Source organism: Cherax quadricarinatus, chromosome 98 (genome assembly GCF_038502225.1).
Source record: "Cherax quadricarinatus isolate ZL_2023a chromosome 98, ASM3850222v1, whole genome shotgun sequence".
Classification (NCBI taxonomy): Eukaryota; Metazoa; Arthropoda; class Malacostraca; order Decapoda; family Parastacidae; genus Cherax; species Cherax quadricarinatus.
In genome coordinates, this window is record NC_091389.1 from 4,242,077 (window position 1) to 4,314,165 (window position 72,089).

General features: G+C 44.0%; 1 protein-coding gene across 2 annotated transcripts; it reads left to right on the forward strand.

Moving 5' to 3' along the window:
* Positions 1-5,419: 5,419 nt before the first annotated feature.
* On the forward strand, positions 5,420-45,454 carry LOC128702502 (gamma-aminobutyric acid receptor-associated protein). Of its 2 annotated transcripts, XR_008409120.2 has the most exons (4): positions 5,420-5,606; positions 30,829-31,026; positions 44,103-44,795; positions 44,881-45,454. XR_008409120.2 is itself a non-coding variant. In XM_053796770.2 (3 exons), exons 1-3 carry the CDS (start codon positions 5,517-5,519, stop codon positions 44,172-44,174), a joined length of 360 nt encoding a protein of 119 aa, XP_053652745.1. In that variant the 5' UTR covers positions 5,420-5,516; the 3' UTR covers positions 44,175-45,454. The 2 variants fall into 2 exon arrangements, 1 of the variants encoding a protein (XP_053652745.1); XM_053796770.2 differs by having other exon boundaries at positions 44,103-45,454.
* The last annotated feature ends 26,635 nt before the right edge of the window (positions 45,455-72,089 follow it).

Here is a 72,089-nt window from a genome sequence, read left to right on the forward strand (position 1 = left end):
TACAAAATCAACTTTGACTCTAACATTGTTACATGCCGGCATATATACACCAATGAAACATACTCTCCCCACCCCCCAGTGCCCATCTACCCTTACAACCCTCCCCCCTCCCCCCTCCTCCCAACCCATGACACGCAATGGGCTGGTCTCCTTTACAGCTACTGCTACCCCTCCTTTTAATTGCAAAGCATTACTGACAAACATTTTATAACCCCTCAAACTCAATTCACTCCCTAACCTATGGTTATGCTCCTGCAAAAAACATACATCCACATCAAACCTTCGTAAAAACCACTCTAACCAAACCCTTTTTACCTCAGATTTAAGCCCATTGACATTTATTGTGACACACTTGAATTTGCCAGAAGAGGGGGCTTACCCCTATGCCGCTGTATCTTACTCACTTCACCTTTCTCAGTACCTGTACCATTTTTATCCTTTTTTCTAACCTGTCCACCAGCCCCTCCTTGCCCCCCCCCCACTGATCTTCCCCGGTACACCCCCTCCCCTGCTTGCCTTTTCCCCTACAACTACCCATGACTTCTTCCCGGGTCTCTGCCCAGGTGTTAAAACCTCATCGAGGTCAAAAGCACCCGCAGTTCTTTTTCGTGAGCTCTCACTCACACACAAATCTACGTCCTGCACGTCCTCCTGATGGACTTCCACCACCACTTCCATGTCCTCTCTGTCATTCCTCGGACCCTTCACCTGTCCCTGCTGCTCAACCATCAGCTGTATCTCACTTGACTTCTCAGGACCATCCTCCCCGGCCACCTTCTCGTCGAAAAACTCCTGCAGAACCGCTTCCAGCAACTTCTCCTGGGTAGACTCTTCCACGTCCACCCGTCCCTCAGGCGATGGGGGCCCCTCCCCTGTCACCTCCGGGAGGGTAACACAGGTACCGACCGTCGATACTTCCCGTTCTACTTCTTCACTCCATCTACCACTCGTCACTGCTTCCTCCTCTACCAACTCAGGCATCAACTCACATGGTCTCTGCTCCACTGCCAACGTACCAGGAGCCCTGGTAGGCTGCCTTCTAGGACACTGTGCTGCCATATGTTCATATGAGCTACATAGTCGACAGGTCTTTCTCTGGCCGGCATAGTGTACAAAGACTTGCGTCCTGGACTCCACCAGCATGACATAGGACGGTATAGGCCTAGCCAACGTCATTTTGAGGGTATAAGAGCCCTCAGGTCTTCCCTTATATGGCCCCTCTGTCCATACTCCCATCGTTGCCGAATGGACTTTTCCGTAGTTATGGAATACCTCCTGTATACTATACGCCGTCGCCTCGAAAGGGACATTTCTCACCTTCACCCACGTATAGTACCTGGATACGTCATGCAGAACAACCTCCACTGCCGAGTTCACTGTCACCTTCCTCTCCTGATACTCTTCAACAAGTCTGTCGTAGACGCCGGTATGATTCAGTTTCAGGAATACTCTGGTCATCCCATTTAAGGCAACACCATAAACTTCCTCGTTGGGGACACCATAGGCGTCCCTGATGATAGCAGGCAGCAATGTATGCATCGTTGTTCCAGTAAGTGTGCCACGTATCAGCTGTATACAAACAGTGTTAATCCGCTGTCCCACTCGGTACGCCATTTTGTCTTCTAGTTGCTAAAGGTCACCACCAGAGGGCAGGTGTAGCTACTAGGCGTGCGTCCTCTCTCCCCGGAGGTCGAGAGACGAATATAAGTCCCTTAGGCGGGGTCCCTGAGGATGGACAAAGGAGTGGTCTCCTTATGGGGGGATGTAAAGGGGGGGGGGGGGGTTTTTGGTTTATCTGGAACTGATGTAGTGTGTAAGAGGAAGGTAGTGAGAATTAGGTATAGATGGTAAGCCATGTTTCACGAGAATGTTTGTCATAGTGAGATATAAGTGTGGTTTCCAGGGTTACATTTCTAAGCCTGATGGTTATGTTCACTGGGTTTAAAATTTCCTTGAAAGCCAGGATACCGAGCCCTTAGGATCTCGTTTTTAAGTAATTAGATTGGCACGTTGGTATCAACACAAAATTTTTCTGAGATACGTGTCGTTTCTTTTGGGACTGGCACATTACAGCTCTTATTCTTATTACTCTTTTTATTTAGTCTCGGGTTTTTTAAATAATTTACATAGCCTAGTATTGTACCGCTAATGTGGCAAGTGGTGTATTATCTTGCATTTTGAGTGTGAACTTCACTATATGCAAGATTTTGAATGTTTTGTAATTCATGGTTAACATTAATATTTGATATCATATCGGTGGTGTATATTCTTCTACTTTTTACAGTGTAGGTGTATATGAATGTAATGTTTCATATCTGTTTGAGTCTGTAAATTTTGTGTTTTTGTCTTGTTCATGCACTACCAACTTTTAGGTTTTGATGAGGTCAGGGTATGACCTTTCATTAGGATAATTCAATGTATGTTATTTAGAACGGTGACTGTTCATACGGGGAGGGGGGGGTAGAAGTGTCAGCTGTGTCTGCACTGGCAATAATGATTATTATAAAAGGAGGGTTTATAGGTTATGTATATGGTTGTGGGGTTATGTATATGGTTGTAATATGGCCTTGATCTATGGTGTTCTTAAAATGTACCGGGATTGTGTACTAGAGGTTTTGTAATATCTAGTATGGTTTTTAATTTTATACTATAATCATTATTGTATTTGCTCTGTTTATAAAATTCTGTATTGTAAGGATGTGGAAGGTTGGGTTTTCAATATTGTGGTGTATGTGTTAGGTCTGGTGCTCCTGTTTAGCCAAGTACTTGTGACATGCAAGTAAACTATATGTATTTTTTCTGTATACCGATCTGAGTTGTATATTAATTTAATTTATATATATGTATGTGTGTGTGTGTATATGTGTATATATATGTATGTGTATATGTATATATATATGTGTATATATATGTATGTGTATGTATGTATTGTCATCAATACTAAGTACTTCTATAAAGTTACAGTGGATGTGGTTGGTTTTATTGACTAGTTTGTAATGTTGGTGTTTAATTTCATGTTCGGAGAGGTATAAAGTTCACTGTATGTACCATTTATTTTATATTTCACCGTGGTTTGTTTTGTAAGTCATACAATGTATTATGTATAAGCAGTTATTTAAATAAAATATAAAAAAAAAAATCCTTTTTATGAGTCTGTTGAGAGGGTGAGGGACAAACAGGAGATGGAAGGGGGATGCAAAGGGGGCATCGTTTGGTATGTGGATGATACTACTGTTTTGCTAAGGGGTAAGGAGGAGGTAAGGAGGGTGGGTAGAGTGATTCAGATGTTTGGTATGAATACTGGAATGAGAGTTAATACGGTGAAATCAAGGTTACTAGAGGTAGGTAATTGGATAGGGGGGGGCCTGGGGATGGGGTTAGGATGGACAGTGGTTGACAAAATCAGGGTATGTGGGATATGGTATATGGCGGAAGTGCAGGCATGCAGAAGGGTAAATTCGGAGTCTGTCACGGGTAAGGTACCTGGAGTTTACCTGGAGAGAGTTTCGGGGGTCAACGCCCCCGCGGCCCGGTCTGTGACCAGGCCTCCTGGTGGATCAGCGCCTGATCAACCAGGCTGTTGCTGCTGGCTGCACGCAAACCAACGTACGAGCCACAGCCCGGCTGATCAGGAACTGACTTTAGGTGCTTGTCCAGTGCCAGCTTGAAGACTGCCAGGGGTCTGTTGGTAATCCCCCTTATGTGTGCTGGGAGGCAGTTGAATAGTCTCGGGCCCCTGACACTTATTGTATGGTCTCTTAACGTGCTAGTGACACCCCTGCTTTTCATTGGGGGGATGGTGCATCGTCTGCCAAGTCTTTTGCTTTCGTAGTGAGTGATTTTCGTGTGCAAGTTCGGTACTAGTCCCTCTAGGATTTTCCAGGTGTATATAATCATGTATCTCTCCCTCCTGCGTTCCAGGGAATACAGGTTTAGAAACCTCAAGCGCTCCCAGTAATTGAGGTGTTTTATCTCCGTTATGCGCGCCGTGAAAGTTCTCTGTACATTTTCTAGGTCGGCAATTTCACCTGCCTTGAAAGGTGCTGTTAGTGTGCAGCAATATTCCAGCCTAGATAGAACAAGTGACCTGAAGAGTGTCATCATGGGCTTGGCATACTTAGTTTTGAAGGTTCTCATTATCCATCCTGTCATTTTTCTAGCAGATGCGATTGATACAATGTTATGGTCCTTGAAGGTGAGATCCTCCGACATGATCACTCCCAGGTCTTTGACGTTGGTGTTTCGCTCTATTTTGTGGCCAGAATTTGTTTTGTACTCTGATGAAGATTTAATTTCCTCGTGTTTACCATATCTGAGTAATTGAAATTTCTCATCGTTGAACTTCATATTGTTTTCTGCAGCCCACTGAAAGATTTGGAAGAAGAAGAAGATGAAGAAGAAGAAGAAGAAGAAGAAGAAGAAGAAGAAGATGAAGAAGAAGAAGAAGAAGAAGAAGAAGAAGAAGAAGAAGAAGACAAAGATGAAGAAGAAGAAGAAGAAGAAGAAAATGAAGATGAAGAAGAAGAAGAAGAAGAAGAAGATGAAGAAGAAGAAGAAGAAGAAGAAGAAGAAGAAGAAGAAGAAGAAGAAGAAGAAGAAGAAGAAGAAGAAGAAGAAGAAGAAGAAGAAGAAGAAGAAGATGAAGAAGAAGAAGAAGATGAAGAAGAAGAAGAAGAAGAATAAGAAGAATAAGAAGAAGAAGAAGAAGAAGAAGAAGAAGAAGAAGAAGAAGACGAGAAGAAGAAAAAGAAGAAGAAAAGAAGAAGACGACGAGAAGAAGAAGAAAAGAAGAAGAAGAAGAAGAAGAAGAAGAAGAAGAAGAAGAAGAAGAAGAAGAAGAAGAAGAAGAAGAAGAAGAAGAAGAAGAAGAAGAAGAAGAAAACGAAGAAGAAGAAAAACGAAGAAGAAGAAGAAGAAGAAGAAGAAGAAGAAGTGATGACATAAAAGGCATCAAATTAAGCCATTTAAGGCCATTTAATGACCTTAAATAAAGGGAAAGTTAATTTGTTAAGGAATCAGCTGGTAAATTACCAGTGACGTCACTGTCATGGGACATTACGTGTGGTGGGGTAATTTATACTTCCAGCCATTTTTATTAACATTTTGCAGTTTGGAAGTGGTAAATGAGTGTGTAAATGGTGATTAGAGGTGATGTTAATGGGTATTTAGGTAATGGGAGGCAAAAATAAGGGAGAACTAGTTTATGTCGCGGATTAAAGAGTTGTTACGCGGCCTTTGTTGTCAAACATCATTACAATAGATGACATAAATACCCCGTTACTATAGAGGATTTTGTTTACAAAATTCCATAAAAAGAATCGAATTGCTTAAAATTAGAGTTTAAAGGTATTAGATTCTAATTTAATAGATTTAGATCGTACATATAAAAGAGTTGAAGTATCTATAGTTTGTGTTTATCGAGCCGAGGTGAGGAAGCTTCAGACGCAGTTGATCATCGTCACTCACCAGGAGGTGAACATTATACCCTCGTTACACACTTGTGTGCAGCAGCCAGCATGAAGTGGCAGTACAAGGAGGAACATCCGTTCGAGAAGCGACGGACGGAGGGAGAGAAGATCCGCAAGAAGTACCCAGATCGCGTGCCGGTGAGTGTAAGGGAGTGGCATCTGTGACGCACTTCTCCCGCCATGACGCCATTATTAACCACATTTTAGGACATTTTGCATTTAAAAAATCCTTTTTAGTGACTCTAATGGCTCGTTAACTTCATTAACTTGTAGGGTAGTTAGTCTGTCCTAATTAAACCTTCACCTCGTGACTTAATTAACTTTAAAGTTATTTAATTCTCTTATTTCCATATTTAATAACTAATGACTTAATTATGTCTTAATTATCATGGGAAAAACTTGTAAAATTAAGCAAATTTGTCTTAAAATTGTAATTTCTTTTAATGTCATGGATCAAGATTCATATTTTACTGTTTAATATTTTTTTTGCCATACGTGTTTAGCGCTCTACTTGATAGTTGGTAAACGATGTCACATTTGTTCTTATTTACCTCTGTGAGTCACTTTTCTGGGTCATTATGGTGGGTAATTTACACACCTGTATCTGTGTACACCCGTACACGGGGTCCTGGTGCACACTGGGTCCAGGTACACACTGGGTCCAGGTGCACACTGGGTCCAGGTGCACACTGGGTCCAGGTGCACACTGGGTCCAGGTGCACACTGGGTCCAGGTGCACACTGGGTCCAGGTGCACACGGGGTCCTGGTGCACACTGGGTCCAGGTGCACACTGGGTCCTGGGGCACACTGGGTCCAGGTGCACACTGGGTCCAGGTCCACACTGGGTCCAGGTGCACACTGGGTCCAGGTGCACACTGGGTCCAGGTGCACACTGGGTCCAGGTGCACACTGGGTCCAGGTGCACACTGGGTCCAGGTGCACACTGGGTCCAGGTGCACACTGGGTCCAGGTGCACACTGGGTCCAGGTGCACACTGGGTCCAGGTGCACACTGGGTCCAGGTGCACACTGGGTCCAGGTGCACACTGGGTCCAGGTGCACACTGGGTCCAGGTGCACACGGGGTCCAGGTGCACACGGGGTCCAGGTGCACACGGGGTCCAGGTGCACACGGGGTCCAGGTGCACACAGGTACAACTATCATACCTGGGTAATTTACACATATCTTACTATATAATTGTACCTATGTACACCTGTACCTAATTAAACTTGGTTTTTAAGTTTATTAGTGTACAGGTGTACACAGGTACAGTCACAGGTGTGACCTACCTGGGATAACCTATAAAGTCTTTATTCTAGTGAAGGTCGTTGAAGGTCACTCGGGTGTTACTGATCCACTTTATATATCAGCAGGTGTTGAGTCACCTGTGTAACACCTGCTACATGATGATGCACCTTTGTTCACTCTTTACAACCAACATAATGGAAATAGGTCACTTTGACTTTGTTTTCTGGATAATTTACGTATTTACCAGGTATAAATAACTGAGGTTTGGTCAAATTTACGTTAAAGGAAACGTTAGTTCGCACGTGCAAATAATGTCGCCTTATTCGGGACTCTTAACTCCTTTTGCCTTTTAAAGTTATTTCTCTCAAACGTTCAGTGTTGCTCTGGGCTCTCCGCTATCCCTGTTCTTGTGAATGTTTGTATAGGTATAAATAGCCTAACTTTAATTACGTCCAGGTACGCATAATTTTACTTACGGTAATGCGTGTAAATGCGAATACAAATTTTTCTGCAGTGTATGCTGTATGGCCCTTGTGGGTTTAACACTTGGCTTTGATATAATCTGCAGTAGATAGGTAATGTGTACATGGAAATAAGTAGAGGACCTCAATGAATTTAAGCCATTTTGACTTCTTTGGGGTTATCCTGGTGGGTAATTAATGCTGTATACTTGTGTGTACCTGCTGCCTAAATAAGCTTATTTATACCTAAATAAACTTTGTGCCTAAATAAACTTACGCACAAAAGACCCCATACTAGCATGTGGTGCACTTTGGGCAGACTACGTCTTCGTCTACTGAAGAACTAGACATTGGTTATTAAGTAGCTTTTAAGTGTACGAAAGAAGCTAAATGAACACTAGTACTATTTTGTGTTTATATTTCATACTAATTCATTGATCGTCACTTAAGTGGAATTTCGTAGTTTCAAAGTGAGTTCAAGTTTATGGAATGATTGTAAGATGAACATTCTGGAAATTAATTATTTTCAGTAGAAATATGATGCATAGAAGATGAGAGATTTTCAGTGGCTTATTTCCATTGGGATCTTTGGATAATTAGTACTGTGTAACCTTGGTTTTCGTATGCCGTAGTTGGAGAAAATTCTCTATAAAATGTATTTTCAGTGTCTGGAACGGAACCAATTAATCTGTTCCATACACCCAAAAATATTAACAAAAATTACGTTTTGGAGAACTTTCTCAAACTGCGGCATACGAAAACCAAGGTTCCACTGTACTTGTGTGTACCTGTACTTCAATAACCCATAAACGGTCCAAGCAGATCTACGTTCACATGTGTAGCGCTACAAAAGTAGATCTACGTTTTTTTTTTTACATATTTTCAAATATAACAAAAAAAGTAGATATAAGTTTTTTTACACATTTTCAATGTAAAAAAACAAAGATCTACTTTCTTTACTTTCAAATGTTGAAAAAAACGTATGTATACATTTGGACCGTTTACGGGTTAAACTTGCATCAATAAAGTGAACTCTCTTCACTTTATTGGCTTGTCCTGGGTTAAATTTAAGTGCCAATAATACCTGTGCTTTCTAACCCTTTACATTCACACATTTTTGTGTAGAAATTGACTAGTTTTTCAGTTCGTTTGGTTAATTTTTGAAACTGATAAAGAACTGACTAAAATTAATGTTCAGAAGAAAGCCACCTATCAAGCAAAAATATTAGTCATGATAATGCTAAAATTAATATTGCTGTGCATTTAGCTCATCCAGCTTTTCATGTCTTTCCAACCCTTCTGTTATAGTAACTGTACAAACTCCCCAATTTAATACAGTGGACCCCCGGTTAACGATATTTTTTCATTCCAGAAGTATGTTCAGGTGCCAGTACTGACCAAATTTGTTCCCATAAGGAATATTGTGAAGTAGATTAGTCCATTTCAGACCCCCAAACATACACGTACAAACGCACTTTCATAAATACACTTACATAATTGGTCGCATTGGGAGGTGATCGTTATGTGGGGGTCCACTGTACTTGTATTGTTGTATCTTGCATGCCATCCTGCACTACAGTAGTTTGTAAATTAACTAAGTCTGAGGAAATGTACAGTTATCTTTCCCATGGAAAGCCCTAATTTTATATTTTAAACATTTAACCCTTAAACTGTCCAAACGTAGATCTATGTTCACACGCGTAGCCCTCCGAACGTAGATCTACATTCGGTTTTAAGTTGTTTCTTGTGTAAAAAAAAAAAATCTACGTTTGTAGCGCTACACGTGCAAACGTAGATCTACGTTTGGACAGTTTAAGGGTTAACTAACTGGGGCAGCTGGCCTTCAGCAGCAACAGCCTGGTTGACCACGCAAGCATCAAACGAGCCTGACCCATGACCGGGCTCTGAGAGTACCGACTCTCTCAAAACTCTTTAAACATAAAAGGTTTAACCAAGTGTGGTATCTACATTTGTTGCATGCAGGTCTCTTCAATACGGCGTATGCTGTCGGTGGCCCTGAAACCCAACAGAAGTCTCTTCAAAGTCTGTATTGTTAACATACAGCTCAGACATTGTGTAATCTGTATTGCTTCAGTCTTGTGCAATTTTAATTGGATTCCCAATCCATGATAAAATTTTTTCCTTTGTGATATAAAAATGCATACCTCTTCTGTTTTATTCATTTCATCTTTGATAGAATTGTGCTATTCGAGGTCGCCTGGTCACCGTTGTGCTATGCGAGGTCGCCTGGTCACCGTTGTGCTATGCGAGGTCGCCTGGTCACCGTTGTGCTATGCGAGGTCGCCTGGTCACCGTTGTGCTATGCGAGGTCGCCTGGTCACCGTTGTGCTATGCGAGGTCGCCTGGTCACCGTTGTGCTATGCGAGGGGGCCTGGTCACCGTTGTGCTATGCGAGGGGGCCTGGTCAGTGCTATGCGCCTGGTCACCGTTGTGCTATGCGAGGGGGCCTGGTCACCGTTGTGCTATGCGAGGGGGCCTGGTCACCGTTGTGCTATGCGAGGGGGCCTGGTCACCGTTGTGCTATGCGAGGGGGCCTGGTCACCGTTGTGCTATGCGAGGGGGCCTGGTCACCGTTGTGCTATGCGAGGGGGCCTGGTCACCGTTGTGCTATGCGAGGGGGCCTGGTCACCGTTGTGCTATGCGAGGGGGCCTGGTCACCGTTGTGCTATGCGAGGGGGCCTGGTCACCGTTGTGCTATGCGAGGGGGCCTGGTCACCGTTGTGCTATGCGAGGGGGCCTGGTCACCGTTGTGCTATGCGAGGGGGCCTGGTCACCGTTGTGCTATGCGAGGGGGCCTGGTCACCGTTGTGCTATGCGAGGGGGCCTGGTCACCGTTGTGCTATGCGAGGGGGCCTGGTCACCGTTGTTATACTGAGCTTTCTCTTCCTTACCCCATCCTTTCTTTTATTTCTGGGTATCCCCACATGACTCATCCCTTTAAACCCACCAGTGTATTTTTTTTTTTCTTATAGCAAAAATTCCTTGTCAGTAGTTAGTGTAGTGTACTGACTTGCTAAAAATGGCATGTTCTCCCATTCCCCCTCTATCAACCCTGTGATGTAGAACCCTTTCTATGGCATATAACTACTAAAGATTCCCCATTTTGAACTTAGAGTACAGTTGTTTGAAATTTGATTTCGTCCCTTTCATCTGGCCCATGAAATTGATAATTATAATATAACTATGATGTTACCTATGTTTAAATGGCTTTCCCTGCTCCTCAACCTATATCTTTGTGCCCTGGTACCTTATTGGCCTCTAACCCCCCTTAAGTGGAGATTGATCTGCAAATTCCAGAAAAATCTGCATGCTAGTCTAGATTGTTCCATTGTCATTTTATGTGATGTTCTGCATGATCTTTGTTCCAGAGAAGTTAGCCTTTTTTTTTTTTTGGGGGGGGGGGGGGGCTAGGCGGTAATTTCCCCCTAGCATTGCATCATTGATGAGTGGTTGCTAGAATAACTTGAATACTGGCAACTGAATGCTTGGCTGGCAGTGCACTCGGCTCGCGTATTGACCGTCCTGGGTTCTTTTCCCGATAAGGGTGCACAGGTTGGGCGTATTTACTTTCACATGTTGTCCCTGTTCACCTAGCAGTAAGTAGGCACCAGGGTGTTAGTATATTGTTGTGGCTTGCATCCTGGGGGTGATAGTATTCCTTAGGTCTTTGAAGTGAGCTGAGGTAGGATAACAGTTCTTAGCCTGTAAAATTGATGTAAAAAAAATATTTTTAATATAGCTCATTCTTTTCCTAGACATCTGTCATGTTACCACTCTTGTATATACAGACTCTTCAGTCCACTGCGCAAGTTTCCGAACCTTTTGTAACTAGGTAATTTTCTGAAATGAATTGGCTGTATCCTCGAGTGCAGCCTTGTAACTTCAGAATACTGTACAGTATAGTAGCTTCGGAGTTGCTATCCTAAGAAATTTAGCATGATTTTAAGTAACTTAACTGGATCAGCAGCAAGGCTTTAAGAATATGCCACGGATTAATCTTTAGTTTTTAAATATCCTCAAGTTGCGGCTTACCATATTCTCCAGTCCTTGACTTGCAGCTGGGTGCAAGTAAGTTGATATGAAGTAAGCTTTGCTGGTCCCTTTTTTATAGGCACTTATCACTGCCTTTCCAGTTTGTTGGCATCTTTTTACTGTTCTGTATTATAGAAATGTACCTGGGCACCTGTCTAAGGGATAATTCTCACAACAGTTGCCAAATCTTTGTAATTTTTCTGTTCTCAAACTTCGGTTCCTTCATATTGAAATAGTTTTATATTTTCTGTCTATCGAGTCTGAAAAGTTCCCTTACTAATAATGCGTATTGCTTTTGTTAATATCTGTTGTATATCTTTTTTGTTTTTTATTGGTAAGAATGCCGAGTGACCTAAAGTCAGTGTAGTGTAAATGTCACGACTGCTGCCTTGTCATCTACTTGCCTACTCTTGAATCCTATGGTGTATTATTTGTATTTCTTAAGAATATCTTTAACTTGTCAGATGTTTTTAGTTACATTTATATGGAGTATTATTCCTTGGCATTGGGGACCTTGGTGAATTTTTTTTTTCTCCTGTTTGTGCTACTTTTTATATATTGTTGGCATGTCTGTTAACCATTAAAGTATCTTTTTTTCCATTGCTTTTATCATGGTTTCACCCTACAGTAGAATAGCGTAATATTGCATAATCTTAGTGCTATGTATGCATCATATACCGGCCTTTGTCCTTTGCAATATTGCTTTGTCATTTCAGTATGTTTAACATTGGAGGAATGTTGCGTGTTCTCTCTGATCCCAGTTAGCCTTTGTCTTAACTTTCTAAACTCCCTTTCTTCCCTAGTTAATGATTGGTAACTGTCTTGTAGATCATAATTCACTAACAGTCGACAGTTCTCAAATTCTGATTTTCATTTCAAAATGTACAGTACATATGAAAATATATAACAAAAAAGCCTGTAGAATACCAAACATTGAGCAAACTTTAGACTCGGCTTGGAAGAAAATAAATTTTGGGGGGGGGGGACGGTATCGGTCCATCCACCCTGGAGAAAGTTTGAGGTGGTCAGTCAGTCAGTCTGTCCCTGAGTTGTACTTGAAGTGTTTAACTTTATTTGCCTCTTGAAAAAATAAATTTTACCTCTAGCATAAACTGAGGGACACACTAAGAATTCCTCAGATGTATCACACAAATTGTCATCCATTACATGTTCGAGTTCCTTTTAATCCTTTAACTGTCTCCCACATTGATCTACACCAGTGTCACTTGTGTAGATAAGTTTTAAGCACCGCTCCCTCAGATGCACTGTGATCGGTAAATTTTGGCCTAAACATGACTGGTTCTATGGTGAGTGCACAGAATAAAAATCCTGCCCCATGGAGTGAATGATGGGGTGGGGGGGATTATGAAGCAAATTATTTTGCATTACCATCTTAACATTGTGGTGTTTTAGAAGTGATTATGGTTTTGTTGGCTGTTTGTATCTGTTAAATGTAAGACAGTGATATAAATTTCAGAGCAGAAGTAGCTTAGAATAGGTCTGCAGTGTTCCACTGTTGTATATTCTAGTCCTGGCTCCTCTTGAAGGCACATGTCCAGGGAAAACTTCCCTCTTTTTCACTTTCCCCTGACTGTGGTTCGTAGGGTATAAACTGTGGTGACTTGGACTTCAACACTGATTTGTCTGTACATTCTTCATTTATTCAGATTCCCTATGGGGTTGATCAGACCTTGATCCACCGTGAGGCCTGGTCTCAGACAGAGCCATGGGGACGTTGACCCTCGAAACCCTCTCCAGGTAAATTTTACCACTTTCTATAAACTGAGGCTGAAGACATTTTAGGGTATGTAATGCATTTATTGCATGTTCATTTTTAAGGCCAGGCTCTGTTGCTCACTTATGTTAGTGCAAACATGTTATCTGGCTTCTGTATGCATTTGAAAATGGAAAAAATTTTCACTTTACAGTAGTAGGCTGGAATCAAACCTGCTGTATAAGTGGGGCCCTCCTGTATATAATGATACTGCCGCTCCTCGATTAGTGACGTACTCGTTTACTAACGACTCGGACTAGTGTGTATTAGAGCTCTTTTCCTCTATTCTTTTTATTACAATATACAGTACACTACTGTATAAACATTTAAAAATATACCAGAAATGTTATAAATGGGGCAAAGGTGTCATTAAAACAATATCATAGATGGTTGACAAACTCACTACCATTACAGTATGCTCCTCACTTAGCAACGAATTCGTTTATCGATGTGGTCTCGGTGAGAAGAGGCTGTATTCAATACTGACAAGTTGAGACACGTGCAACAGCTAGGTATAATTATTTTTATTCTGAAATCTAGTGCGTCTTAACTAATTTATCTGCACCAGTCATGATCATGCCACCTGTGCAACTTTCTTAACATGAATTTTAATCATGTTTAACAGCTTAAGTTGGTAGTTAAACAAAAAAATAAAATAAGAAATCAACATTGAATGGAAATACCAGATCTTTCAGTCCTTGTAAGTAAAACAGTATAATTAATATACTCTCATTATCTGTAATCTTCTCCAATGTTAATCATTCCATTGTCCGCCTTAGGTTATTAATCAAATTTGTAATTCTCTCTGCCTTAGGTTAATAATCAAAATTGTAATTCCTCTCTACCAAACCTATTAACATAATATAGCGTGAAATAGAATATTTGGTTATCTTGTATTCATTGTGAACTCTTGTATTGACCATTTTACAAATTAGCTGCACTCTTATTGTCTTAGGAATTTTAAATTAGGTTTACCCAAAATCTGCATACAAAGGGGCTTTTGGCATGTACACTCAATTATATGTACTCCTTTGTACAAATGTGTATCGTGCTGAAATACTTCTTATTCTTAGTTATATACCATGGTTGGTAAATTACTCTACAGTAGTACAGGAATGTGTAATTTAGTGTAATTGTGAAATCGCTTACAAAATCATAAGATTGCCGGCTGAGTGGTTAACACACTTGAGTTTTAAAGCTTGTTGCCCTTTGCTTCCAACACCGCCCATTCTGTGATTTAACTGTGATGATAAACTTAGGTTAGCACAACAGCCCAATATTTTGGTATAATCCTAATTGAGGGAAGTAGACACTAAACCCATAAGGGTTATATAAGAATTGAGAGTAGATAAAAGGGAAGGAAAAGTCCACTTCCTTGGATCATGATGGGATGTCCCTTCAAAAGAATTTGAATAGCCTTCTAGTGAATATATTTAATTTGAATGCCCTGAATATTCTTGTTTTAATACAGGTATTTTGCATATATTAACTATTCAGTTAGCATCAAGTTTTGTGCTTATTAGATTAAACTGGTGTCAGACGAGACTTCTTGCAGCTTGGAAGGATTAGAGCTTGTGGGAACACTGTTTACTTCCCACAGAGGGAACTGTAAAATCTTTGACTCTACCCAAGTTTCACATGGTTAAATTTATAGTATGATAGTATCTTCATGCTATGAGAAAAATATGGCCCTTCAGGGTTTCAATAATACATAACCAAAACTGTTGTGTAGGGTTATTAAAGGCTTGCTGTATTTAACCCTTAAACGGTCCAAACGTATATATACGTTTTCTTTGTCATTCATTCAACATTGCCACAATAAGCCTGAGTCGCCTAGACATGAGAGAATGGGTGTGTGCACTCACTGTTCACCATATTAAAATGTGTGTGTGTGTGTGTGTGTGTGTGTGTGTGTGTGTGTGTGTGTGTGTGTGTGTGTGTGTGTGTGTGTGTGTGTGTGTGTGTGTGTGTGTGTGTGTGTGTGTGTGTGTGTGTGTGTGTGTGTGTGTGTGTGTGTGTGTGTGTGTGTGTGTGTGTGTGTGTGTGTGTGTGTGTGTGTGTGTGTGTGTGTGTGTGTGTGTGTGTGTGTGTGTGTGTGTGTGTGTGTGTGTGTGTGTGTGTGTGTGTGTGTGGTGTGTGTGTGTGTGTGTGTGTGTGTGTGTGTGTGTGTGTGTGTGTGTGTGTGTGTGTGTGTGTGTGTGTGTGTGTGTGTGTGTGTGTGTGTGTGTGTGTGTGTGTGTGTGTGTGTGTGTGTGTGTGTGTGTGTGTGTGTGTGTGTGTGTGTGTGTGTGTGTGTGTGTGTGTGTGTGTGTGTGTGTGTGTGTGTGTGTGTGTGTGTGTGTGTGTGTGTGTGTGTGTGTGTGTGTGTGTGTGTGTGTGTGTGTGTGTGTGTGTGTGTGTGTGTGTGTGTGTGTGTGTGTGTGTGTGTGTGTGTGTGTGTGTGTGTGTGTGTGTGTGTGTGTGTGTGTGTGTGTGTGTGTGTGTGTGTGTGTGTGTGTGTGTGTGTGTGTGTGTGTGTGTGTGTGTGTGTGTGTGTGTGTGTGTGTGTGTGTGTGTGTGTGTGTGTGTGTGTGTGTGTGTGTGTGTGTGTGTGTGTGTGTGTGTGTGTGTGTGTGTGTGTGTGTGTGTGTGTGTGTGTGTGTGTGTGTGTGTGTGTGTGTGTGTGTGTGTGTGTGTGTGTGTGTGTGTGTGTGTGTGTGTGTGTGTGTGTGTGTGTGTGTGTGTGTGTGTGTGTGTGTGTGTGTGTGTGTGTGTGTGTGTGTGTGTGTGTGTGTGTGTGTGTGTGTGTGTGTGTGTGTGTGTGTGTGTGTGTGTGTGTGTGTGTGTGTGTGTGTGTGTGTGTGTGTGTGTGTGTGTGTGTGTGTGTGTGTGTGTGTGTGTGTGTGTGTGTGTGTGTGTGTGTGTGTGTGTGTGTGTGTGTGTGTGTGTGTGTGTGTGTGTGTGTGTGTGTGTGTGTGTGTGTGTGTGTGTGTGTGTGTGTGTGTGTGTGTGTGTGTGTGTGTGTGTGTGTGTGTGTGTGTACTCACCTAGTTGTACTCACCTAGTTGAGGTTGCGGGGGTCGAGTCCGAGCTCCTGGCCCCGCCTCTTCACTGATCGCTACTAGGTCACTCTCCCTGAGCCGTGAGCTTTATCATACCTCTGCTTAAAGCTATGTATGGATCCTGCCTCCACTACATCGCTTCCCAAACTATTCCACTTACTGACTACTCTGTGGCTGAAGAAATACTTCCTAACATCCCTGTGATTCATCTGTGTCTTCAGCTTCCAACTGTGTCCCCTTGTTACTGTGTCCAATCTCTGGAACATCCTGTCTTTGTCCACCTTGTCAATTCCTCTCAGTATTTTGTATGTCGTTATCATGTCCCCCCTATCTCTCCTGTCCTCCAGTGTCGTCAGGTTGATTTCCCTTAACCTCTCCTCGTAGGACATACCTCTTAGCTCTGGGACTAGTCTTGTTGCAAACCTTTGCACTTTCTCTAGTTTCTTTACGTGCTTGGCTAGGTGTGGGTTCCAAACTGGTGCCGCATACTCCAATATGGGCCTAACGTATACGGTGTACAGGGTCCTGAACGATTCCTTATTAAGATGTCGGAATGCTGTTCTGAGGTTTGCTAGGCGCCCATATGCTGCAGCAGTTATTTGGTTGATGTGCGCTTCAGGAGATGTGCCTGGTGTTATACTCACCCCAAGATCTTTTTCCTTGAGTGAGGTTTGTAGTCTCTGACCCCCTAGACTGTACTCCGTCTGCGGCCTTCTTTGCCCTTCCCCAATCTTCATGACTTTGCACTTGGTGGGATTGAACTCCAGGAGCCAATTGCTGGACCAGGTCTGCAGCCTGTCCAGATCCCTTTGTAGTTCTGCCTGGTCTTCGATCGAGTGTATTCTTCTCATCAACTTCACGTCATCTGCAAACAGGGACACCTCAGAGTCTATTCCTTCCGTCATGTGTGTGTGTGTGTGTGTGTGTGTGTGTGTGTGTGTGTGTGTGTGTGTGTGTGTGTGTGTGTGTGTGTGTGTGTGTGTGTGTGTGTGTGTGTGTGTGTGTGTGTGTGTGTGTGTGTGTGTGTGTGTGTGTGTGTGTGTGTGTGTTTGTGTGTGTGTGTGTGTGTGTGTGTGTGTGTGTGTGTGTGTGTGTGTGTGTGTGTGTGTGTGTGTGTGTGTGTGTGTGTGTGTGTGTGTGTGTGTGTGTGTGTGTGTGTGTGTGTGTGTGTGTGTGTGTGTGTGTGTGTGTGTGTGTGTGTGTGTGTGTGTGTGTGTGTGTGTGTGTGTGTGTGTGTGTGTGTGTGTGTGTGTGTGTGTGTGTGTGTGTGTGTGTGTGTGTGTTGTGTGTGTGTGTGTGTGTGTTTGTGTGTGTGACAGTACAACAAACCCAGGGATTCGCTAGTGCCATGTCATATAACGCACTCCTCTTACGAGGAAAAGTGATGTTGACCCTGAGTTTTGTGGCTTTGAGATGGATGTGGCCACGAGTGTCGAAGGTATCGGTAACCTTGATGGTAATCTCTGCAACATTTGTGCCACATACTTTGTTTTGATACCACTGGTAGTGTCATCCTGCCAAAATGTCCTGTGCCCTAAGTAGACAATTCTGCAGTATGTGTAATAAATGTTCGGCTGGCTGGTTAGCTCTCTTCTTTTCTGTCTCCTCTTTTTTTTTTTTTTTTTTTTTTTTTTTTTTTTTTTTTTTTTTTTTTTTTTTTTTTTTTTTTCTTTTCTTTCTTCTCTTATGCACCAGAATCAAGAACTAAGTTTATTTAGGGACAGAGGTACACACATATACAATTACAGTGGAACCTCAAAAATCGAACTGCTCCCAACTCGACCAATTATGTAAGTGTATTTTTGAGGGTTTGAAGTGGACTAATCTAATTTACATTATTCCTGATGGGAATAAATTCGTTCGGTAACGGCACTTGGACAGCCTTCTGGACTGAAGAAAGTTCGATATTTGAGGTTCCACTGTATCAGTGTAAAGTACCTAGGATAACCCCAAAAAAAAAAAAAAAAAAAAAAAAAAAAAAAAAAAAAAAAAAAAAAAAAAAAAAAAGCCAAAGTGGTATACAGGTCCGCCATCACAAATCTGGCAATCAGTTATTCGGTTCCTTCAGTTATTCGGCACTAATTTCGGCTAGTATACATGTAATTTCAAATTTCCGGGGTCACCACACCAACCTGCTGGTACTGTTTGGTGGCGCTACTTGCTGCATAAGTAGCATTGAAAACTGGGTTGGGCAAATGTTTTGTTAGCGTTCCAACAGTAGTGTGGGCCAACAGGCCTGCTGCAGTATACCTCCTTTCTTATGTTCTTATTTATTGTTATAACCTGCTTACTTTTAGCCCTAGCCATGGTTCCCATGAATAAAAGTTTTCGTTGTGTAAAGCACCTACACAGTACATTATCCATTAAAGATAAGGTGGCTTTGAAGCCACTGTTGGTTGCCATGAGCTCAGTCTCGTGATGCAGGGGAATATGCTTTATTATTACGCTAATATCAACACTACAGCTTATTGCCTATCACAATTGATCTAATATGACATAATAAACAATATAAATAACATAAAACGTGTTAAATACTCCAGAATGAATAATATTTGGCATAATACCGAGCAGTTCAACGGTAATATGAAGGACATGGGATACAAGTACCATTCTCCTATCCCTGTCTTGGGGGCTTATGTTAGAGAAAATGGAGTGTAGCACAGGGTTAACTGTGATATACACTCTTACTGCACCATAAAACTGAAACAAAAAGCTATTTTCTCTATATAGATTATCACTCATAGCAGCATGTGTAGAGAACCTAGAATAAACCAAAAATGTCAGACAACGTGGCTTGCTTCTAGTACCTGGCTTGGATTAGCCATATATGATATTTGGTAAATATTCAATTCCCAGCCAGGGTAGAAACATTGGGTGTGTTTCTTTACACTTCTTGTCTATGTTCACCCATCAGTAAATTGGTACCTGGGTGTTAGTCGACTGGTGTGGGTCGCATCCTGGGACACTGACCTAATTTGCTTGAAATACTCTGCATAACAAGCGGCTTTCGATATAGTAGTGTCACTGATTGCCAGCTGTGTCTGTATACCATATACATTTACGTGTAGTAAATAAATATTATTAATATTTTCTCAATTGTTGCGTTATCTTATTGAAACTTGGGCAGTGTATGATGGGAAGATACTTCTTAACGTACACCAAAATTGAAAGAAATCGGACCATAAATAGCGGAGTTCACTTCTCGGTCATTACCATCTGCTTAGCAGTATATTTTCGTATGGTTTTTATGGTTATATTCTTGTGTTTTTGGTCTCATTTGATAGAATGGAAGATATATTACAGAAATAGATATGATTTTGATTACTTTCATAACGAGAAGTACCTTGAAATTGCGCTCACAGTAGCGAAAATGTTCTATTCTTTAGCAAAGCTCAAGAGTAAACAAATGACGTCACCGTCCAATACCTGTCTGACGCCTGCCAGTCTAAATTCCAGTACAGAGTCAAGAATGGATTGACATTATTTATAAAATTATTACAATAATGCAGTAGTCTACATAACAGTAAATCTTTTTTTTTTTTTTTTTTTTTTTTTTTTTTTTTTTATATATAGTGGACCCCCGCATAACGATTACCTCCGAATGCGAACAATTATGCAAGTGTATTTATGTAAGTGCGTTTGTATGTGTATGTTTGGGGGTCTGAAATGGACTAATCTACTTCACAATATTCCTTATGGGAACAAATTCGGTCAGTACTGGCACCTGAACATACTTCTGGAGTGAAAAAATATCGTTAACCGGGGGTCCACTGTATATATAAAAATTTCAAATGGTAAGCAAAAGTAATATAAGAGGGACCTAGAGCTGTGACTAATGAACAGAATGTTATTTTAGTGCCAGGAATGTCTGCATTGTTTATTCTGGGTCCTATTTTGAAATTGGCATCTGTTGAAATTTGTGTGAAATTGGCCAAATTGCCAATTTCTGACCACTTTATTGGGTAGTTGAAATAAGTGACTGGGCGGTTTCTTGTACCCAGTCGACAGACTAGAAGTAAGTAAATAAGCAAGTTTATTCAGGTATACACAAATAGTTACATAGATTATCATACATATCATATGTATAGAGAACCTGGGATAACCCAGAAAAGTGAAAGTGACTTATTTCCAGTACCTGGCTTGCACTTGCCATACATGGTTTTTGGTAAAAAAAATTTTTTTTCTTAGTTTGGGCTATCTCATTGAAATTTGGGCAACGTATGATGGAAAGATGCTTCTTAACATACACCAAAAATAAAAATAAACTGAGTAATAAATAAGGGAGTTCACTTCTCAGCCATTAGCCGCCTCTTTGTGGTATATTTTCGTATGGTTTTTATGCTTATATTCTCGTTTTTTTTGGTCTCGTTTGATAGAATGGAAGATATATTACAAACACATGATTTTGATTGCTTTCATGACAAAGTACCTTGAAATTGAGCTCAAAGTAGCGGAAATGTTCGATTTTTGCTGATATTCAATGAACTTCGTGCAAGTCAAGTTGGTTAATTTTATTAAGTGAATTTTAACCTAACCACTCTGTAATCCGGCACACTACAGGTCCCAATGATGCCGGATTTGTGATGGAAGACCTGTACTGTGCTCGTAGATATAAAGCACAAGCATAACTGGCAAGTAGTACGCATTTCCTCTTGTTCAGATGTGATTCTGCAGCGTGTAATACCTGTTGGTTCATGAGACAGTGGAGATGGTTGGTTGAACAACAAGAAGAAGAAATAGAAAATGTATGCCATGGTTCACTGGGAGCAGTGCACCATCAGCAGCGCTGAGTGACTGCACCGTCATCAGTGTAGTGACGTCAGTCACTGCTTCAGGGAGTTTCATGTACAGTGGACCCCCAGTTATCAGCCATAATCTGTTCCAGGAGGTCAGCCTAAATCCGAAAACCGAAGCAATATTTCCCATAATTAACGAAATACAATTAATTCATTCCAGACACCCCAAAAATTTTATTATTATTTTTATTATTATCACACCGGCCGATTCCCACCAAGGCAGGGTGGCCCGAAAAAGAAAAACTTTCACCATCATTCACTCCATCACTGTCTTGCCAGAAGGGTGCTTTACACTACAGTTTTTAAACTGCGACATTAACACCCCTCCTTCAGAGTGCAGGCACTGTACTTCCCATCTCCAGGACTCAAGTCCGGCCTGCCGGTTTCCCTGAATCCCTTCATAAATGTTACTTTGCTCACACTCCAACAGCACGTCAAGTATTAAAAACCATTTGTCTCCATTCACTCCTATCAAACACGCTCACGCATGCCTGCTGGAAGTCCAAGCCCCTCGCACACAAAACCTCCTTTACCCCCTCCCTCCAACCCTTCCTAGGCCGACCCCTACCCCGCCTTCCTTCCACTACAGACTGATACACTCTTGAAGTCATTCTGTTTCGCTCCATTCTCTCTACATGTCCGAACCACCTCAACAACCCTTCCTCAGCCCTCTGGACAACAGTTTTGGTAATCCCGCACCTCCTCCTAACTTCCAAACTACGAATTCTCTGCATTATATTCACACCACACATTGCCCTCAGACATGACATCTCCACTGCCTCCAGCCTTCTCCTCGCTGCAACATTCATCACCCATGCTTCACACCCATATAAAAGCGTTGGTAAAACTATACTCTCATACATTCCCCTCTTTGCCTCCAAGGACAAAGTTCTTTGTCTCCACAGACTCCTAAGTGCACCACTCACTCTTTTTCCCTCATCAATTCTATGATTCACCTCATCTTTCATAGACCCGTCCGCTGACACGTCCACTCCCAAATATCTGAATACGTTCACCTCCTCCATACTCTCTCCCTCCAATCTGATATTCAATCTTTCATCACCTAATCTTTTTGTTATCCTCATAACCTTACTCTTTCCTGTATTCACCTTTAATTTTCTTCTCTTGCACACCCTACCAAATTCATCCACCAATCTCTGCAACTTCTCTTCAGAATCTCCCAAGAGCACAGTGTCATCAGCAAAGAGCAGCTGTGACAACTCCCACTTTGTGTGTGATTCTTTATCTTTTAACTCCACGCCTCTTGCCAAGACCCTCGCATTTACTTCTCTTACAACCCCATCTATAAATATATTAAACAACCACGGTGACATCACACATCCTTGTCTAAGGCCTACTTTTACTGGGAAAAAATTTCCCTCTTTCCTACATACTCTAACTTGAGCCTCACTATCCTCGTAAAAACTCTTCACTGCTTTCAGTAACCTACCTCCTACACCATACACTTGCAACATCTGCCACATTGCCCCCCTATCCACCTTGTCATACGCCTTTTCCAAATCCATAAATGCCACAAAGACCTCTTTAGCCTTATCTAAATACTGTTCACTTATATGTTTCACTGTAAACACCTGGTCCACACACCCCCTACCTTTCCTAAAGCCTCCTTGTTCATCTGCTATCCTATTCTCCGTCTTACTCTTAATTCTTTCAATTATAACTCTACCATACACTTTACCAGGTACACTCAACAGACTTATCCCCCTATAATTTTTGCAATCTCTTTTATCCCCTTTGCCTTTATACAAAGGAACTATGCATGCTCTCTGCCAATCCCTAGGTACCTTACCCTCTTCCATACATTTATTAAATAATTGCACCAACCACTCCAAAACTATATCCCCACCTGCTTTTAACATTTCTATCTTTATCCCATCAATCCCGGCTGCCTTACCCCCTTTCATTTTACCTACTGCCTCACGAACTTCCCCCACACTCACAACTGGCTCTTCCTCACTCCTACAAGATGTTATTCCTCCTTGCCCTATACACGAAATCACAGCTTCCCTATCTTCATCAACATTTAACAATTCCTCAAAATATTCCCTCCATCTTCCCAATACCTCTAACTCTCCATTTAATAACTCTCCTCTCCTATTTTTAACTGTCAAATCCATTTGTTCTCTAGGCTTTCTTAACTTGTTAATCTCACTCCAAAACTTTTTCTTATTTTCAACAAAATTTGTTGATAACATCTCACCCACTCTCTCATTTGCTCTCTTTTTACATTGCTTCACCACTCTCTTAACTTCTCTCTTTTTCTCCATATACTCTTCCCTCCTTGCATCACTTCTACTTTGTAAAAACTTCTCATATGCTAACTTTTTCTCCCTTACTACTCTCTTTACATCATCATTCCACCAATCGCTCCTCTTCCCTCCTGCACCCACTTTCCTGTAACCACAAACTTCTGCTGAACACTCTAACACTACATTTTTAAACCTACCCCATACCTCTTCGACCCCATTGCCTATGCTCTCATTAGCCCATCTATCCTCCAATAGCTGTTTATATCTTACCCTAACTGCCTCCTCTTTTAGTTTATAAACCTTCACCTCTCTCTTCCCTGATGCTTCTATTCTCCTTGTATCCCATCTACCTTTTACTCTCAGTGTAGCTACAACTAATATTAACAAAAATACATTTTTTAAAGATTGATTATAGTTTTACATACAAAAAACAAAGAAATATAAAGCACTAACATTAATGATAAATGAACATTACGTACCTTTCGTTGAAAAGACTTGTTGACGTATTGAAGGAGAGAGGTAGTTGGGAATCCCTTCCATAAGGACTTCAGATATCAAAGCCCTCTCTAGGGTTACTTCCCTTCTGTCATTTACTGCCACAGTACAGTGGACCCCCGGTTAACGATATTTTTTCACTCCAGAAGTATGTTCAGGTGCCAGTACTGACCGAATTTGTTACCATAAGGAATATTGTGAAGTAGATTAGTCCATTTCAGAACCCCAAACATACACGTACAAACGCACTTACATAAATACACTTACATAATTGGTTGCATTCGGAGGTGATCGTTATGCGGGGGTCCACTGTACATTCATTACTTGCCTTGAAATATTTGTAGTCTTAATGTAGATCAAGAGGCGAGTAGTATTTATTTGTAGGAAGTCGGTGTAGGTAGCCCCCCCCCCCCTCCCGGGCTACATTACACAGTCATATTAGTACCGACGACATATGTTCACCGAGTGTAATTGTTTTTAACAACTACTTTTAGATGCCATCATAAACAAAGGGAGAAGTAACGAATAATTCATGCTGAGAATTGTCAACAAACGTGTATGAAGGGCAGCTACTGGACCAAATGCCAAATTCAGTTCTCTGTATTATAAAAAATGTAATATTTACCCTCCACCCTCCTTGATTCACTGTTACTCACCACTCCCTAGCATTTAAAGATTGCACGTTTATATGCTATGTAACGTGTTTCTTGTATAATTTTGAAGAAAATGTCAAGAGGGATTAATGAAAACACCTATATTAACCTAAAATAAAACATTCAGTGTGACCAAGAGTGATTATTATTACGCGTCCAATACAGCCGGTTTCAGAGTTGCCAGCCGAAATCCAGGGTAGAATTTCGGCCAAAAAAGCAACCGAAATCTGATTTGGCCTGTATCCGGAACGGCCGATATCAGAGGGTCTACTGTACTACAGCATTTCTGAAAATATAATTGGGACCTGTAATTTGTGTATAGCGTCTCCTCACTTAGCAACGTACACCTACCATCCGACTTACGACCGAGCTTGGTTCCGAGAAACCGGTCATAAGTCGAAATGGTCGTAAGTCGAACTTTACTACTGAATATCATCACATTTTTGATCTTCTTTATTTCTTCTATTGTCCATGGGGAAGTGGAAAAGAATCTTTCCTCCGTAAGCCATGCGTGTCGTATGAGGCGACTAAAATGCCGGGAGCAATGGGCTAGTAACCCCTTCTCCTGTAGACATTTACTAAAAAAGAGAAGAAGAAAAACTTTATAAAACTGGGATGCTTAAATGTGTGTGGATGTAGTGCGGATGACAAAAAACAGATGATTGCTGATGTTATGAATGAAAAGAAGTTGGATGTCCTGGCCCTAAGCGAAACAAAGCTGAAGGGGGTAGGGGAGTTTCAGTGGGGGGAAATAAATGGGATTAAATCTGGAGTATCTGAGAGAGTTAGAGCAAAGGAAGGGGTAGCAGTTATGTTAAATGATCAGTTATGGAAGGAGAAAAGAGAATATGAATGTGTAAATTCAAGAATTATGTGGATTAAAGTAAAGGTTGGATGCGAGAAGTGGGTCATAATAAGCGTGTATGCACCTGGAGAAGAGAGGAATGCAGAGGAGAGAGAGAGATTTTGGGAGATGTTAAGTGAATGTATAGGAGCCTTTGAACCAAGTGAGAGAGTAATTGTGGTAGGGGACCTGAATGCTAAAGTAGGAGAAACTTTTAGAGAGGGTGTGGTAGGTAAGTTTGGGGTGCCAGGTGTAAATGATAATGGGAGCCCTTTGATTGAACTTTGTATAGAAAGGGGTTTAGTTATAGGTAATACATATTTTATGAAAAAGAGGATAAATAAGTATACAAGATATGATGTAGGGCGAAATGACAGTAGTTTGTTGGATTATGTATTGGTAGATAAGACTGTTGAGTAGACTTCAGGATGTAAATGTTTATAGAGGGGCCACAGATATCAGATCACTTTCTAGTTGAAAGTTAAGACACATGTGCAACATCTGGATATCTTTATTGTAGACGTTTCGCCATCCAGTGGCTTTATCAATACAGATTCTAGGACATAATAGGAAGACAGTAGAACTATATACAAAAGATGAGGTAATCAGTCCCTCGGCCTTGGAGTTAGTGTTCACAGCATCGTGGTGGAGGAGAATCTGGAGCAAAGACAAGACTGGCAGTTATATAGGCGTCAGTGGATAGGGACGGGCAGCAGACGAGGGCAGTCACAGGTAGGCGGGATTCCCCAGTGGAAGTCACTTTCTAGTTGTAGCTACACTGAGAGTAAAAGGTAGATGGGATACAAGGAGAATAGAAGCATCAGGGAAGAGAGAGGTGAAGGTTTATAAACTAAAAGAGGAGGCATTAGGGTAAGATATAAACAGCTATTGGAGGATAGATGGGCTAATGAGAGCATAGGCAATGGGGTCGAAGAGGTATGGGGTAGGTTTAAAAATGTAGTGTTAGTGTTCAGCAGAAGTTTGTGGTTACAGGAAAGTGGGTGCGGGAGGGAAGAGGAGCGATTGGTGGAATGATGATGTAAAGAGAGTAGTAAGGGAGAAAAAGTTAGCATATGAGAAGTTTTTACAAAGTAGAAGTGATGCAAGGAGGGAAGAGTATATGGAGAAAAAGAGAGAGGTTAAGAGAGTGGTGAAGCAATGTAAAAAGAGAGCAAATGAGAGAGTGGGTGAGATGTTATCAACAAATTTTGTTGAAAATAAGAAAAAGTTTTGGAGTGAGATTAACAAGTTAAGAAAGCCTAGAGAACAAATGGATTTGTCAGTTAAAAATAGGAGAGGAGAGTTATTAAATGGAGAGTTAGAGGTATTGGGAAGATGGAGGGAATATTTTGAGGAATTGTTAAATGTTGATGAAGATAGGGAAGCTGTGATTTCGTGTATAGGACAAGGAGGAATAACATCTTGTAGGAGTGAGGAAGAGCCAGTTGTGAGTGTGGGGGAAGTTCGTGAGGCAGTAGGTAAAATGAAAGGGGGTAAGGCAGCCGGGATTGATGGGATAAAGATAGAAATGTTAAAAGCAGGTGGGGATATAGTTTTGGAGTGGTTGGTGCAATTATTTAATAAATGTATGGAAGAGGGTAAGGTACCTAGGGATTGGCAGAGAGCATGCATAGTTCCTTTGTATAAAGGCAAAGGGGATAAAAGAGAGTGCAAAAATTATAGGGGGATAAGTCTGCTGAGTATACCTGGTAAAGTGTATGGTAGAGTTATTATTGAAAGAATTAAGAGTAAGACGGAGAATAGGATAGCAGATGAACAAGGAGGCTTTAGGAAAGGTAGGGGGTGTGTGGACCAGGTGTTTACAGTGAAACATATAAGTGAACAGTATTTAGATAAGGCTAAAGAGGTCTTTGTGGCATTTATGGATTTGGAAAAGGCGTATGACAGGGTGGATAGGGGGGCAATGTGGCAGATGTTGCAAGTGTATGGTGTAGGAGGTAGGTTACTGAAAGCAGTGAAGAGTTTTTACGAGGATAGTGAGGCTCAAGTTAGAGTATGTAGGAAAGAGGGAAATTATTTCCCAGTAAAAGTAGGCCTTAGACAAGGATGTGTGATGTCACCGTGGTTGTTTAATATATTTATAGATGGGGTTGTAAGAGAAGTAAATGCGAGGGTCTTGGCAAGAGGCGTGGAGTTAAAAGATAAAGAATCACACACAAAGTGGGAGTTGTCACAGCTGCTCTTTGCTGATGACACTGTGCTCTTGGGAGATTCTGAAGAGAAGTTGCAGAGATTGGTGGATGAATTTGGTAGGGTGTGCAAAAGAAGAAAATTAAAGGTGAATACAGGAAAGAGTAAGGTTATGAGGATAACAAAAAGATTAGGTGATGAAAGATTGAATATCAGATTGGAGGGAGAGAGTATGGAGGAGGTGAATGTATTCAGATATTTGGGAGTGGACGTGTCAGCGGATGGGTCTATGAAAGATGAGGTGAATCATAGAATTGATGAGGGGAAAAGAGTGAGTGGTGCACTTAGGAGTCTGTGGAGACAAAGAACTTTGTCCTTGGAGGCAAAGAGGGGAATGTATGAGAGTATAGTTTTACCAACGCTCTTATATGGGTGTGAAGCATGGGTGATGAATGTTGCAGCGAGGAGAAGGCTGGAGGCAGTGGAGATGTCATGTCTGAGGGCAATGTGTGGTGTGAATATAATGCAGAGAATTCGTAGTTTGGAAGTTAGGAGGAGGTGCGGGATTACCAAAACTGTTGTCCAGAGGGCTGAGGAAGGGTTGTTGAGGTGGTTCGGACATGTAGAGAGAATGGAGCGAAACAGAATGACTTCAAGAGTGTATCAGTCTGTAGTGGAAGGAAGGCGGGGTAGGGGTCGGCCTAGGAAAGGTTGGAGAGAGGGGGTAAAGGAGGTTTTGTGTGCGAGGGGCTTGGACTTCCAGCAGGCATGCGTGAGCGTGTTTGATAGGAGTGAATGGAGACAAATGGTTTTTAATACTTGACGTGCTGTTGGAGTGTGAGCAAAGTAACATTTATGAAGGGGTTCAGGGAAACCGGCAGGCCGGACTTGAGTCCTGGAGATGGGAAGTACAGTGCCTGCACTCTGAAGGAGGGGTGTTAATGTTGCAGTTTAAAAACTGTAGTGTAAAGCACCCTTCTGGCAAGACAGTGATGGAGTGAATGATGGTGAAAGTTTTTCTTTTTCGGGCCACCCTGCCTTGGTGGGAATCGGCCAGTGTGATAATAAAAATAGTCATAAGTCGAGCAGGTCGTAAGTCGGATGGTAGGTGTACTTGTTTACCGACGCCTCGGACTTAAAACAGGCTCTGACCAGTATTTATACCTAAATGTATGTTAGAGCTGATTTCCTCTATTGTTTTTCAATATACAGTACACTACTGTATAAACATTTAAAAATATACCAGAAATGTTATAAATGGTACAAAGGTGACATTAAAAACAATATCAAAGATGGTTGACACAAACCCACCACCATTATAGTATGCTCCTCAATTGAAGAAATTCATTTAACGACATAGTCTTAGGAACGGAACTTTTTCGTTAACCCTTTGAGGGTCGACAGGCCCTCTCCGAAACTCGTTCTCAGGGTCGGCCAAATTTCAAAAAAAAAAAAAATTATTTTTTCTTATGAAAAAATAGAGTTTTTTTTTCTAAACATTATAGGATAAACAAAAAAAATTTACCATCAATACTTACGGAGATATGGATGCATGAAGTTTGCAGAAAATGAGCCGCGTATGGCAACAGCGGCGACTGCCGCTCACCCGGTAAACTTTAGTTTACTTGTATTTGAAGGTTTGTTGTTTTTTTCACTATTTTATTTTTTCACATAACTTATGTGGCCTGTGAGACCAAAGTAAGGTGCAATGTACATATATACACTCGTTGTATACAACACAATAAGCACACAAACATAATTATCAATATATTGTTTACAAAACTTGTTTACAAAAACAAACAATACAAAACATTGTTTATTATTATTGTTCTATAATATATATACCAATATACAGTCACTGAACATATTCCTATTAGTTCTGCAGCTTGTGGAACTCTGAAACATGGGGTCATACACAATGGTGTTTTATCTTTCTCCCTCATTCTATCTCTTTCAATCTGTCTCTCTCTTTCTATCTGTCTATCTATCTCTGTCTCACAGGTACACATAAATACAAGTATACATAGTATAAATTACCTAGGATAACCCAAGAAATCCAGACAAAGTGCTATACTCTGCTTGAAGATGTGAGTAAAAGTGATGACGCAGTCTTGTGGCTCTCTGAGACAGAGCTAGATGGATAGACAGGGAGCTTGACAGACAGGCAAATAGACAGACAGAAATGTTAGTATACCAGCAAAAACAAAGGGAGGGCGATGTTCATCTCATCATTTGGCATCAGCTCTACCCTCATTTACCCTCATCAAACGTCAGCACTTATCAGATGTTATCTCCCCTTATCTTGTTACTGTCATGGGTGAACATTTATTATTACATATTATTATTATTACCTATTATTATTATTATGTATTATTATTATTATTATTATTATTATTATTATGTATTATTATTATTATTATTATTATTATTATTATTATTATGTATTATTATTATTATGTATTATTATTATGTATTATTGTTATCATTACGTATTCTTCTTCCTCCTCCTCCTCTTCCTCCTCCTCCTCTTCTTCCTCCTCCTCCTCCTCCTCCTCTTCTTCTTCCTCCTCCTCCTCCTCCTCTGCCTCCTCCTCCTCCTCTGCCTCCTCCTCCTCTTGCCTCCTCCTCCTCTTGCCTCCTCCTCCTCTTGCCTCCTCCTCCTCTGCCTCCTCCTCCTCTGCCTCCTCCTCCTCCTCCATTCTTGGAACAAGTTTGAAGAGCTTGTAGTTCATAATCACTATCATTATCATCACCAATGCTCACATCTGAGTCTGGGATTTTGGGAAATAGGAGTTTCCTCTTTGATTCTGGTACAACTGAACGACGGCCCAGCACCAGAGGTGGAAGGCTGTGGGTTGTCTGGGTTTTCCTCACTATTACCCATATTATGGTCATTAGTTTCGGTCAAAACCTCACCAGAACCTTGAAACTCATCTTCACTGTCACTTCCATCTGTATTAGAACTGTCACTGGGGAACAAAAGTGTCCCAATTCGCCGAGGAGTGAGGAACTTCTTAAAACAGGGCACGGTGGAAATTGTGTACTATGATGGCATTCCCACAATGCTCCACTGGGTCCCAGATTTTTTTCCTACTGCGCACACCCACCACACAGACCCATTCTCTCACATCTAGGCTTATCAGCCTTTTCCTGTGAGATTTGAGGCCGCTAGAATTTATGCGTACTAGTACGACAAAAACCCCTACGCGTAAGACGTACTAGTACGACGAAAACCCTCAAAGGGTTAAGTGAGGAGAGGCTGCCATAATTTCGTTTATTTTCCATCAAATTTTGTACTTTTGCTTTATTACCTCCAGAAAGTTTCTCTACCTTTTCACAAGGATTTTTTTTTACCCTGTAGACAGTTTTCAGATTGGGGGCTTTGGACCCTCAAGGGGTTAATAACAAAGGAGTACTGCAGCAGACTTACTGGCCCAGCCTAAGCAGATGCATCTTGCCCACCCACACCCACTCATGTGCTTGTCTAACCTATTTTTAAAGCTACACAAGGTTTCAGCTTCAATGACACTACTCAGGAGTTCGTTTCACTCATCCACAACTTTTCTTTCTGCAGGTAATTGTAGAGAAGGCTCCCAAAGCTCGCATTGGTGACTTGGATAAGAAAAAATATCTAGTTCCTAGCGACCTCACTGTCGGACAGTTCTATTTCTTAATCCGCAAGCGCATCCACCTGCGACCAGAGGATGCTCTCTTCTTCTTTGTCAATAATGTCATTCCTCCAACCTCCGCTACCATGGGCTCGCTCTATCAGGTATGATATGAATTGCATTAGTGTTCTCAAATAACTTTCACATGAAGTTTTTCTAAGTGTGGGTCATTTGTGTATTGTTAGTCTCAGTATTGTGCCTCTTTGTTCTGTTTTTTTATGACTTTACGTTACTTTATGGCTTAATGTTAGTGTATTGCTATCCTAGTAATGTTCTCATTCTTTGTCAGTTAATTTCATCTTGTAAAAATTTTCTTAATAAATTTCCCTATTTACTACTAAACTAAATTTTCCTTAACCCTTAAACGGTCCAAACGTATATATACGTTCACTCGCGTAGCGCCCCAACTTTTTTGAGGAAAAAAACAATCTTTTCTTTTAAAAGGAAAAAAGAGCATATGGTACCCAGGCATCCCCAATTATTTTAATATGGAACAGTGAGTGTGCACACCCATTCTCTCATGTCTAGGTGACTCAGGCTTATTGTGGCAATGTTGAATGAATGACAAAGAAAACGTATATATACGTTTGGGGCGCTACGCGCGTGTATGTATATATACGTTTGGACCGTTTAAGGGTTAAATCATAATGGCTGGGTAACTTGCAGTTTTTAGAAGAAACTATATTCATAATCTATAAACTTGCTTGACAAAATGAATGTTAACTGCAATTTGTCCCTCTCTGGTGCTGAGCACTCGTACCATCGTGGGGGCAAGAGTTGGGCACCAGTGTGCCCAAGATTCTTTTTAGCCTAGGGAACTCTCCCCTAGAATTAAAATTTGTAATGGCTTACAGCCTATAGCTTCGAATGAAATGTGAACGTTGTTATAGTTTGAACTTAACCGTTTGAGGGTTGGAACCCCTGATCTGAAACTTGCTTCAGAATTTAAAATCCAGTGGAACCCCTGTTGCCGAACGCAGTACTTGTCAGACAAATTGGTTTTCAGATGAGGAATTACAGAATGAAAAGTCCTGGTTTTTGTATGTGCCCTTAGTCGTGGTTTTTGTACGTGCTCTTAGTTATCAGCTGACAACACTTGGATCACATGATCATCAAACAGTCCACAGTATGGGTCTCGGTAAATATAGCAACTAACGCACGTTCTGTAAACACACCTTGAGCTCTTGCCGTGCCTCTTGTGAACTTTGCTATTTTTGCACTTTTGGTGCCTTTTTCTATTTTTTTTATGATACTCCATCAGGAGTCCAAAGACGGATATACATGCAAGTAAAAAGAAAAGTTGCAGGAAGCACTGTTGAGGTTAAAGTTATTTGAAAGTATGAAGAAGATAGGTTCTTCATGGTTGATATAGCAAAACTTTTTGGTAAATCAGTCTACCATTAGCACAATACTGGGCCAAAGGGAAAAAATTAAAGCGACAACCTTCAAAAGGTGCAAAAGTGATATAAAACCAAACGCCTCAAATTATTGAGGTTGAAACTCTTGTTAATTTGGATAAACGAAAGTCACATGGTGAAATTCTTTCAAGAGGCCATTATTTCTGTAAGTGAGGCAGTTGCACAGTGACCTGGAAAAGTGTTAAAATGCAATCCTCAAGACTAGCAGGGGTTGGTTTGACATTTTTTAGAAGTGGCATTCATAGTATGGCTAGGCATGAGGAGGCTGCCAGTGTTGACAATGTAACTGTTGGAAAAGTACGTTTCTGAATTCTAATCATACATAAAGGCCGAGGGATTTCTCCCCAAAGTGTTTGTGATAAGCTGTGATAAGAAAATGCCCAAGAGGAACTACATAACTGAAGAGGAAGTCTGTACTAGGACACATGCCAATGAAAGACAGGCTCGCTCTATTGTGGTAATGCAAGTGGGGACTTGAAACTGAAGCCTCTACTGGTTTATCATTTAGAAAATTCACGAGTTTTTTTAAGAACATTATGGAAAGTAAATTGGCTGTAATGTGGATGACCAACGCAGAAGCTTGGGTAACGAGGCAGTTTGAGTGGGTTCATGAGGTCTTTGCTCCCACTGTCATAAAGTACCTAATTAAAAATCAGTTTCCACTCAGGGCCCCTTTACTTTTGGATAATGCTCCTGCTCACCCCCCAAGCTTGGAAAATGAGTTGCTGGAGGAGTTCAGTTTTATAATTAAAGTTCTTGCCTCCTAACATCACTCGTGTCATCCAGCCCATGGACCAGCAAGTCTTTTCTAGCTTCAAGAAACTCTACCCCAAAGCACTTTCTGAAAGGTGCTTTGTCTCTTCAGAAACAAATTTAACCCTCAGGGAGTTTTGGAAGGACCACTTCAGTATCCTCTCCTGGAAGCTTAATTAACAAACCCTGGAGGAATGTCTTTCAGGACCAAGCAGTCAGCATGGAAGAAATTGTGGCCTGACTTCATGGCAGCCAGGGATTTTGAAGGCTTTGAAGATGAGCCTGTGTTGGTAGAGGATATTGTCGCTGGGGAAGACTTTGGGCCTAGAGGTGACTGAATATGAGGAGCATAGAACTGAACTCGCCACAGAAGAATTTGTAGACCTTCAGAAGGAGCAGCATCAGATTGCAGCAGAGGAGCTTATTATCAAAGGAAGAGAAAGGAAGAATGTGCGCATTGCACTTGACAAGGAAATGTGTGCTAAATGGTCTTAAGTGCAGGAGTTTGCTGAAAAATACCATCCAGACAAAGCAGTCACCATCTAGTTGATCAAGCCCTGATCCATCGGGAGGCCTGGTCATGGACCGGGCCGCGGGGGCGTTGATCCCCGGAATAACCTCCAGGTAACCTCCAGGTATCCATTTAACATGTACAATGATGCTGTAACGTCTCGGCTCAGACAAGTGTTAATACGGAGCCTTAAACAACCCTCACTGGAAAGTTTTTTAGCGAGACAAAGAAGAGAAACCCCAGAAGGAGAGTTGCCCGACATATTAATAGATGTTGACTCCTTCCAAGCAGTAACGTCCACCCCCCCCCCCCCCCACCTGCTTCCAGTATGCCATTAGCTTTCCTCTAACAGGTAAGAGGCGGTTAAATTTTAATTTACTGTACATTATTTATTCTTTTAGTATCAATATTTAGTTTTATGTAGTATTTAGTACTTTTTTTTATATTGTCATTTGGGGTCTAGAAACTGATTAATTCTATCTACATTATTCTTTATGGGAGAAATTGCTTTGGTTGTCAAACAGACATCTGGAACAAATTAAGTTTGACAACTGAGGTACCACGATAAATTATTTTTCATGTAATATAATCTTTTCCGAAAATAGCAAAACCAAAAGTACGAAATTAATGAAAAATTTAGAATTACGTTCTCGCAAAGTAGCAGTCTCAGCTATAGTTAGACATCAGCAATTTCCTCCACTTTGAGCTTTATTCTTGTCAAACCACACTGTTCCAATCGACCAAATTCATACCTATTTCACTAGTATTCCTTCTGTTTTTAACAATCGAGTACAAAAAACTTCCCATTTCAGTATCTCGGTAGTGATCAGAAATTGGTAATTTGGCCAATTTCACACAAAATTACCAACTCAAAAATAGTCCAGAATAAAGTAAACATTCCTGGCACTAAAAAAAAAAAAAAAAAAAATCCTGTTAGTTGCATCCCCAGGCCTCTCCTTTATTACACTTGCGCTCTATTTTGAATCTTTATTCTCAAAAAAAAATTATTTACTGTTGTGCAGACTACTGCTGTATTGTAACATATATATAAATGATGCCAGGTCATTTGTGAACATGTATTAGACTGACCATTTGGACCTGTATTGGTTAGTTTAATATGTTTATTATGCACCCCATACCCATCCAGTGGGCGGTAGTCAAAAGATTACAGAGGTACATAATGGGTCCAGGGACTGGGCCTCAGTTTTGATAGCTGAGCAAGTTACAGAGGTAATGAATTCACAATTTACAAAGGTAATGAACTCGCAATTTACAAAGGTAATGAACTCCAGGTAGGTCTAGTCACAATCGTGACAAGTTACAAAGGTATTTACAGATTACAGAGGTACACAATGGGTCCAGGGACCGGGCTCCAAAGTTTTGATAGCTGAACTAGGTACAAGGTAATGAACTCACAAGTTACAAAGGTAATGAATACTGTAAGAATGGTTACTTACGTGTATACATGGCTGCAATCATGAACAAATTTCTGTATTGGTTGTATTGGACAACTTGCGTAATTGTGTACTTGGGATACGAACTTACTTTGTTCCAGGAGGCTGTTAGTGCTTTTTAACAAGTCGTCAGTCTCCCACCGAAGCAGGGCGACTCCGAGAAAATCCCCAAAGAGAAAATACTTTTATCGTTTTTAGTTATTACAGAGAAAAGGGTTACTAGCTCATACCGAACGAATTTGTTCCCATAAGGAATAATGTAAATTAGATTAATCCGTTTCAGATCCCCAAAAATACTTAGAAAAGCGCTTACATAAATACACTTGCATAATTGTTTGCATTTTGAGCCGTCTGTATCCCGAGGTACTACTGTATGAGTAAAAAAATTGAACATTTCTGCTGCTTTTAGCTCAATTTTAAGCTATTTTCAATCATCATAACCAATCAAAATAATCTTTTTCTGTAATATCTTCCAGTCTATCAAATGTGGACAAGAATTCACCCATAAAAACCATACAAAAATACACTGCAAAGTCTGTTTTAATTCAGAAACACTGCTGCAGTTTTTTTCCCATTTTGCAGGATGTATGGTGCACACTTACCACATAGCCCTATTCTCTCATATCTAGGCCCAAATTTACCACTCGCAACTTATCTGAATGAGCCGAGCTCATCACATAGAACAGGACTAGCCTGGGCTTCAAAGCTGCAGTACAATGGGACCCACCCCTCAAGGATTGGGTCCCATTCTAAACTTTCAATTTTGAAAATAGTGGTACCTCGAGTTACAAACTTAATTAGTTTCAGAGGACTGTTCGAGCGCCATTACCGAACGTATTTGTTCCCATAAGGAGTAATGTAAATTAAATTAGTCAGTTTGACTCCCCAAAAATACTTACAAAAGCACTTGCAAAAATACACTTTTATAATTTGTAGACGAATGGTTCAGAGAACCGACATGTTGATAAATTAGACACATGTGCAACTCTTGGGTATCTTTATTGAGGAAACGTTTTGCCACAGTGGCTTCATCAGTCCATACGTAGGAGAAACTTGAACAGGAGGAGAATGAGGTAATCAGTCCCTCAACATCGACTCAAGGTTGAGGGACTGATTACCTCATTCTTCTCCTGTTCTTCAAGTTTCTCCTATGTATGGACTGATGAAGCCACTGTGTGGCAAAACGTTTCCTCAATAAAGATACCCAAGAGTTGCACATGTGTCTAATTTCACTTGTCTAATTGTTCGAGTTGGGAGCTGTTCGAAACTCGAGGTACCACTGTACTGTATTGTCTGTATCCAAAGGAATAAATTAAAAATAACCAAGTGTGTTCATAACAGTGATTTAGATTGTGAGCAAGTTGACATTTTGACGTTATTTGGGGAAGCTGGTTAGCATGACTCGAGTCCTGGAGGTGGGGAATACAGTGCCTTCACTCTGAAGGGTGGGTGGAGATATTTGCAGTTTGGAGGGACATACAAAATGTAGTACTAGCATGCCTTTGGCAAGATAGTGATGAAGCGAATGATGCCAAGTGTTTTTCAGGGTCTTCCTACCTCTGTGATAGATGGCCACTGTGATAAAAAAATATATTTAAGTTTTCACAATTGTTAGTGCTGAATAAAGGTCTGTCAGTTATACTCTTTTGCTTACTACTTCAGTGCAGTGGACCCCCGCCTTATGATGGCGTTACGTTAAATCCGCCATACGATACATTTTAACGCAAAAATTTTGCCTCGCCTCTCGCAAAACTCGCCTCACGTGATTCATCCGGGACACGTCCCATGTGTGACCTCAGCGCCAGTGTTTACAAGCCAGCCAGTGCAGTCGCATCCATGCATACATTCGGTACATTTCACCTTATCTCGGTGTTTTTTGTGCTTGTAACTGCAAAATAAGTCGCAAAACTAAGTGCCAACCCTGTGGTAAAAAGGGTGAGAATTAGTATGGAAATTAAGAAAGATTTTGAAAGGTTTGGGGCTAACCCTGAGAAGCCTATGCCAGTTGTGGAATCCATTGTGCCTACTTCAAAGATTAAGGAAATGTGTGCAAAGTGGGTTGAACTGCAAACCTTTATGGATGAAAATCACCCTAACACGGCTATTGCAAGCCATGCTGGTGACTATTACAATGACAATGTTGTGGCCCATTTTAGGCAAATCTTAAAGGAACGGGAGGTACAGAGCTCTATGGACAGATTAGTTGTGCGACAGAGGTCCAGTGACTCAAGCTGGTCCTAGTGGCATTAAAAGAAGGGAAGTAACCCCGGAAAAGGACTTGATACCTCAAGTCCTAATGGAAGGGGATTCCCCTTCTAAACAATAACTTCCACACTCTCCTCTCCTCCCATCCCATCACTCATTACCAGATCTTCAGTAAAGGAAAGTGTCATGTATTCTATTCTTAGTAGGGTATTAATTGTGTATGTCTTTAGTTTGTGTGTATTAAAATTAATATTTCATGTGAAAATTTTTTTTTTTTTTTTTTTGCAAGACTTTTGGGTGTCTTGCACGGATTAATTTGATTTCCATTATTTCTTGTGGGGAAAATTAATTCACTTTACGATAATTTTGGCTCCCGATGAGCTCTAGGGAACGGATTAATATCGTAAGGCGGGGGTCCACTATACTTTCGAGACTTGTCTACCACTATTTTAACTGCTTCACTGGCCGTGCTGTAGTGCAACACCATGAACTCGGCTCACTCAGGTAAGCTGTGAGCAGTAAATTTGGGCCTAGAAACAAGGGAATGGGTCTATGCAATAAGTGTGTACCATATAAAAATATCCTGCAGTGTGCAATGGAAAAAGAAGCGACCATATTTCTGGTTTAAAACTGCAAGTTTGCAGTGTATTTTCATGTGGTTTTTATGGTTGTATTAAGTTTCTTGGTCTTGTTTGATAGAATGGAAGGTACATTACAGAAAGATTTTGATTGCCTTCAGGACTGAAAATAGCTTGAAATTGAGCTGAAAGTAGCAGAAATGTTCGATTTTTGCAGCCATTCAAGAGCAGAGAGTTTGCATCACTCGTCCAATATGTGTCCACCTGGCGAGTCTAAAGTGTGTTCGTGAATGTGCTGATTGTTATAAAATTATTACAATATTGCGTAATAGTAAATTTTTTTTTTATCGGCTGTTTCCCACCAGGCTGGGCGGCCCAAAAAAAGCTTTTACCATCATTCATGTCAGTCTTGCCAGAGGTGCACTCACACTACACTTATAAACTAAAAACCATTGGTCTCCATTAGCTCCTGTCTAACACTCTCCAGCATGCTTGCTGGAAGTCCCACACACACCACACACACCACACACCTACCTACCTACCTACCTACCTTCTTTACCCTCCCTCCCTCCATTTCCTAGGCTGACCTCTTGGGGATTAAAATTCTTTGTGTGAATAAAAAATCAAAATGGAGTTGTCAATTTTAGAAACATGACTGATTAACAGGAAATATTATTTTATTGCCAGGAATGTCTTCCATAATGCATAAACTGCAGTTTCTCAAATTGGCCATTTCTAAATGACTGTTTTTTCTTCCACTAAGCTGTGTTGATTCTTCAATCATGAACCTGGAGAGAAAAAATATAGCTACTTTATTTCCATGTTGGCTTTTTACAAATGCAGAATGAAATGATTATCTCGTGTGATGCATCATTGGCCAAGTTAACAGGCTGCTGGTCTCCATTTATAGTGGACCCCCGGTTAACGATATTTTTTCATTCCAGAAGTATGTTCAGGTGCCAGTACTGACCAAATTTGTTCCCATAAGGAATATTGTGAAGTAGATTAGTCCATTTCAGACCCCCAAACATACACGTACAAACACACTTACATAAATACACTTGCATAATTGGTCGCATTCGGAGGTGATCGTTATGCGGAGGTCCACTGTATATGGATACTCGTACTCACTTTAGGGAAAGACCAGGTGTTTATCTATGGGAATTTAGATTTTGAGGTAATCAGTTTTTTTTTTTTTTTCTCCTTCTCTCCCTAGCTTGAAACGGTGAAAATAAGAGCTGTGTAAATAAGGACAAATAACTATTGCTACAAAGAACTTTGAGGAAAGTGGGCCAATACCTAGTCCAAAATGCTGTCCTAAAAGCTGATGGCCATTAACCCCCAGACTTCTGGTGTCAGACCTGTAGTACTGTAGTTAATTTGTTGTATATTAATGGGAGGAAGGTTGGTTTGCAGTCTGAAGGTAGTTAATGAGTTTAATAGGACATGAACTTTCCAACACATTATGGTTGTTATAGTATAGGTGCAGTGAATGAGATTTACACATCCTTTAGTGGAAACTTAGTCTACTTCATTGTTTTAATTGTATTCAAACTTGGTGATTGTTGGTTGGTAGACAGCAACCACCCAGGGAGGTACTATGGTCCTATGGTAGTAGGTTGGTAGACGGCAACCACCCAGGGAGGTACTACCATCCTGTGGTGATAGGTTGGTAGACGGCAACCACCCAGGGAGGTACTACTGTCCTGTGGTAGTAGGTTGGTAAACGGCAACCACCCAGGGAGGTACTACTGTCCTGTGGTGGTAGGTTGGTAGATGGCAACCACCCAGGGAGGTACTACCATCCTCTGGTGATAGGTTGGTAGACGGCAACCACCCAGGGAGGTACTACCATCCTGTGGTAGTAGGTTGGTAGACGGCAACCACCCAGGGAGGTACTACCATCCTGTGGTGGTAGGTTGGTAGATGGCAACCACCCAGGGAGGTACTACCATCCTGTGGTAGTAGGTTGGTAGATGGCAACCACCCAGGGAGGTACTACCATCCTGTGGTGGTAGGTTGGTAGACAGCAGCCACCCAGGGAGGTACTACCATCCTGTGGTAGTAGGTTGGTAGACAGCAGCCATCCTGCCAAATGTGTTCAACAGAAACCTGTAATTGTTTTACTCTGGTAGGATTGCTGCTGGTTTTTTCCTTTTTTGTAAATGTGCAAGAAGCCAGGTAAATCTTGCTACTTTTTATACTTGCACTACATACACACGTACAGTGGACCCTCAGGTAACTATTTTAATCTGTTGCAGAGAGCTTGTCCTTAACCGATTTTATTATTAGCTGAATTAATTTTTCCTGTAAGAAATAATGAAAATCCAATTAATCCGTTTCTGCTGTCAGGAGGCTTGACAGAACAGTACTTCAATATGACGCTATTATCAACTCTACGGCTCGTTTATCTATCACAATTCATTTAATATGTCATAATAAACAATATTAATAACATAGAAACATAATATATACTCTAGAATGAATAAAATGTCATAATGTCTGTGAGGATAAGTGATGGAAGTGTTGTTGGGTTTATAATGGCCACTGAGAGAAGTCGTACAGGCTTCTGCCACTACCACTATCCAAAAACAATATATGAATGTAATTTACAAATAAGAAATATTTACATTTTAATTTTTAAATAAGTTTATTCAGGTATACACATACAGTGGAACCTCAAAAATCGAACTTAATCCGTTCCAGGAGCTAGTTCTAAATTCGAAAAGTCTGAAATTCGAAGCAATATTTCCCATAAGAAATGGAAATACTATTAATCCGTTCCAGAAACCCAAAAATATTCACAAAAAAAAATACATTTTAAGAGATTAATTGCAGTTTTATATACACAAAACAAATGCTATAGTCTTTAATTATGTATAGTAATATAAAATAACATTTTTACTTACCTTTATTGAAGATTGGTGATGGCATCTGGAAGATAGGGAGGAGGAGAGAGGGAGTTGGGGTTAGTGTTTGGAAGGAGAATCCCCCTCCATGAGGACTTCCGGTATCAAAGCCCTCTCTGGGGTAGCTTCCCTTCTCTGTATTTTAATGCCACTAGGACCAGCTTGTCATTGGACCCCAGTCTCACAAAATAACTGTCTACAGTCCTCTGTTTCTGTCTCACAAAATGACTGTCCACAATCGTCTGTTTCTCGCAAAACTCCACAGTGTCTGTTTCTCACAAAATAACTGTCCACGTCCTCTGTACATCCTGGCAAGCGAAACAAGTCTCGCTCCAATCTCATACTTCTGTATTATTTCTTTCTTCACATCTATGGTGTTTCTCACTTTCTTTACCACAGGGGTACCGCTAGCAAGTTTCTTTGGGCCCATGGCAGCTTACTTCACAGCCCCACAAGCACTAAACACAATTAAATAATCGTAAAATGTGTGAATGAGATCGCAGGTTAGTGTTCACTCGAGCATAAACATAGCTAGACTGCTCGTGGCGCCGACGTGGACAGAGTGGTCCAGCGGACAGGTCCCGTACCTGGCGGTCCAAAAATAGGGGTGCGTTTGATAATAGGGACACAGTTTGTCCGAAAAAATGGTCTTATTTTCGAAACGTTCGATATGTGATACGTTCGATTTTTGAGGTTCCACTGTAGTTATGTACATAGATTATCATGTATAGCAGCATAAGTGTAAAGTACCTAGGACACCCAAAGTCAGTGACTTGGGTATTTTCATTGGGATCCTTTTAGACTTACACTTACCTTGGAGAAGATGTTAGTTTAATTAGTTTGATGGAGGAGATGCTGGCAGAGGTTTAGTGGTGGAAGATACGTAGCAGGCCGGCGTATATTCAGTGGCCCGATACACGTACAACAACATTGGAGAGTTACTTTAGTGTCGTTTTTCCTATCGCTTACTTAACTTACTTGCTACACTGTTAATTCTACACTTTATCGCTGGTTGACACTATAGCCTTTATTGATACCTGCTGCTTTAGTGTTGTACATATTGTAGAATCACTGCAGAAGGCACATTCACCCCCTCTCTTCCTCCTCCATTTTGGTACTTTGCTAAGAGTTTTTTCTTGAATTTTGTTTTTCATTTTTTATCACAGGGTTGGCACTAGAAACCTTCTTTGGGCCCATGGTGGCTTACTTAACAGTTACAAGCACTAAAGACAATGGAATACAAAAAATATCGCATGTACGCGTGGAATCGACCTCCCTGGCTTGTAAACAGTGGCACACTACCTTGTACGTGGGCTCAGGCCGCATGGACACGTTCGGGTCGAATGTCCTTAACCGAGTTTTTCATCGTTGGCCGAGCCAATATTTTCATGCAAAAATGCATTGGTATCCGATTTTATCACTATCCGATGGCATCGTTACCAGAGGGTCCACTGTATATGTACACGCACTGATCTGAATTTTCTTTTTAACAGTGCTTATCAATTTCCTTTCACCTCCTCCATGGGGAAGCGTAAAAGAATCTTTCCTCCATAACAAAGCGTGTTATAAAAGGCAACTAAAATGCTGGAAACAATGGGCAAGTAACTCCCTTCTTTATAAATTACTAAAAATTACAAGAGTTTCTTCTTTTTTGGTGGGAAATGTCCAGTGTTAAAAAAAAAAAAAATCTTAAACTTAGACCAAAAGTTCTTCGTGTTCCAGTGAAATGCTGTTAAGTACACTGGATCTCTATCCATGTTAATCAGCTCGCATCTGAGTACATGTCCTCGCTCAGCCTGTATAGGAGAGTATCGACTAATTTTAATGGTATCTGTATTGGTGGGTATCTGCATCAACTTAAAGGGGGATATTGGTATCTGCAAACATCTTGGTATTGTTCCTTCCCAAGTTTTAACTAATCATCTTGCCTAGTTTTAAATTAAATTACTGTAACTTAGTCTGTGTTGGTACCCTTCAGTAAATATTCTGTAAACTATTCTCAATTTTAGTTCATATACCTTAGACCATGTTTTGAGTGGCAGTTAACTTTTAACACTGGCACATATTTTCAAGACTGGTTTCCATTCAGTAACCAGAGTGCCTCTTGGCTTCAAATGTATGCTGGTATGCCTTCAAGATTTTGATAGATTTTAGGCTGTGTAGGTGTATACAGTGGTAACTCGGGATACGAACAGCTCAAAACTCTAACATTTGTGTAAGTCCATTTATGTAAATGCTTTTGTAAAGTATATTTTTGGGGGTCTGAAATGGATTAATCTGAATAACAAAAAGGCACAATACCGTGACTGGAACGATACACAAATAACCCGCACATAAAAGACAGAAGCTTACGACGACGTTTCGGTCCGACTTGGACCATTGACAAAGTCGGACCGAAACGTCGTCGTAAGCTTCTGTCTTTTATGTGCGGGTTATTTGTGTATGGATTAATCTGATTTACACTATTCCTCTTGAACAAATTCATTTGGTATCGGCACTCAAACAGCCTTCTGGAACAAAAAAAAATTTGTATCCCGAGGTACCTCTGTATATTTTGTAAGACACTGGGCTATTTGCTTGCATTCAGTAGCTTAATACCTCTTGTTGGCTACAAATTCTGTACTAGAAACTATCACTGTACTCTGTACAGTTTGTTTCGCATGTACAGTGGACCCCCGCATAACGATTACCTCCGAATGCGACCAATTATGTAAGTGTATTTATGTAAGTGCGTTTGTACGTGTATGTTTGGGGGTCTGAAATGGACTAATCTACTTCACAATATTTCTTATGGGAACAAATTCGGTCAGTACTGGCACCTGAACATACTTCTGGAGTGAAAAAATATCGTTAACCGGGGGTCCACTGTATTGAAGTGGAAGTGGCTGTGATTATGGTAACAGGTACTATCTAATTTTCTCAGATCACCCGGTTACTGAAACTGTTTTCTAAAATTTTTTCCTTATTTCATGAATGGTAACTTTTTTTTTTGGGGGGGGGAGGGAGGGTAGGTCTTTGTCATGGTGAAAATAAATAGTGGACCCCCGGTTAACGATATTTTTTCATTCCAGAAGTATGTTCAGGTGCCAGTACTGACCGAATTTGTTCCCATAAGGAATATTGTGAAGTAGATTAGTCCATTTCAGACCCCCAAACATGCACGTACAAACGCACTTACATAAATACACTTACATAATTGGTCGCATTGGGAGGTGATCGTTAAGCGCGGGTCCACTGTACTGTAATTGTAACCTCGGGTAACAATTTAGACCAGAAGGCTCTAATTCCTGGTGAAAAGTGCACCGGTAATTACTTATATCTTCATTGTTTACATGTCCATTTCCTTTCACAGGAACATCACGAAGACGACTTCTTCTTGTACATAGCCTATAGTGATGAGAGTGTATATGGAGGGGCGTGCTGAAGTTCCTCACTCGAGGCGAGAGCTAGCTGGAGAGACATAAACTGATCACGAGAGCAGGTGGTGGGATGACGTCCTGAAAGCGGAGAATTGGGAGCCCTCTTGGAATTTATTTTTTTGTTTAGGTTGCATTGGCTGTACATTTCAGGGTGTCTTGGTGCAGTTTTTGGGTGTTGGGGACTAGTTCCCCCCTGAGGTGCTAAAGAATTGCTCCTAAATTTCCTCAAAAAAAAAAAAAATGCACTTTAATTAAAGGTCTTGACTGAATTATGGTGAACACGTGTTTTACGCCTGAGCAGTCACGTATATTTCATGGAAGGGAACCTTTTAAAATCCTTGAAGGATGTGTTTTATCAGTTTCTTAGTCATTAGTTTAATTATCTACTGCTTTAGGTTTTGTAACTAAAAGCTGTGAGAAGATAATTCCTAAGGTGAATATTATAATGGTATAAATACTGACAAGTTGATACGTAAGACGAATGAGCAACTCTTAGGCACATATTTTTTGTTTAAAAATTTTTGCCAACACGGTCGACTCCTTCAGTCGAATACAGGAGGCGGCAACAGAAGCAGTAGAGATGTAAGGACTGTCATTAGTCCATCACCCTTGAAGATTGTTTTGAGGTGATCAGTCCCTCAGCCTGGAGGATTTCTGCTCTGTAGTCTGGAATATTGTTCCAGTCTATGGAGCAGAACTCTTCAGGCTGAGGGACTGACCACCTGAAAACTAAGTCTTCAAGGGTGGTGGACTGATAGGTCTTCTTAGCTCTACTCTTTCTGCCTCCTCCTACCTTCGACTGAAGAATCTTCCTATGTAAGCAAAACATTTTGAAATATTCCCAACAGTTGCCCATGTTTTGCGTATCAGCTAAGGTGTATAGGCATATTTCTACTTGAAGGTAATAATGCCTCTGGAATGGATTGTAGCTTTCGTCAATGGCTTATTTTGTGTATATGATTTTTCTTCATTCTGTATACTAGTTAAAATATATCATTTTTCCCTCCGTGTAAATACCATTTTAAAGTATATATGCATATTCTTGGCTATTATAATCATGTATGACAAACAGGGAAATAGACGAACTAAATTTATAACCCAACGGTAACACTGTCAGTAGTCTCAACACTGACACCTCTGGACGTATTACCTAAGTCTGATGTATAGCCACTCCTGGTTTAGGGTGTAGAATTTTCTCGAGAGAACCTTGTATTACGTTGTAGAATTTCCTTTGTTTGCCGTAATCTAGTATTGTCACTTGTATGAAATAAAACAAATAAAAGTTCTTGTTTACTTTGGAAAGTCCTTTGGCATGTTCTAGCTCATTCTGTGCTGTGTAAGAATGAGCTAAGGCTATTAAAAAAAAAAGAATTCACAGGCAAATTGGTAATTTTTTTTAGTTTAACACATTACCAGGCTGGACTTGAGTCTTGGAAATGGGAAGTACAGTGTCTGCACTCTGAAGGAGGGGTGTTAATGTTGCAGTTTAAAAACTATAGTGTAAAGCACCCTTCTGGCAAGACAGTGATGGAGTGAATAATGGTGAAAGTTTCTTTTTCGGGCCACCCTGCCTTGGTGGGAATCAGCCAGTGTTAATAATAATAATTACCATTTTGTTAGCCCTTGTGGCTTAGCGCTTCTTTTTGATTATAATAATACCACTTTGTTCTAGATGTTAATCCCGGAGTGATTGGAGGGGGATGGAATTGATGCTTGCGAGGGGCTCTTGAACCAAGGAACTGGATCACATTTCACCTTGGTAGTATCTGTGCTAAATTTCTATGGGTTAAGCACTTCGTTATGACTAAAAAAGCACACCTGTACAAACTGGAATCCACAAGGAAAGTTCTTGTAAGAAGTCCCATCAAGGGAGGTTCACTGATGCTGGTGAGGCATCTTGATTGGGAATTATCTGTGCTCCAGTTCTCTGAATTTAGTCTGAATATCATCCAGTCCCCCCCCCCCCCCCATCCCTCCAACCCACAGGTGCTGTATAATAGCTACGGGTTTAGTGCTCCCCATGATATTTTGTCGAGAGAATGAGGTCACTACATTAACCATATCATACCCACACCGGCAACTGCTGTATGATCCTTGTGGGTTTAGTGCTTAGTTTTGATAATACACCAGCAATCATACTAATATCATTGTACAAATGGTCATATGAAAGTGGATTAATTAGATTTAGTTGGACCTTTCATTTTGCATTTTTCTTCTAAAGTGGCCTTTTGACTTTGGAACTTTCCTGGTTTTGATGGCTTGGGATTTTTGAGTCGGTGGCAAGGGAAGCGTACTGACAGATCTAATTGATCAGAAGAGATGGCAATACCCACAAGACCATCTTCTTTCCTTCCTTGCAGGATTCTAAGGCTGGTAGTGTTCAGTGGCTGACTCTGGCCTGTGAGTTTTAAGACCCTTGCCAGGAGTTAAAAGCCCCTTGCCCATTTGGTGATTTTCTTATTGCATGCAAGCCTGTTGAGTGATCCCCAGCTGATGATCCTTGTGGGTTTAGTGCTTGCTTTGATTGTAATACTGATCCCAGACAGTTAAACACTGGTGCTTTCGTGAACTAGAACACAGAATTTACCTCAGATGTCGCCACTAACACCCTTTCTTTATTATTGACTACCCTCTCTTCCCTTTTGACAATCCCTCTTTGACTACTTGACAAACAGATCTATTACACCAACTTTGTACTCTCCTTCCTAACTGGATCTGTTATACTCTACCCTTGGTGTTCTGAAATCGTGCATATTCAACCTTCAGTATGCCCCACCTTGCAGTGCTGTATGACCCTTGTTGGTTTAGTGCTCAGGTGCAATTATAAAGCAAAATGGTCACCATACGGCAGGTTACCGGCTCTATGTATGTAGTATAGTGAAATGGGTTTGGTTTAAAATATTCTTCACTCGCTGCACTGACTAGTCAACCATGACCACGACAGAGGTTCATTGATGCTGATAAGAGGGGTCTGTCCCAGGAATCGGGACTCTTTCCCTTGGATCGAACCTAATTGCCTCCCACTACCCAGGTGCTGTATTACTCTATACAGCTTAGTGCTTCCTCAGAAGTTATGAATGAGGGTTATAGGGGTCTGTGAAGCCATAATCATCCCATGGTGTATATGTAATTAAACGCAATATTTTCTTTTCAATGGAGATTACTTGATTAAGGGAGTTTAAACTTAATACATTCTTGGATTGGATCTTAATTATCTCCCAATCCCTCAGGGGCTGTATGACCCCTGTGGATTTAGTGCTCCTAAATGTAAGTTAAAAGTATTTCTTTGGTTCTAACTGCGAGTTCCCATACATTGAGAAAGTGTGACTATCACCTGGTCTTAACACGGGATATTTCTATCAGTGATCAGAATATATCTGTTCACCTGCATAGAATTAATGTGAGCTGTTAGTTCTTGCTGTTCCCACTACTATAAGACCCTTGTATGTTTGGAGCCGTTTTGATGATGTTTATCTGACTTTTATCTGAGTAAGTCAGTCGATAGGCCAAATAAATTTTGTAGGCTGACTGTGGGAGCCAGTCCCATCGAGGGAGGTTCCTTGATGCCAGTGAAGAATTTGGCCCAAAGAATTAGTATTATCCTCCATTTTTCTTGGATTGACTTAGGCTACTTGCTCACCCAGATACTGTTTGGCCTTTATGGGTTTAGTGCTTTCCACTAAGTATAATAATGTCTTCTATGACCTTTGAGTTACTCAGTATTACGATTAAAATTAACTCCTTTGATCTATACTTTTAACTTCCTGTAGTCCCAAAAGTGGACTGGTTTCCTGTGCATCTACCTACTTGGAAGTCGTTCAGGGGGGTCAACGCCCCCGTGTTCAGTTCCATGACCAGGCATCCCTGTGGATCAGTGCCTGATCAACCAGGCTGTTAATCCTGGCCAATGTAATCCTATGTACAAACCACAACACGGATGATCATTTACTTAAGGCATCTGTCCAGTTCCCTTCTGAATACAGCCAGGGGTCTATTGGTAATCCCCCCTTGTGTATGCTGGTTCTGAATACAGCCAGGGGTCTAGTGGTAATCCCCCCTTGTGTATGCTGGTTCTGAATACAGCCAGGGGTCTATTGGTAATCCCCCCTTGTGTATGCTGGTTCTGAATACAGCCAGGGGTCTATTGGTAATCCCCCCTTGTGTATGCTAGTCTACTTACACCCAGGATGTGACCCACACCAGTCCACTAACACCCAGGATGTGATCCACACCAGTCCACTAACACCCAGGATGTGACCCACACCAGTCCACTAACACCCAGGATGTGACCCACACCAGTCCACTAACACCCAGGATGTGACCCACACCAGTCCACTAACACCCAGGATGTGACCCACACCAGTCCACTAACACCCAGGATGTGACCCACACCAGTCCACTAACACCCAGGATGTGACCCACACCAGTCCACTAACACCCAGGATGTGACCCACACCAGTCCACTAACACCCAGGATGTGACCCACACCAGTCCACTAACACCCAGGATGTGACCCACACCAGTCCACTAACACCCAGGATGTGACCCACACCAGTCCACTAACACCCAGGATGTGACCCACACCAGTCCACTAACACCCAGGATGTGACCCACACCAGTCCACTAACACCCAGGATGTGACCCACACCAGTCCACTAACACCCAGGATGTGACCCACACCAGTCCACTAACACCCAGGATGTGACCCACACCAGTCCACTAACACCCAGGATGTGACCCACACCAGTCCACTAACACCCAGGATGTGACCCACACCAGTCCACTAACACCCAGGATGTGACCCACACCAGTCCACTAACACCCAGGATGTGACCCACACCAGTCCACTAACACCCAGGATGTGACCCACACCAGTCCACTAACACCCAGGATGTGACCCACACCAGTCCACTAACACCCAGGATGTGACCCACACCAGTCCACTAACACCCAGGATGTGACCCACACCAGTCCACTAACACCCAGGATGTGACCCACACCAGTCCACTAACACCCAGGATGTGACCCACACCAGTCCACTAACACCCAGGATGTGACCCACACCAGTCCACTAACACCCAGGATGTGACCCACACCAGTCCACTAACACCCAGGATGTGACCCACACCAGTCCACTAACACCCAGGATGTGACCCACACCAGTCCACTAACACCCAGGATGTGACCCACACCAGTCCACTAACACCCAGGATGTGACCCACACCAGTCCACTAACACCCAGGATGTGACCCACACCAGTCCACTAACACCCAGGATGTGACCCACACCAGTCCACTAACACCCAGGATGTGACCCACACCAGTCCACTAACACCCAGGATGTGACCCACACCAGTCCACTAACACCCAGGATGTGACCCACACCAGTCCACTAACACCCAGGATGTGACCCACACCAGTCCACTAACACCCAGGATGTGACCCACACCAGTCCACTAACACCCAGGATGTGACCCACACCAGTCCACTAACACCCAGGATGTGACCCACACCAGTCCACTAACACCCAGGATGTGACCCACACCAGTCCACTAACACCCAGGATGTGACCCACACCAGTCCACTAACACCCAGGATGTGACCCACACCAGTCCACTAACACCCAGGATGTGACCCACACCAGTCCACTAACACCCAGGATGTGACCCACACCAGTCCACTAACACCCAGGATGTGACCCACACCAGTCCACTAACACCCAGGATGTGACCCACACCAGTCCACTAACACCCAGGATGTGACCCACACCAGTCCACTAACACCCAGGATGTGACCCACACCAGTCCACTAACACCCAGGATGTGACCCACACCAGTCCACTAACACCCAGGATGTGACCCACACCAGTCCACTAACACCCAGGATGTGACCCACACCAGTCCACTAACACCCAGGATGCCACCCACACCAGTCCACTAACACCCAGGATGCCACCCACACCAGTCCACTAACACCCAGGATGTGACCCACACCAGTCCACTAACACCCAGGATGTGACCCACACCAGTCCACTAACACCCAGGATGTGACCCACACCAGTCCACTAACACCCAGGATGCCACCCACACCAGTCCACTAACACCCAGGATGCCACCCACACCAGTCCACTAACACCCAGGATGTGACCCACACCAGTCCACTAACACCCAGGATGTGACCCACACCAGTCCACTAACACCCAGGATGTGACCCACACCAGTCCACTAACACCCAGGATGTGACCCACACCAGTCCACTAACACCCAGGATGCCACCCACACCAGTCCACTAACACCCAGGATGTGACCCACACCAGTCCACTAACACCCAGGATGACCCACACCAGTCCACTAACACCCAGGATGCCACCCACACCAGTCCACTAACACCCAGGATGCCACCCACACCAGTCCACTAACACCCAGGATGTGACCCACACCAGTCCACTAACACCCAGGATGTGACCCACACCAGTCCACTAACACCCAGGATGTGACCCACACCAGTCCACTAACACCCAGGATGCCACCCACACCAGTCCACTAACACCCAGGATGCCACCCACACCAGTCCACTAACACCCAGGATGTGACCCACACCAGTCCACTAACACCCAGGATGCCACCCACACCAGTCCACTAACACCCAGGATGTGACCCACACCAGTCCACTAACACCCAGGATGCCACCCACACCAGTCCACTAACACCCAGGATGTGACCCACACCAGTCCACTAACACCCAGGATGCCACCCACACCAGTCCACTAACACCCAGGATGCCACCCACACCAGTCCACTAACACCCAGGATGTGACCCACACCAGTCCACTAACACCCAGGATGCCACCCACACCAGTCCACTAACACCCAGGATGTGACCCACACCAGTCCACTAACACCCAGGATGTGACCCACACCAGTCCACTAACACCCAGGATGTGACCCACACCAGTCCACTAACACCCAGGATGCCACCCACACCAGTCCACTAACACCCAGGATGCCACCCACACCAGTCCACTAACACCCAGGATGTGACCCACACCAGTCCACTAACACCCAGGATGCCACCCACACCAGTCCACTAACACCCAGGATGCCACCCACACCAGTCCACTAACACCCAGGATGCCACCCACACCAGTCCACTAACACCCAGGATGTGACCCACACCAGTCCACTAACACCCAGGATGTGACCCACACCAGTCCACTAACACCCAGGATGCCACCCACACCAGTCCACTAACACCCAGGATGCCACCCACACCAGTCCACTAACACCCAGGATGTGACCCACACCAGTCCACTAACACCCAGGATGCCACCCACACCAGTCCACTAACACCCAGGATGCCACCCACACCAGTCCACTAACACCCAGGATGCCACCCACACCAGTCCACTAACACCCAGGATGTGACCCACACCAGTCCACTAACACCCAGGATGTGACCCACACCAGTCCACTAACACCCAGGATGTGACCCACACCAGTCCACTAACACCCAGGATGTGACCCACACCAGTCCACTAACACCCAGGATGCCACCCACACCAGTCCACTAACACCCAGGATGTGACCCACACCAGTCCACTAACACCCAGGATGACCCACACCAGTCCACTAACACCCAGGATGCCACCACACCAGTCGACTAACACCCAGGATGCCACCCACACCAGTCCACTAACACCCAGGATGCCACCCACACCAGTCCACTAACACCCAGGATGCCACCCACACCAGTCCACTAACACCCAGGATGTGACCCACACCAGTCCACTAACACCCAGGATGCCACCCACACCAGTCCACTAACACCCAGGATGTGACCCACACCAGTCCACTAACACCCAGGATGCCACCCACACCAGTCCACTAACACCCAGGATGCGACCCACACCAGTCCACTAACACCCAGGATGCCACCCACACCAGTCCACTAACACTTAGGATGCCACCCACACCAGTCCACTAACACCCAGGATGTGACCCACACCAGTCCACTAACACCCAGGATGCGACCCACACCAGTCCACTAACACCCAGGATGCCACCCACACCAGTCCACTAACACCCGGGATGCCACCCACACCAGTCCACTAACACCCAGGATGTGACCCACACCAGTCCACTAACACCCAGGATGCCACCCACACCAGTCCACTAACACCCAGGATGCCACCCACACCAGTCCACTAACACCCAGGATGTGACCCACACCAGTCCACTAACACCCAGGATGTGACCCACACCAGTCCACTAACACCCAGGATGCCACCCACACCAGTCCACTAACACCCAGGATGTGACCCACACCAGTCCACTAACACCCAGGATGTGACCCACACCAGTCCACTAACACCCAGGATGCCACCCACACCAGTCCACTAACACCCAGGATGTGACCCACACCAGTCCACTAACACCCAGGATGCCACCCACACCAGTCCACTAACACCCAGGATGCCACCCACACCAGTCCACTAACACCCAGGATGTGACCCACACCAGTCCACTAACACCCAGGATGCGACCCACACCAGTCCACTAACACCCAGGATGTGACCCACACCAGTCCACTAACACCCAGGATGCCCCCACACCAGTCCACTAACACCCAGGATGTGACCCACACCAGTCCACTAACACCCAGGATGCCACCCACACCAGTCCACTAACACCCAGGATGCCACCCACACCAGTCCACTAACACCCAGGATGTGACCCACACCAGTCCACTAACACCCAGGATGTGACCCACACCAGTCCACTAACACCCAGGATGCCACCCACACCAGTCCACTAACACCCAGGATGTGACCCACACCAGTCCACTAACACCCAGGATGTGACCCACACCAGTCCACTAACACCCAGGATGGCACCCACACCAGTCCACTAACACCCAGGATGTGACCCACACCAGTCCACTAACACCCAGGATGTGACCCACACCAGTCCACTAACACCCAGGATGCCACCCACACCAGTCCACTAACACCCAGGATGTGACCCACACCAGTCCACTAACACCCAGGATGCCCCCACACCAGTCCACTAACACCCAGGATGCCACCCACACCAGTCCACTAACACCCAGGATGCGACCCACACCAGTCCACTAACACCCAGGATGTGACCCACACCAGTCCACTAACACCCAGGATGTGACCCACACCAGTCCACTAACACCCAGGATGCCACCCACACCAGTCCACTAACACCCAGGATGCCACCCACACCAGTCCACTAACACCCAGGATGCCACCCACACCAGTCCACTAACACCCAGGGATCGAACCACCGCCACTGTGAAACAAGAGTGTTACCTACCAGGCCACGGGCCACCCACATAATTAATATGTAAATTACCCACCAAAATAACCCACAAAAAAACCAGTGGTTTATATTCACTGGGGTCTTGAGTGCGGAAAAAATTACTATATGCGACTAGCCAAGGGGTCGAACCCATACTGTTTTTATCCCTCATGGTGTCTAGTTCAGGGGACGACAAAGGTGAGGCACCCAGCCATGCTAGGTGTTGTACCGTCATCTGAGATGCTGTGGACACTCCATCTTTTATATAGTTAGTCGACAAACACCAATAAAAGTTATTTATATAATAGATAATAGTCTTGTCTATTGTTATAATAGATAATAGTCTTGTCTATTACAATAGATAATAGTCTTGTCTATTATGATAGATAATAGTCTTGTCTATTATGATAGATAATAGTCTTGTCTATTATAATAGACAATAGTCTGGTATATTATAATAGACAATAGTCTTGTCTATTATAATAGACAATAGTCTTGTCTATTACAGTAGATAATAGTCTTGTCTATTATAATAGATAATAGTCTTGTCTATTATAATAGACAATAGTCTTGTCTATTATGATAGATAATAGTCTTGTCTATTATAATAGACAATAGTCTTGTCTATTATAATAGACAATAGTCTTGTCTATTATGATAGATAATAGTCTTGTCTATTATAATAGACAATAGTCTTGTCTATTATAATAGACAATAGTCTTGTCTATTACAGTAGATAATAGTCTTGTCTATTATAATAGACAATAGTCTTGTCTATTACAGTAGATAATAGTCTTGTCTATTATAATAGACAATAGTCTTGTCTATTACAGTAGATAATAGTCTTGTCTATTATAATAGACAATAGTCTTGTCTATTACAGTAGATAATAGTCTTGTCTATTATAATAGACAATAGTCTTGTCTATTATAATAGACAATAGTCTTGTCTATTACAGTAGATAATAGTCTTGTCTATTATAATAGACAATAGTCTTGTCTATTACAGTAGATAATAGTCTTGTCTATTATAATAGACAATAGTCTTGTCTATTACAGTAGATAATAGTCTTGTCTATTATAATAGACAATAGTCTTGTCTATTATGATAGACAATAGTCTTGTCTATTATAATAGACAATAGTCTTGTCTATTATAATAGACAATAGTCTTGTCTATTATAATAGACAATAGTCTTGTCTATTATCATCAATTTTTTCGATATAAAATATTAATGGTTTTCCTCGAGAACAAAAAAAAAATCCTGTTAATATTACCATAAAATAATTAACAACAAAATATAATAGTTTACCATGGAAAAATAATTTGTTGTAATTAATTCCATTTATTATAACTAAAACAAGTTACATTAAAAATAATATAGGAAAAAAAGAATAAACTTTGTATATAATAGATTATAAATTCTTAAAAAAAAGTTTAATTTCTTTAAGTTTTGTTTAAAAATTACCATAATTACTTAGGATCGACACCATGCCTAACCCTTCTAGGGTAGGGTAGGTGCCTGAGTCCGAGCCTTTAGCTCATAAGACTGTCATTCCCATTTGCCCCCTTGGGGCGGGGATGGCAGACCAGAGAGGCCTAGCTTGTGGCTAGGCCTGGGGACAGTTGGTCCCAAAGATGAGGAGGTACTTGTGCCTCCTCCCATGGGAGACTTAGGTCTCAGACACTCCCTAAAGAGGGAGCCAAGGCCGGGCCACCACTTGGACAAGGCCCGGGCCGGGAGAATACCGGCTAATCTTTAACTAACTAACTAACTGTCAACCCAGCCATCTGTCAACCCCAGCCATCTGTCAACCCAGCCATCTGTCAACCCAGCCATCTGTCTGTCAACCCCAGCCATCTGTCAACCCCAGCCATCTGTTAACTCCAGCCATCTGTCAACCCCAGCCATCTGTCAACCCCAGCCATCTGTTAACTCCAGCCATCTGTCAACCCAGCCATCTGTCTGTCAACCCCAGCCATCTGTTAACCCCAGCCCTCTGTAATCCCCGGCCATCTGTTAACCCCAGCCATCTGTCAACCCCAGCCATCTGTTAACCCCAGCCATCTGTCAACCACAGCCATCTGTCTGTCAACCCCAGCCATCTGTTAACCCCAGCCATCTGTCAACCCCAGCCATCTGTCAACCCCAGCCATCTGTCTGTCAACCCCAGCCATCTGTTAACCCCAGACATCTGTTAACCCCAGCCATCTGTTAACCCCAGCCATCTGTCAACCCCAGCCATCTGTTAACCCCAGCCATCTGTCAACCCCAGCCATCTGTCTGTCAACCCCAGCCATCTGTCAACCCCAGCCATCTGTTAACCCCAGCCATCTGTTAACCCCAGCCATCTGTCAACCCAGCGATCTGTCAACCCCAGCCATCTGTCAACCCAGCCATCAGTCAACCCAGCCATCTGTCAACCCAGCCATCTGTCAACCCAGCCATCTGTCAACCCCAGCCATCTGTCAACCCCAGCCATCTGTCAACTCCAGCCATCTGTCAACCCCAGCCATCTGTCAACCCCAGCCATCTGTCAACCCCAGCCATCTGTCAACCCCAGCCATCTGTCAACCCCAGCCATCTGTCAACCCCAGCCATCTGTCAACGCCAGCCATCTGTCAACCCCAGCCATCTGTCAACCCCAGCCATCTGTCAACCCCAGCCATCTGTCAACTCCAGCCATCTGTCAACCCCAGCCATCTGTCAACCCCAGCCATCTGTCAACTCCAGCCATCTGTCAACCCCAGCCATCTGTCAACCCCAGCCATCTGTCAACCCCAGCCATCTGTCAACCCCAGCCATCTGTCAACCCCAGCCATCTGTCAACCCCAGCCATCTGTCAACCCCAGCCATCTGTCAACCCCAGCCATCTGTCTCAATTTGTCAACATCAGCCATCTGTCAACTCCAGCCATCTGTCAACCCCAGCCATCTGTCAACCCCAGCCATCTGTACCTCAGTGAACCCCAGCCACCTGTACCTCAGTGAACCCCAGCCACCTGTTCCTCAGTGAACCCTAGCCACGTGTACCTCAGTGAACCCCAGCCACCTGTACCTCAGTGAACCCCAGCCACCTGTACCTCAGTGAACCCTAGCCACGTGTACCTCAGTGAACCCTAGCCACCTGTTCCTCAGTGAACCCCAGCCACCTGTACCTCAGTGAACCCCAGCCACCTGTTCCTCAGTGAACCCCAGCCACCTGTACCTCAGTGAACCCCAGCCACCTGTTCCTCAGTGAACCCCAGCCACCTGTTCCTCAGTGAACCCCAGCCACCTGTTCCTCAGTGAACCCCAGCCACCTGTTCCTCAGTGAACCCCAGCCACCTGTACCTCAGTGAACCCCAGCCACCTGTACCTCAGTGAACCACAGCCACATGTACGGCAATGAACCCCAGCCACCTGTACCTCAGTGAACCCCAGCCACCTGTTCCTCAGTGAACCCTAGCCACGTGTACCTCAGTGAACCCCAGCCACCTGTACCTCAGTGAACCCCAGCCACCTGTACCTCAGTGAACCCTAGCCACCTGTACCTCAGTGAACCCCAGCCACCTGTTCCTCAGTGAACCCTAGCCACGTGTACCTCAGTGAACCCCAGCCACCTGTACCTCAGTGAACCCCAGCCACCTGTTCCTCAGTGAACCCTAGCCACATGTACCTCAGTGAACCCCAGCCACCTGTACCTCAGTGAACCCAAGCCACCTGTACCTCAGTGAACCCCAGCCACCTGTACCTCAGTGAACACCAGCCACCTGTACCTCAGTAAACCCCAGCCACTTGTACCTCAGTGAACCCTAGCCACCTGTACCTCAGTGAACCCAAGCCACCTGTACCTCAGTGATCCCCAGCCACATGTACCTCAATGAACCCCAGCCACCTGTACCTCAGTGAACCCCAGCCACCTGTACCTCAGTGAACCCCAGCCAAGTGTTCCTCAGTGAACCCCAGCCACATGTACCTCAATGAACCCCAGCGACCTGTACCTCAGTGAACCCCAGCCACCTGTACCTCAGTGAACCCCAGCCACATGTCCTGCAATGAACCACGGCCACCTGTGCCTCAGTGAACCTCAGCCACCTGTACCTCAGTGAACCCTAGCCACCTGTACCTCAGTGAACCCCAGCCACTTGTACCTCAGCGAACCCCAGCCACTTGTACCTCAGTGAACCCTAGCCACCTGTACCTCAGTGAACCCCAGCCACTTGTACCTCAGTTAACCCTAGCCACCTGTACCTCAGTGAACCCCAGCCACTTGTACCTCAATGAACCCTAGCCACCTGTACCTCAGTGAACCCTAGCCACCTGTACCTCACTGAACCCCAGCCACCTGTACCTCAGTGAACCCCAGCCACCTGTACCTTAGTGAACCCAAGCCACCTGTACCTCAGTGAACCCCAGCCACCTGTACCTCAATGAACCCAAGCCACCTGTTCCTCAGTGAACCCCAGCCACACGTACCTCAGTGAACCCCAGCCACATGTACCTCAGTGAACCCCAGCCACCTGTACCTCAGTGAATCCAAGCCACACGTACCTCAGTGAACCCCAGACACCTGTACCTCAGTGAACCCAAGCCACCTGCACCTCAGTGAACCCCAGCCACATGTACCTCAGTGAACCCAAGCCACCTGTACCTCAGTGAACCCCAGCCACCTGTACCTCAGTGAACCCCAGCCACATGTACCTCAGTGAACCCAAGCCACCTCTACCTCAGTGAACCCCAGCCACCTGTACCTCAGTGAAACCCAGCCACATGTACCTCAATTAACCCCAGCCACCTGTACCTCAGTGAACCCAAGCCACCTGTACCTCAATGAACCCCAGCCACCTGTACCTCAGTGAACCCCAGCTACCTGTACCTCAGTAAACCCCAGCCACTTGTACCTCAGTGAACCCAAGCCACCTGTACCTCAGTGAACCCCAGCCACATGTACCTCAATGAACCCCAGCCACCTGTACCTCAGTGAACCCCAGCCACCTGTACCTCAGTGAACCCCAGCCACGTGTACCTCAGTGAACCCCAGCCACATGTACCTCAGTGAACCCCAGCCACCTGTACCTCATTGAACCCCAGCCACCTGTACCTCATTGAACCCCAGCCACCTGTGCCTCAGTGAACCCCAGCCACCTGTACCTCAGTGAACCCCAGCCACATGTACCTCAGTGAACCCCAGCCACCTGTACCTCAGTGAACCCTAGCCACCTGTACCTCATTGAACCCAAGCCACTTGTACCTCAGTGAACCCTAGCCACCTGTACCTCAGTGAACCCAAGCCATCTGTACCTCAGTGAACCCAAGCCATCTGTACCTCAGTGAACCCCAGCCACCTGTACCTCAGTGAACCCCAGCCACATGTACCTCAATGAACCTCAGCCACCTGTACCTCAGTGAACCCCAGCCACCTGTACCTCAGTGAATCCCGGCCACGTGTACCTCAGTGAACCCCAGCCACATGTACCTCAGTGAACCCCAGCCACTGTACCTCAGTGAACCCCAGCCACCTGTACCTCAGTGAACCCCAGCTACCTGTACCTCAGTGAACCCCAGCCACCTGTACCTCAGTGAACCCCATTATTATTATTATAATCAAGGGGGAAGCGCTAAACCCGTAGGATTATACAGCGCCTTGGAGGGATGTGGAAGGCATTCAGGCTTAATTCGGGGAACTGGAGCACAGATTCAATTCCCTAAATCAAGAGCCCCTCACCAACATCAAGGAACCTTTCCTGAGGGGCAGTGAACCCCAGCCACCTGTACCTCAGAGTACCGGGGTATCAAGAAGACCCGGACGGGAAGAGTACCGGGGAATCAACAAAAACTTGGGTATGTTCATAGTTAAAACGTTTCGCCTACAAAGTAGGGTTCCTCAGGTATGGTAGTGAAGGACCCCAATGGAAATAAGTCACTCTGTCTGACTTTTTTGGGTTATCCCAGGTTCTCTACACATATGCTGCTATGTATGATAATTCTTTGTAACTGTATTTGTGTATACCTGAATAAATTTACTTACTTACTAAGACCACGTCATCAGTACCTCAGTGTTGAAGAAATTTTACCAAATGGTCAGTCTAGTTTGCTTCACATAGCACAATACTCTGGATATACTTGTTGCAATACTTCCATTTGCCAGAGCTTTCTGGGGTTATGCTTATACTCTTCAATTTTTGAGCAATAGTGCTTTGCCTTTGCTCCTTTTATAAGTCTCTGTATTCTGTTCCTCACCATTTGGAATTCATTTAGTGCTGCAATATCCTGTCTGTTGAGGATGAGGAGGTTATAACACCAGTTCAGCGTTCAGGGAAGAAGACGTGGGCGGGAGTGATTAAGAAGGGGCAGGGTAGTGCACAGGACGGGGGAGGGGGTCCAGGTGGGAAAGAGTGCACGGGAAAAGACAGAAGCAGCAAAAAGTGTAACAGACAGGACACAGAGACATAGAGGAAAGCCACCCTTTCTGAATCTTTAAGTGTCTAACTATAAACGTGAATGGCCTTAGAGCTGACGGTAAACAAGTATGGTTGGAGGATGTTTTGCGGTGTTTTAACATTGATGTGTGTTTTATTCAAGAACACAATTTTAAGTATGGCAGAGAGTTGAGGCTGAACGGTTTTAGGATGTATGTTGGTAGTTCAGGGAAATTAAAGGGTGGGGTGGCAGTGGCAGTGAGGGAGTCCAGCCCATTCCACGTGCTCAAGTGGGAAGAGGGAGGGGAGGGGAGGGTGGTGAGGGTGGAAGGGATATGGGGCGAGATTAGAGTATGTTTTCTGGGGATATATATGCCGGCAGATAGTAACATACGGGTAAAGGTGAATTTTGTAAGGGAGGTTTTGCTTTTCTACATGCGGGGTTTAACAATGGTTTCTATAATAGGTGGGGATTGGAACTGTGTAATCAGGAATAAGGATGTGGAGCCGAGAGGGGCAGGGTGTGTGCTTGGGGTATTGAGGGATTTGTTGAGGGATGCAGGGGTTTATGACATAGTCAGGGGTGATGGGTGGAAAGTAGAGCACACGTTTATGCAGAGGGGTTATGCTGCCAGGTTGGATCTTATATATATAACTCGAGATATAACAGTAGAACGTGTAACGACGATAGATTTAGTTTTTTCGGACCATCGTGCTGTTTTGGCAGAGATGGCATGGGAAGGGATGGTTCGTAGGTATGTGGGTTATTGGAAAATGAATGTGAGGCTACTTCAGGGAGAGGGGGAGGGGTTGGTTTTTAGGGAATGGTGGAGGCAACTATGGGAGGTTTGCAACAAAGAGGAGGATGTCTTGGAATGGTGGGAGAAACACCCTAAATTGCAGATTAGGGAGTATTATCAGCATAGAGGATGGGATGAGGCGAGGTGGAGGTATGGTTTACAGAAATATTTTGAGGGGCAGCTAAATGATTGTTATGAAGGGGGAGGGGGAGCTAGACATGGAGAAATAGAGGTTTTAAGGGGAAGATTGAGGGATATACAAAATTCTCGTTTTGATGCGATATGTGTGAGGGAAGGTTTAGAGGAGGTTCTATGGGGTGACAAACCGTCAGGATGTGTTTTGAGGAGATTTAGGAATAGGCAACAGATGACCACGATTATGGGATTAGAGGTGTGTAAAGGGGTGGGGGGATATAGGGTGGGGCAGGTACTTAGTACCACTGATGGAATGAGCAATTATGTTGATTATTGGTTTAGGGAGAATTTTAAGCAGGGGGAGGGAGGAGAGAGGGAGGGAGAGATTCTGGGAGAAGGAATTCGAGGTATTTTAGGGGAGGAGGAGAGAGCGGTAATAGAGGGTAGGATCAGTGAGGAGGAGGTGGAGGAGGCGGTAATGGGCTTGAGTAGGGGAAAAGCGCCAGGCATTGATGGAATTCCTAATGATTTCTATATTACACATTGGGATTGTATGAAGGAATGTCTGGTCCTGTTGTTTAACTGTATGAAGGAAAGGGGAGTGTTGGGGGAATCGCAGGGCACGGGGGTAGTAGTTTTTGTCTATAAGGGAGGGGGGGGAAGACCTTGGGTGCTTTTAGGGCGATCTCCCTCAAGTGTGCAGATTATAAAGTTTTTGCGAAGGTTTTAGGTAACCGTATGAAAAAGGTGCTTGACCGAGTCCTACATAGAGGACAGTGTGGGATTCCAGGTCGAAGTATGCGTGAGGGGCATGGAAGAATTAAGGATTTTGTGGAGGGTAGACAAGGGGAGGGATCTTGGGGATTGATTGGAAGCAGGCTTATGACAGTGTAGATAGACATATGTTGTGGAGTATTTTACAAAAACAGGGTTTTGGGGATGAGATTGTGCGCTGGGCGACTACTTTGTATACGCCTGCAATGGTCAGGGTACAGGTTAATGGGAAGTTAGGGTTGCCGGTGCAGATGGGGATGGGTTTGCGACAGGGTTGCCCCTTGTCTCAAATCCTCTTTGCATGCATGCAGGACCCTTTTTATAGGCTTATAGAGGAAGGAGTGTGGGAACAGGGAGAGGTGGGTCCTGGGAGATGTGGTATTGTGGGGTATGTGGATGACACAGTTTTGGTGGGAGGGGAAATAGGATTGGGGAATGTGGGACATATAATAGAGATTTTTGGTGGGGCGACAGGGATGAGGGTTAATGGAGCAAAGTCAAAGTTATTAGAAGTAGGCACGTGGGGGGGGGGGTTGGGGGAACAGTATGGGTGGAACGTAGTGGATAAAATTAAGATACGTGGGGTTGTGTATATGGCGGACGCTGGGGAGGCACAGAGAATAAATTCCAAGGAAGTTGTGAGTAGAGCGATGGGTAGGATGCGCCGGTGGAGGGCTGGGGATGTAACATTGCAGCAGAGGGTGGTGGTAGTAAATACACTTGTGTACAGTAAAGTGTGGGGCATGGCAGAAATATATCCCCTGAGGTCGTGTGATATTCAGGAACTGGAGAGGGTGGTTTTGAGGTATGTGTGGGGTTATGGGAAGCCATGGCTACGGAAGGAGGTGGTGATGATGGGCGTGCGGCAGGGTGGGCTGGGTCTTATACCTTTGGACACACGAGTGAAGGCAGTGTATGTGAAGCAGCGGTACTTGAGGGTGGGAGGGGAGAGGGGTAGAAGGGTGGGAAAGGTCATGGAGGATGTGCGAAAATGGTGGAAGGGGAAGGCACTACTGGAGTGTGAAGATATGGTGCAAAATTTGTTGGCAGTAAGGGAAGCAAAAAAAGTAAGGGTAAGTAGGCTTGGGAGGACAGGTTGGCAGGGTACAGTGATACAGGGAGTAGCTACATACCCGATGTATGATTGGAGGGGCATTTGGGAAGACTTTCGGAAGATCAGATTAAAGCCAAGGGTTCGTGAAGTGGTTTATAGATTCTTTATGGGAATTCTAGCTACAAGGTCAGCGCTATATAGAATGGGTTATGTAGGTGCTGGCACTTGTTTGCATTGTGGGGAAGAGGAGATGGCTTTTCATGCTATATATTTTTGTGAAAACTTGGGTTTTGTAAGGACATGGTTAGCGAGAGTTCTGGGTATAGTGGCGGGAGGGGGGAGAAACATTTCGACTTTGAGGGCGTTGCATTTTGATGTGTGAGGGGTTTCCAAGGACATTCGGAGGGCAGTGATGTATGTAGTGGCAGATTTTTTGTATGTGTCTTGGTGCATGCGGGAGGTGGGGGGTGAATGTAGGGTTCGGGTGCTTGAGGCGAGTGTGTATCATACAGTATGCAGAAATAGGCTACTATATGGGAGGTTGTGGGTAAATAGTTTTCCCTTGGGTTATCGTAATCTGAAGGTAGGTGTAATGTTAGGGTTGGGTGTGTTTTAGAGCTGGATTGGGCTGTTTCTCCCTAAACTGGCATTTTTGTTCTTTTTTGAGATTAGTGGAGGATGGAAGGTGGAATAAAGTGTGTGGTAGTGGAGCATATGGGTGTAAAGTCGTTAGGAATGAGGGGGGGCGTAGGGGGGGGTGAACTGGTGACTTTTGGTTAAGAAACAGGGGTTTTATGACTTTCGACATCAGGTACGAACTTGAGCATGGAAGGGAAGGTGAGTTTGTGTTTTTTAATACAGATAGCATGGGGTCAGGGGATGGCTTTCTGAAGTGTCCTTTGCCAGGTTGGTTTTGTTAATGATTGAGGTAGTACTGACCGGTACATGTTTTATTAGGAGCCATAAGTTATATTGTGTAACTTAGTGCGTGACAAAGTAAGTCTGATAATGCTCTGGAACATTGTTAATAAATATATATATCTTGTTGAACATGATAATACATAAAAAATGGGAATATGTATTAGTGAGTGAGTTACAATTTCTAGTGTACTGTTACCATATTAGTTGGTATTCTTCACTTTGTCAAATAATTACTATCTATATATTGTTATAAGTTATTTATGTTAGTTCTTATTTTATACGTTTTAAGTGAACAAATGTAAGGTGTTGTGACGTCTAGTGCAAGTGGCTTTTATCTTGCACTGGGTAAAAGGGGAAGTGTAAAGTAAATATGATTGGATCATAACGAAATGTCATTGGATATATGTACACTGTATTTAGAAGACGGGAAGGATTGTGAGGATTGTCAATATATGTATTAATTCTTATGTAAATTTCATGGAATTCAGCGTGATAACAATGTACACCTATTAGTCGGATGATAAGTATTGATATTATTATGCTTATTGTAATATAATTTTGATTGATGAAATGTATAATCTGGTATTTACTTTTGGAGTAAAGAGATAAAAATCATAGGTGATGGGGGAGATTTTGTAAGCACAAAGATGAACCAGCAGTATGTATTTAGAAAATGTAAAAATTTTATTTTTCTGTGGCGGAGTCGATAAGGGGATCTTATATTCCTTTATTTTATTGTATTCTAATGTATTTTTAAACTCAATGACTGATGGTGGTTATGAGTGGTGACGGCAGACATAGTTACTAGGCAAGTGGGGGGTTGAAGTATCAGCGGTAGTGTATTAAATCCACCACCGTGCACGATATTGATTGTTATCATGGGGTATATGAGGGTTAGGGTGTGGATTGGTTTCATTGGTGGATGTGTGCCATCATGTTCAGACATTCCTTGTATTATAGTCAGCTTTTTAGATGGCTGGATTGTGTTTATACATGTTATCAATGAAGTCCTTAATGCTCTTATAAATGTATAAGAGATGTCAATGAGTATACTAAGGTGAAATTGGTATGTTTTCAAGGGGGGGGGGGAATGTAAGCATTAATAGGTAGGACTATTGTTTTTATTATAAGACCATCTTTTCACGTGAAGTACAGTACATAAAAGTAGTGTTTGATTGGAGTGCAACAGCCAGTCTGTCATTATATAAGTGCTTCTTTGGTATTTGTGTAGTCACTGCAGATTATCGTTTTACTGCCTGTATCTTGTTACATATTGATTATGTACCCATATATTTTGTACCTGAGTTTTAAATAAAATATAAAAAAAAAAAATCCATTTATCAGGGGTTGTGTCGTGTTGTTGACTCCTGACCTGGTCTGCTGACTCAGCCATTTTTAAAACACTGAGGGGAGTAATGCCACCTACAACCTGACTTTCCTTGAGTTTATAGATATATTTGGTGTTTTCTGCTATAATTCTCTCACTGTACATTGGTCAGCTGAATATAGGTCAGCTACTAAAACATTAACCTTGGCTGTTTAACTATTCACTTCTTTCCCACGACTGGCACTGAGGGATATCCGACCTATAACCTTGGAGTTTTGTACTGTTGATTTGACGATGTCTCCTGTGTTTCCCTCTCGTTAGCACTGGTACAGGTGATATGATGGTGGTACAGGTAATATGATGGTGATGCAGATATGATGCTACTGTCAGTACAGTTGAACGTCAGTAAAGAAAAAATTTCACTTCCCTAGTTGTACGTCTGGCAGTAGCTGGTGTTTGTATGCCGGTCAGCCATGTTTAAATGCTCAATTCTTTCCCTCGTTTGGCACTGAGGAAAAAAGTCCTACAGACCTGTCATTTCCTTGGAGTTTTGTTGATCAGGTTTTCTGCCATGTTGTCTTCCCATTGAACACTGGTGCAATTGATATGGAGGTCAGTTATTTCATTGTAGTGGAAAACGTCTCATGTCTGGTTCACGTCTGGCAGCAGATTTGATACTTGAATTCCGATCCCTCTTTTGTCATATTTAGTCCATTTTGTTGTCACTGTCAGTTTTCATGTCACTATAGGTTCCTTACATGTTGTTGCAGCAGTACTTGCAATTTGGCCATCACTGGAGTTTGGATAGACCCAGGGGATGGAGCAGCCTTGTTGCTGCTTGCTGCGGCTGCACCTATACCAGCTATGAAATTATGTTCCTGTAGAAACACTATATCCACTATATATTTACACAGAAGTGTACGAAAACATTCCCTCTCTTCACATTATTACACAGTCCATTCACAGTCATACACCTAAGGCCTTAAAATTTTCAACCCTTCCTCCTCTCCTCTTTCCCAGGGCCTCCTGCCCCAGAGCCAACACATGATTTCACACCATCCACCTCGCCTATCGTTCTATCTAGGCTGGAATATTGCTGCACACTAACAGCACCTTTCAAGGCAGGTGAAATTGCCGACCTAGAAAATGTACAGAGAACTTTCACGGCGCGCATAACGGAGATAAAACACCTCAATTATTGAGGTTCCTAAACCTGTATTCCCTGGAACGCAGGAGGGAGAGATACATGATTATATACACCTGGAAAATCCTAGAGGGACTAGTACCGAACTAGCACACGAAAATCACTCACTACGAAAGCAAAAGACTTGGCAGACGATGCACCATCCCCCCAATGAAAAGCAGGGGTGTCACTAGCACGTTAAGAGACCATACAATAAGTGTCAGGGGCCCGAGACTGTTCAACTGCCTCCCAGCACACATAAGGGGGATTACCAACAGACCCCTGGCAGTCTTCAAGCTGGCACTGGACAAGCACCTAAAGTCAGTTCCGGATCAGCCGGGCTGTGGCTCGTACGTTGGTTTGCGTGCAGCCAGCAGCAACAGCCTGGTTGATCAGGCTCTGATCCACCAGGAGGCCTGGTCACAGACCGGGCCGCGGGGGCGTTGACCCCCGGAACTCTCTCCAGGTAAACTCCAGGTCGCCCCCCCTTCTTTCGATGCCTCTTATCCTGGCTACCTCGAGAATATTTGTCCTTCCTCCCAGACCTCTGCGCAGGCGTCAGGACATCATTTGAGTCTGACGCCGCCGCTCTCTTCCTCGTGACACCCTCCACCCCCATGTTGTCTTCCGAGGATTCCTCACAATGAACCTCAACCTCCACCGTTTCATGCTGCATAGAACACAGCGACACCTCTCTGTACCTGCGGATCTCCTCCTTCCTTCCTATGCACGTCCCGACACTCTCTTCTTGCAACTCAGAGACGTTCTCCCGTACAGAGACGTCATCCTCCCCAGGTGGAGTTAAAGTTTTCTAAACCTCGTCCAGCTCTTTCTCCAGCGCCATCACCTCCTGCTGCACAAGCACTTCGGTCCCCATCACCAGCAAAGTGGCCTTTTCTGGCTCGACACAACTTATGGCACGCCCATCATTCACCACAAGGGTATCTTCAACTATATCACTCCACAGACGTCCATTCCCTCGTTTGCCCATGGGACTCTCCACGACGGCATCCACACCTGTAACTGGTGCTCCACCAGTCTGCGCCATCCCCCTCCTCTGTTGCACACACGTCGCCGCCATGTGATAATACTCCCCACACAACCTGCATGTACATCGTTGCCTAGCATAAGACACAAGAATCTGGGTCCGGAACTCCATCACAACGTAAGACAGGATCGGGTGCTTCAGAGTAATTTTGAGGGAGAACGTACCCTCCGGACGTCCCATGTATGCACCTGCCGCCCACTTGTTTGGGTTGCCACATGCACGGTACCATACGCCTCAAACACATTCCTTAGGTCAGCCTCGTCTGTCTCAAAGCGTACATTGCGCAACTTCACCCAGGTGAACTGTCGAGAGACGTCTATGAGACGCACTCTTACACCAGGAGTTGCATCTAGACTCACATCCCGGAATCTTGTCACCAACGATTCATACACAGCCGTTGAATTCAATTTAACAAAGATTCTGACAGCCCCATTCAGGGCTACACCATATACCTCGTCGTCTGTATTTCATACGTCTCTCTGATGATCATCGGTACAACACTTGTGCCATTGAGGGGAAAATCGTCCAATGAAGCAGCTCAATACCGACGGTATTCACTCTACGCCGTACACTCAGCGCCATGTTGTTGCTATGAGAGCTCCCCTGAATACAGCAGATGGGTGCAGAGCACAACCGCGCTCCACCGCAGTCAGGCAGCGAATGTAGGGAGAAGCTAGGCCTCTGGTCTGCCATCCCCACCCCAGGGGGGCTCGTGGGAATGGTAGTCTTGTGAGCTGCAGGGGGTAGCAAGCTCTAGCTCTGGCTCCTTCCCCACCCCAGGGTGGCTCGTGGGAATGGTAGTCTTGTGAGCTGCAGGGGGTAGCAAGCTCTAGCTCTGGCTCCTTCCCCACCCCAGGGGGGTATCAACACAAAGAATTACAACTGAAGGTATTATTACGGGGTTTCCTCAACCCCTCCAAAAAGTTATTTTTTCTCAGTTATTCTTTATCAAATGCAAATAATAAGTCTTGAAAATGAAACTTGAAAAATAATTAATATTTTTGTGAAAAGTTAGTAATAATTTATGTAAGTATTATTTAAGACTTAATGAACCAAAACAATTGAGCAAAAAAATAAATAAAGAAATATATTATCCATTAATTAGTAAAGACATAAGATTTCGTTCGGATTTTTAACCCCTGAGGGTTAGCCACCCAGGATAACCCAAGAAAGTCAGTGCGTCATCGAGGACTGTCTAACTTATTTCCATTGTGGTCCTTAATCTTGTCCCCCAGGATGCGACCCACACCAGTCGACTAACACCCAGGTACCTATTTGCTGCTAGGTGAACAGGACAACAGGTGTAAGGAAACGTGTCGAATGTTTCCACCCGCCGGGAATCGAACCCGGGCCCTCCGTGTGTGAAGCGGGAGCTTTAGCCACCAGGCCACCGGGCCACCATCAACACCATGCCCAGCTCTTCTACGGTAGGGTAGGTGCCTGAGCCAGAGCTTGTACATCAACACCATGCCCAGCTCTTCTAGGGTAGGGTAGGTGCCTGAGCCAGAGCTTGTACATCAACACCATGCCCAGCTCTTCTAGGGTAGGGTAGGTGCCTGAGCCAGAGCTTGTACATCAACACCATGCCCAGCTCTTCTAGGGTAGGGTAGGTGCCTGAGCCAGAGCTTGTACATCAACACCATGCCCAGCTCTTCTAGGGTAGGGTAGGTGCCTGAGCCAGAGCTTGTACATCAACACCATGCCCAGCTCTTCTAGGGTAGGGTAGGTGCCTGAGCCAGAGCTTGTACATCAACACCATGCCCAGCTCTTCTAGGGTAGGGTAGGTGCCTGAGCCAGAGCTTGTACATCAACACCATGCCCAGCTCTTCTAGGGTAGGGTAGGTGCCTGAGCCAGAGCTTGTACATCAACACCATGCCCAGCCCTTCTAGGGTAGGGTAGGTGCCTGAGCCAGAGCTTGTACATCAACACCATGCCCAGCTCTTCTAGGGTAGGGTAGGTGCCTGAGCCAGAGCTTGTACATCAACACCATGCCCAGCCCTTCTAGGGTAGGGTAGGTGCCTGAGCCAGAGCTTGTACATCAACACCATGCCCAGCTCTTCTAGGGTAGGGTAGGTGCCTGAGCCAGAGCTTGTACATCAACACCATGCCCAGCCCTTCTAGGGTAGGGTAGGTGCCTGAGCCAGAGCTTGTACATCAACACCATGCCCAGCTCTTCTAGGGTAGGGTAGGTGCCTGAGCCAGAGCTTGTACATCAACACCATGCCCAGCTCTTCTAGGGTAGGGTAGGTGCCTGAGCCAGAGCTTGTACATCAACACCATGCCCAGCTCTTCTAGGGTAGGGTAGGTGCCTGAGCCAGAGCTTGTACATCAACACCATGCCCAGCTCTTCTAGGGTAGGGTAGGTGCCTGAGCCAGAGCTTGTACATCAACACCATGCCCAGCCCTTCTAGGGTAGGGTAGGTGCCTGAGCCAGAGCTTGTACATCAACACCATGCCCAGCTCTTCTAGGGTAGGGTAGGTGCCTGAGCCAGAGCTTGTACATCAACACCATGCCCAGCCCTTCTAGGGTAGGGTAGGTGCCTGAGCCAGAGCTTGTACATCAACACCATGCCCAGCTCTTCTAGGGTAGGGTAGGTGCCTGAGCCAGAGCTTGTACATCAACACCATGCCCAGCTCTTCTAGGGTAGGGTAGGTGCCTGAGCCAGAGCTTGTACATCAACACCATGCCCAGCTCTTCTAGGGTAGGGTAGGTGCCTGAGCCAGAGCTTGTACATCAACACCATGCCCAGCTCTTCTAGGGTAGGGTAGGTGCCTGAGCCAGAGCTTGTACATCAACACCATGCCCAGCTCTTCTAGGGTAGGGTAGGTGCCTGAGCCAGAGCTTGTACATCAACACCATGCCCAGCCCTTCTAGGGTAGGGTAGGTGCCTGAGCCAGAGCTTGTACATCAACACCATGCCCAGCTCTTCTAGGGTAGGTGTCTGAGCCAGAGATTGTTCATCAACACCATGCCCAGCTCTTCTAGGGTAGGGTAGGTGCCTGAGCCAGAGCTTGTACATCAACACCATGCCCAGCTCTTCTAGGGTAGGGTAGGTGCCTGAGCCAGAGCTTGTACATCAACACCATGCCCAGCTCTTCTAGGGTAGGGTAGGTGCCTGAGCCAGAGCTTGTACATCAACACCATGCCCAGCTCTTCTAGGGTAGGGTAGGTGCCTGAGCCAGAGCTTGTACATCAACACCATGCCCAGCTCTTCTAGGGTAGGGTAGGTGCCTGAGCCAGAGCTTGTACATCAACACCATGCCCAGCTCTTCTAGGGTAGGGTAGGTGCCTGAGCCAGAGCTTGTACATCAACACCATGCCCAGCCCTTCTAGGGTAGGGTAGGTGCCTGAGCCAGAGCTTGTACATCAACACCATGCCCAGCCCTTCTAGGGTAGGGTAGGTGCCTGAGCCAGAGCTTGTACATCAACACCATGCCCAGCCCTTCTAGGGTAGGGTAGGTGCCTGAGCCAGAGCTTGTACATCAACACCATGCCCAGCCCTTCTAGGGTAGGGTAGGTGCCTGAGCCAGAGCTTGTACATCAACACCATGCCCAGCTCTTCTAGGGTAGGGTAGGTACCTGAGCCAGAGCTTGTACATCAACACCATGCCCAGCCCTTCTAGGGTAGGGTAGGTGCCTGAGCCAGAGCTTGTACATCAACACCATGCCCAGCCCTTCTAGGGTAGTGTAGGTGCCTGAGCCAGAGCTTGTACATCAACACCATGCCCAGCTCATCAACACCATGCCCAGCTCTTCTAGGGTAGGGTAGGTGCCTGAGCCAGAGCTTGTACATCAATACCATGCCCAGCCCTTCTAGGGTAGGGTAGGTGCCTGAACCTAGTGACATCGACACCATGCCCAGCCCTTCTAGGGTGGGTAGGTGCCTGAGCCTAGTGACATCGACACCATGCCCAGCCCTTCTAGGGTAGGGTAGGTGCCTGAGCTAGAGACATCGACACCATGCCCAGCCCTTCTAGGGTAGGGTAGGTGCCTGAGCCAGAGCTTGTACATCAACACCATGCCCAGCTCTTCTAGGGTAGTGTAGGTGCCTGAGCCAGAGCTTGTACATCAACACCATGCCCAGCTCTTCTAGGGTAGTGTAGGTGCCTGAGCCAGAGCTTGTACATCAACTCCATGCCCAGCCCTTCTAGGGTAGGGCAGGTGCCTGAGCCAGAGCTTGTACATCAACACCATGCCCAGCTCTTCTAGGGTAGGGTAGGTGCCTGAGCCAGAGCTTGTACATCAACACCATGCCCAGCCCTTCTAGGGTAGGGCAGGTGCCTGAGCCAGAGCTTGTACATCAACACCATGCCCAGCCCTTCTAGGGTAGGGTAGGTGCCTGAGCCAGAGCTTGTACATCAACACCATGCCCAGCTCTTCTAGGGTAGGGTAGGTGCCTGAGCCAGAGCTTGTACATCAACACCATGCCCAGCTCTTCTAGGGTAGGGTAGGTGCCTGAGCCAGAGCTTGTACATCAACACCATGCCCAGCCCTTCTAGGGTAGGGTAGGTGCCTGAGCCCGAGCTTGTACATCGACACCATGCCCAGCTCTTCTAGGGTAGGGTAGGTGCCTGAGCCAGAGCTTGTACATCAACACCATGCCCAGCTCTTCTAGGGTAGGGTAGGTGCCTGAGCCAGAGCTTGTACATCAACACCATGCCCAGCCCTTCTAGGGTAGGGTAGGTGCCTGAGCCAGAGCTTGTACATCAACACCATGCCCAGCCCTTCTAGGGTAGGGTAGGTGCCTGAGCCAGAGCTTGTACATCGACACCATGCCCAGCTCTTCTAGGGTAGGGTAGGTGCCTGAGCCAGAGCTTGTACATCAACACCATGCCCAGCTCTTCTAGGGTAGGGTAGGTGCCTGAGCCAGAGCTTGTACATCAACACCATGCCCAGCCCTTCTAGGGTAGGGTAGGTGCCTGAGCCAGAGCTTGTACATCAACACCATGCC

What these genes read in the sequence shown, in the direction of transcription:
- LOC128702502 (XM_053796770.2), top strand. Translation starts at nt 5,517, where the DNA reads ATGAAGTGGCAGTACAAGGAGGAACATCCGTTCGAGAAGCGACGGACG. An exon ending in AGTACCCAGATCGCGTGCCG is followed by an intron (nt 5,607 to 30,828) that starts GTGAGTGTAAGG and finishes TTCTTTCTGCAG; the next exon opens with GTAATTGTAGAGAAGGCTCC. An exon ending in CCATGGGCTCGCTCTATCAG is followed by an intron (nt 31,027 to 44,102) that starts GTATGATATGAA and finishes TTCCTTTCACAG; the next exon opens with GAACATCACGAAGACGACTT.